The 72,089-nt window shown below is 39.7% G+C and overlaps 2 protein-coding genes across 3 annotated transcripts; one reads left to right on the top strand and one right to left on the bottom strand.

Annotated features, from left to right (window-relative positions):
• Positions 1-33,916: 33,916 nt before the first annotated feature.
• Positions 33,917-43,971, bottom strand: hhipl1 (HHIP-like 1). Its single transcript, XM_063909143.1, has 9 exons — positions 43,622-43,971; positions 39,992-40,638; positions 39,783-39,926; positions 39,243-39,571; positions 37,746-37,872; positions 37,231-37,376; positions 37,055-37,136; positions 35,838-35,920; positions 33,917-35,728 (listed from the first exon to the last, which is right to left on the bottom strand). Exons 1-9 carry the CDS (start codon positions 43,910-43,912, stop codon positions 35,172-35,174), a joined length of 2,406 nt encoding a protein of 801 aa, XP_063765213.1. The 5' UTR covers positions 43,913-43,971; the 3' UTR covers positions 33,917-35,171.
• A 1,658-nt stretch (positions 43,972-45,629) lies between these two features.
• On the top strand, positions 45,630-51,664 carry LOC134881695 (coiled-coil domain-containing protein 85C-A-like). 2 transcript variants are annotated; one of them, XM_063909212.1, is made up of 3 exons: positions 45,630-46,489; positions 49,036-49,108; positions 50,090-51,664. In XM_063909212.1, the coding sequence occupies exons 1-2, from the start codon at positions 45,844-45,846 to the stop codon at positions 49,086-49,088; spliced, it is 699 nt and encodes a 232-aa protein (XP_063765282.1). In that variant the 5' UTR covers positions 45,630-45,843; the 3' UTR covers positions 49,089-49,108; positions 50,090-51,664. The 2 variants fall into 2 exon arrangements, with proteins under 2 accessions (XP_063765282.1, XP_063765283.1); XM_063909213.1 differs by lacking the exon at positions 49,036-49,108.
• Positions 51,665-72,089: the final 20,425 nt, after the last annotated feature.

Below are 72,089 nucleotides of genomic sequence, written 5' to 3'. Positions count from 1 at the left end.
GGGGCACCTGCACCGTACGCCGGCGACCCGGGTTTGATTCCCGACCCGTGGTCCTTTCCGGATCCCACCCCGACTCTCTCTCCCACTTTCCTGTCACTCTCCTATCTGATTAAAGGCAACCCCCCCCCCCAAAAAAAAAAGTTTAAAAAAAAAAAGTGTTTCTGGGCAGCAAAATGCACGTGAAGCGATTGTTGTCGGCCTGCTTTGTGCGCTTGGCTTTTGTGATGATTGCTCTGCGGATTTCCGGGCGGCCGATACAGACAACAATTCTATACCTATCAGTTGACAACTATAACATCTATGAGACAAGAATGTATGTGTGCCTCTGAAGAATAGCTTTTAAAAGAAGTTGGAAGACCAAGTGATGTCATGTATCAAGTCAAAACATATGTCAGATACAAGAATTGCAAGAAAATGGATGTTTTAGCAGCAATGTTTGTTAAAGCTCGGTTGAGGAGCCCTGATGTTACATAACGGGCTATGGATACTGGTTAGAGCTTGGTCTGTACTCCCCAATTAGAAACGACTCGAAATGTGTGTGTTAACAATGTTTGGATCAATTAGACCTGTGAATCGAAAACCTCTCATATGAACACCATAAAACTAACACTCATGCCTCCTTGACAGACAGAATTTAGTATCACTGTTTGCAACCTTATTAAATCCAGCTCAAGGCTGGAAGACGTATGTTTGGCATTTAGTTTGGCACTCTATTCCACTGTCTCATGACTGTTCAAATATGCCTATAAGCATCCCGCTTGTTCAGTTTTAACTGTATTCATGCCAGTGGTGGTTCTGACCGAGTTTACCATGCTGGGACCATTTATTTAATGAGAGGGGCACAGTTAATGGGGGATTAAAGAGACAAAAGACAGTGTAGAACATTTTTAGCTTTGTCTTTTTAAGTCATACCGCACACAAAAAATACCAGAATTTGTTTCAGTTGTTAAAATGTTATTCAATTACATTATGAAAAACAAAATGCATTAAAGTTAACTTAGACTAGTTACAACACAACGCTATCTAAAATGTTGTCATCAATATAAACTCTTCTTTTACAGGGGGGCCAAAGTGGGTCAAAGCTCATTGTTACACGGGCACTTGCCACTGTTGGCCCCCAATAGAATTGCCCATGATGCGTGCTAGTAGCCTGAGCCATCTGGCACTGCTGTACCTCCGCAGAGTCTGTGAAGTACACAAACAACTGTTGGCATTGAAATCAAGACAATTATTTTGGAGTTCTGTAAGTGGTCTCAGATTTGTCATGGTGTAACCTTACAATTATGAGAAAAACATATTGAGAGAGAGGGAGAAAGAGAAATCAGGGGGGGGGGCGAGAGAGAGAGAGAGAGAGAGAGAGAGAGAGAGAGAGAGAGAGAGAGAGAGAGAAATAATAGGCTTTATATTTTGTCAGTGGCAGCTACCCCAAACAACAGGAGCTAGCTTACTAATGTCACAGTGTGGTTCAGGGTTCGGGTTAGGTTTGGATGTAGGACCCTCGTCATTTTGGTGCCTTAGGTGGGTGCATATCCAAAACCAGATATATTCCTTTGCAAAGAATGATTGCAGCCGTGGTCCAGGACATTAGGCTAGCTTCTTCTTAGTCTGATTTAAACTCAATTGTGTCAGCCTTTGATGAAAAGAGTTTAAGAAAATCCACAGCTGTTAAATAGGAAAATAGGAAACACAAATATATGCCCACAATTACAAAATAGTCTCCCTTATAAAAGGCAATCTACACCATCAAATGAATTGAATTGTTCTACGTAGCTGCTACGTGTACTTAAAACATAAACTTTTTATATAAGTTTTTTAAATAATTCACATTGCATATGGGCGGTTAAAGGAACTTTGTTGTCACTTCAAGATTGGATTCATCATACATTAGTGTGTTTTATTATTCAATTATAACAAATTATTTGGTTTGATTTGGAGCAGCAATAAACACGATTGAGATTTACACATATACACTCACACCTGCATTATTTATGACAGACTGTTATGTTTTAGAGACACTGTGTGCTTTCACACATGTTATGCGTTTTGTTGAGCTTCAAATCTGCTCACATTACTACAACATGACTATGTGATGTCGGATAGATGCTGCCAGAGGAGCCGCTGACTGAATTTACTCTGAGCAGCAGCTTTTCTGTGCCTGCCTTGTTTTTTGGCAGCTCCAGGCACCCGTACTGTAACAGTATTGTTCAACGTGCACATGTTTAACAAACAAATCCTATTATCCAATATATGTAAAAGTATCACAGTCGATTATCTCAAATATTTTCAAAACTATCATCAATGAAGACAGCTGGCAGGATAAATACCAGTATCCTGTTTACTGCTTACTGCATGCTACTTTTTGAGCAGGCGTGGTGGGAGACATATTTATAATTAAAAACTGAAACCTTTACTGCACATTTGCTACCACTTGGCACATATCCTACATATTTCTTCACTGCTGCAATCGCTAACAGCTGTCTCTCTGGTTCGAACACACATTTTCTATGGATTGATCCTTTTTTCTCACCTGGGGAGAAAATGTATAGACTCAACAATCAAGGTGTTTTGTGAGTCTTTGAGTTGGAGGAAACATAAAAAACCTGGTATATCTTGCTTTCATTTTCATTCAGTTCTTGGGTAATTAACTAAATCAAACTTTTAAACAGAATTCAGATTCAGAATACTTTATATGTAAATCTGTCTTTCGCACTGCTAATTAAAATAAAACAGCACTCCATACACAGTATACTACAATTCATACACACAAATCTTCTTAAAGTGACTAAATGGCAGTCTTAATAAAAGTAGCTTGTTCTTCCACTGGCTTCAGTCCAGTAAAATATCAGTTGTTCATTCCTAATAAATAATTCACTACACAAAAAAAATTAGCTGTTATTGGCAGAAAGTCGTTGAGGCTTATGAAGGGGGGTTACATTTGATCCAAGGTGCGTGTGTGTGTGTGTGTGTGTGTGTGTGTGTGTGTGTGTGTGTGTGTATGTGTGTGTGTCTGTGTGTGTCTGTGACTATGTGTGTCAATGTGTGTGTGTGTCTGTGTGTGTGTGTGTGTGTGTGTGTGTGTGTGTGTGTGTGTGTGTGTGTGTGTGTGTATGTGTGTATGTGTGTGGGTGTGTGTGTGTGTGTGTGTCTGTGTGTGTCTGTGACTGTGTGTGTCAATGTGTGTGTGTGTCTGTGTGTCTGTGTGTCTGTGACTGTGTGTGGGACTGTGTGTGTGTGTCTGTGTGTTTCTGTGACTGTGTGTGTGACTGTGTGTGTGTGTGTTGGAGGTAAGACAGGTTATTAATGAGGATGGTCACAGATGGAAGGTATAGTTAGCTTCACCATTTAGCTGCTTTATGCTAAAACAATCTTTATCTTCTTTATCAAGGTCTTACAAGTGTCAGCATTATATTGTCATGAAATGATATTCATAATACAATCATGATTATAATCGTTTCAAGTATACTGTGTCGGGGGAGACAAACCCCCTCATGAAATAAGATAAGATTAGCTGATTAAAGAGTCTAAACCGCTTCAGCTTGTGTAAACACTGCCCAACCTGCCGGATGGTTTCTCGTTACTAGCCAACCCCACATTCACTACGTCATCACAGGTATCTACTTTCTGCCAAGGACCCATGATTTTTGACCCAGGACCAAATCTATGATGGCTGCATCTGTAAAACATTCGGTGGCTCAAGCCAGCTGTTGGGTATCAATGCATCATCGACTAAAAATATAAGAAACCCCAGGGAGACTCGTCTCCAACAACGTGACAGACGTCTTGCTGCAGAATAAACAACATAATACAATTTAAACATGGACCATGTACAGTGGGGCAAAAAAGTATTTAGTCAGCCACCAATTGTGCAAATTCTCCCATTTAAAAAGATGAGAGAGGCCTGTAATTTTTATCATAGGTATACCTCAACTCAGTCCCGGCTCCAGCTCAGTACAGAGGGGGGGGCAGCTGAAAACCGAGGGGGGGCGGTGAGTCACATGATGCTGCATAGAATGAGAAAACATAACAGAGCAACATCAAAACAGACTCCACAGATCAGAGGCGCTGATCTAACATATCCAACAACGTATGATCAATAACCACATTGCTAACAAACAGTAGCAACAATACAAATGATAAAATAACCAGCTCTTACCTTCAGTAGAGTTGCAGTCTCCTCTTTCCTGACGAGTGGAACCTCCTCAGCAGCATCTCCTTCCATTCATCTTTGAATTTCCTACTGAGGTCATTCTCAAAGGCCAGCTGGATGAGATGGGCTTTGCGTCGATGCAACATGCTGCGTCTGTGCTCACTAAATACATTCTTCAACGTGGAGAACGAGTTTTCACATGTAGCAGTTGATGCCCCGAATGTTAGTGCGTGTTTGAATGCTGTCATTACCGCTGGCATGGCACTTAATACCCTGGACTCCTTTGCAACAAGGTGACTCAAAGTCACTCTCACTTCTCCCTGGCCCAGTCCCGGCTCCAGCTCAGTACAGAGGGGGGGGCAGCTGAAAACCGAGGGGGGGCGGTGAGTCACATGATGCTGCATAGAATGAGAAAACATAACAGAGCAACATCAAAACAGACTCCACAGATCAGAGGCGCTGATCTAACATATCCAACAACGTATGATCAATAACCACATTGCTAACAAACAGTAGCAACAATACAAATGATAAAATAACCAGCTCTTACCTTCAGTAGTGTTGCAGTCTCCTCTTTCCTGACGAGTGGAACCTCCTCAGCAGCATCTCCTTCCATTCATCTTTGAATTTCCTACTGAGGTCATTCTCAAAGGCCAGCTGGATGAGATGGGCTTTGCGTCGATGCAACATGCTGCGTCTGTGCTCACTAAATACATTCTTTAACGTGGAGAACGAGTTTTCACATGTAGCAGTTGATGCCCCGAATGTTAGTGCGTGTTTGAATGCTGTCATTACCGCTGGCATGGCACTTAATACCCTGGACTCCTTTGCAACAAGGTGACTCAAAGTCACTCTCACTTCTCCCTGGCCTGTGCACCGGCTTTTCAAAAACTCTCGCGCAACTGTGAACTGTGCCTCAACCATGTCTGTGTTTGTTAAATCCAGTAGTGGTTTCACTTTCTCAGCCTCCAGGAAATTCACACTGGCGGGGTCCAAAGCGTCCAAAGCTGACATGTATTTCCCGTTACGCTCGCTGAAACGTGCAGCCATTTCACTCAGAATAGAGTCGATGATGCCAAAAAACAGCCGCTTGCACTCTTGTTGAATGTCCACTTCGCGCTGCCCAAGGCTTTCACTCACCACGTAGTCTTGTAGCGTCCTGGTGGCCTGCCGCTGCCGTTTTGGAGGAGCAGGCACGCCGGCGCCATCACCTGCATCGCTGTCAGACCACAGTTTCTGAAATTCCGCATCTGATCGTAGATCCTCTATGCAAGAAGAGGCACTTTGAATGAGCTGGACTGCAGTGATTAGATCTGTTTCTTCGGCTTGCAGCATCCGATTGGCTGGGTCCATCAGCCCCAATAGTTTGTGCATCACACCGGTGAGAAATGTGAAGCTCCGTTCTGTAATGGCCTTGTGAAGTCCAACAGATTCAATTTTCACATCAGCACTTGCTCCCATGGTTCCGATCTCTTTCAGGAAGTCCACCAGTGCAGTGTGTGACTTCAGCACCACAGACACCGTGTCAAGGTGTCCGGTCCATCGCTGCTCTAACAGCCTTTTAAGCTTCTCTCCTTTGTACTGTGCGGCTACAGTGGGCTTTTTCATAAATTTATAAAGGGAATTGCACACTTCAAAAAAATCCCCAACTGCACTCTCTGAGGAAATAGCATGCACGATCACCAAATGTAATTGGTGGTTGAAACAATGGATGTAAGGCACTTCTCTGTTTAACTTATTTTGAATAAGCTTCTGCATGCCTACCTCTCGTACCGACATGACGCTGGCTCCGTCATAACACTGACTAAGAATTTTGTTTGCGTCAAGGCCAGCATTTGACAGTTCATCAAGCACAACATTAGTGAGTGACTGGGCATCACATTTGTCCGTTGTCTGCATTGATAACAGCCTCTCTTGCATTTTGTAGTCCTTGTCCATATAACGCACAACTATAGATACATTTTCACTGCCTGTCGGGTCTTTAGTTCCATCCACCTTGAGTGTAAACCATGACTCCCCGACATCTTTAACAATTTGCTCTGTTACGATCGTGCTCATCAGTTCAATGATGTGATTTTGAATATCATGTGATGTGTAAGTTGCGTTTTTTGGAATTGTACTGAAAGCCTTTGCAAGCTCTTGGTTTTGCCTCAGCGTGTAACCAAACAGGGAGAGAAACATTCCGCTTCCCAGTTCATCTCTGCTATTGACTGAATCCACTTCACCCCTCAGTGGCAGTTCGTTTGAGACAAGAAATTCAATTATGTCAACAATTGCAGACACATACAGGCGGTTTCGCGCAAGCTGATGAGAGTTAACCATGGTTGAAATGTCACTGCCTGTGTTGCATCGCATTTCCTTCTCTTTCCAGCTACCATTGCATGCTTGATGCTCTTTGCTGTTACTGTGCCTGCTAAATCCCTTTGCCTTATCATTAGCATGCTTCCAATTAGTATATCCAGTTCTTGTGAAAACGGAGTCACTCCCTCCAAATTTCCTGCAGGGAAAACAAAAGGCTGCATCCAATTGCTGCGAATATTCAAGCCAGTCTCTCTCGTTGTACCAATTAGCCGAAAATGACCGTTTACAGTCATTATTATGCTGTTGCTTCTTTGGAAACTGCCTGAGATGAACCTGAGCTGGCTTGTCAACTCCGAGGTCCTCTGGTAGGCCTAACCATGCTGTGAGTGTGACAGTGGGCTCTCCGGTCCCAGTGAACCCAGCTCACTCTCCTCACTGCGAGGCTGAACCCGCGGCTCCTCCCTCGGCAGGTGTTCCTCGTCCTCTCCGGTGCTCCTGCTGCTGCTGCTGCCAGGCGGCGGTGATGCCGCCGACGGTGTGGTTGTTTCTGGCTTTTTCAGCCATTTGCGAATATCCATTCTGTCCATAGACAGAGATGTATAAAATATTCTGAATGTCCGCTTGAATTAAAATAGCTGCTACGTTGCTTTGTTTGTTTTTGTTTTATGGCGGGAATCGGGATGACGCACTGACCGTCAGTAGGCTAACCGTCAATTTGACGTAGCCTAAACTGCGTAAATTGCAAAGCTGTTTTTTTATTTACCCATGCTGTTCATTTTGGTTTGTCAGTGGAGTTTTCTGTTGTTTTTAACACATCATAAACTGTTGTAAATAAAACTGACGCCGGGACTGCCTCAACTATGAGAGACAGAATTAGAAAAAAAAATCCAGGAAATCACATTGTAGGATTTTTAAAGAATTTATTTTCAAATGATTGTGGAAAATAAGTATTTGGTCAATAACAAAAGTTCATCTCAATACTTTGTTATATACCCTTTGTTGGCAATGACAGAGGTCAAACGTTTTCTGTAAGTCTTCACAAGGTTTTCACTCACTGTTGCTGGTATTTTGGCCCATTCCTCCATGCAGACCTCCTCTAAAGCAGTGATGTTTTGGGGCTGTCGCTGGGCAACACGGACTTTCAACTCCCTCCAAAGATTTTCTATGGGGTTGAGATCTGGAGACTGGCTAGGCCACTCCAGGACCTTGAAATGTCTGGAACTGCAGGATTTAAGTCCCTGGCGGCGTAGTGTGTTACTGATGGTAGCCTCTGTTACTTTGGTCCCAGCTCTCTGCAGGTCATTCACTAGGTCCCCCCGTGTGGTTCTGGGATTTTTGCTCACCGTTCTTGTGATCATTTTGACCCCACGAGGTGAGATCTTGCGTGGAGCCCCAGATGGAGGGAGATTAGCAGTGGTCTTGTATGTCTTCCATTTTCTAATAATTGCTCCCACAGTTGATTTCTTCACACCAAGCTGCTTACCTATTGCAGATTCAGTTTTCCCAGCCTGGTGCAGGTCTACAATTTTGTCTCTGGTCTCCTTTGACAGCTCTTTGGTCTTGGCCATAGTGGAGTTTGGAGTATGACTGTTTGAGGTTGTGGACAGGTGTCTTTTATACTGATAACGAGTTCAAAAAGGTGCCATTAATACAGGTAACGAGTGGAGGACAGAGGAGCCTCTTAAAGAAGAACTTACAGGTCTGTGAGAGCCAGAAATCTTGCTTGTTTGTAGGTGACCAAATACTTATTTTACCGAGGAATTTACCAATTAATTCTTTAAAAATCCTACAATGTGATTTCCTGGATTTTTTTTCTCATTCTGTCTCTCATAGTTGAAGTGTACCTATGATAAAAAATTATAGGCATCTCTCATCTTTTTAAATGGGAGAACTTGCACAATTGGTGGCTGACTAAATACTTTTTTGCCCCACTGTATGTATGTATGAACATAAATGAAAATGAAGGATCCAAGGGGATGTCACAAAGTCTCCATAAAATACATAAAATAACGGACAACGGTAACAGGTTGGGCATCATTAATGATCCAGGCATCACCAACCTGCCAGTGACATGATCTTGGCCTATGCTTTTTTTTTGTCTCCTGTTTAATTTGTGAAAACACTCTCATAGTGTGATATCAAGATAAGATAAGTTAAGATAAGATAAGAGAAGATGTACCTTTAACAATAAAATGATGTACAGGTAAGTATCTGTTAAAAGAAAAAACGGAATTAAGGAATTCAATGAACATATACATTTTGTATCCGGATTGTTAAACATAAGATAAGATATGATAAGATGTACCTTTGTTAATCCCCGTGGGGAAATTCAAGTGTTTATGCAGCAACAGAGAAGTGGAAAAACAGTACAGGTTCACACAGCGATATGAAACACAAATTTAAATTAAGAATTCTAAATTCTAGAAAATTCTAAAAATATTATTGTACAGATAAGTAACGAAGTATTGTTAAACATATACACATGTATGTATGCAGAAAGAGCGTGCAGGTCAAAGTTATTGTGCAGGCTTTATGTGCAATCCGGGATATTGTCAGTGAGTCACATGGTTAACCCCTATATAAACATATTTACATTGATGGATACAGGTAAAAGTCTTTGTGCAAAAAGTGCAGGTTTTATGTGCAGACCGGGTTATTGTTCAGTCTGGTTTGACTTCCTGTCTTTGAATGCCTCGCCTTTGTGTAATAGCTTGCATCACCCTGATTCTATCCACTGTCTTTACTCTGCTGCCCTTGTGTTTGCCTACCCTCTCCAGCTGTGCCTTGTTAATGTGATCAGTTAGGTACATGCCTTTGTTTCCCATTGTTCTCTATCAGTTCATCAGTTCATCAAAGTGACCTGGTGTGGTCAGAATGTCTATGTTCGCACTGGATTATTATTTCTGCATTCTGGTCCAACCGCCCACTCAATCCATGACATTACAAACTGACCAGAAATGGAGTAAGCTGATGGATCGATTGTATGTGTTTTATCATGTTTTGGAGAGTTGAAGAGAGGGTCCTGTAGGGAGGTCCAAGTGTCTTATCAGCCCTGTCTGAGGAGCTCTTTGCTGTGTCTAAGTGACTTTGTTTAAAGTACTGATAGCCAGCCTATCTTTCAGTCTCCTAGCTTGGACCCTGCTAGCCACCTTCATGCTAGCAATCAGCTTCAACCCCAGCCCCTCAGTCAGTCAGGCTTGGGAACCTTTACTCTGCAGCCCACCTGTCCTGGCCCAGCTCAAGTCCCATAGCAATTCCTGGGAACCCACCTGGTCTTTGGAGGTCCTTGAAGCCAGACTGCCAGTCTTCCTCGAGAGAGAGACACATGCTAAACAGTGTTAAAACCTGATTTTCTAGCCTCCATCTTGACTTCTTCCAGTCTGCTTCTCAGCCTGAGTCTCTGCTGACAAGGTCTTAGGCTGACACCAAGCCAGTTCCAGCTTGGGAATTCCCGGAAGCAAGTATCTGCGTTGGTGGACAGGCCAACATTTGTCTGGTCTATTCCTGCTACCAGTGCTCAGCTGGCGGTCCAGCATATTCCTGCTCCTTGCCCTATAGGCGGTACGGCTGACATCCCCTCCTTCTAAGCAAAACCCTGTTAACTCTGCTGAGCTGACCCTATGTTTTCCTGTTCAGCGAGACTCTCAGTTCCCACTGGTCCACTGAGACGGTCCCGACTACCAACTTTTGTCTGTGGAATCGTCTCCCAGAGAGAATATAAGGACCTCTGCATCACTTAAGAAAAGCCTTAAGACCCACCTAATCTGCACCGCATTTTACTGACTGTCCCGGTAAAAAATGTTTTACTATGTATGCTCTGTTTTTAAACTAAGATCCCTAGTTTTTTACGTCCTGCCTTTTATATTTAAATTGTGAAACTTACCTTGAAGCACCTTGAGATGACGTTTTTAAAGTGTGCTATAAAAATGTATTACTATTAGTGCTGATTCCTTCTGAGTCTGATGAAGTTTCTTAAATTAGTTATGAGGCACGGTGCATTCTGGTGTGATGAAAAAACATACAGCTCCGGAAGAAATTAAGAGACCACGTTTTTTCTTAAATCTTTATCTCTACATGTATGGCAGCCAGTCCACTGTCTGTTGAATTCCAACACAGAGAATTGTTGTCAGTAAATTATAGAATACAATCATAAAAAATGAAAATTCATTTAACTCAAAGACATACCTGTAAATAGTAAAACCAGAGAAACAGATAATGCTGCAGTGGTCTCTGAATTATTTCAAGAGCTGTATATGAAGAGGACTTCTGTGGTTGTCATTTTAGAAACTGAATATCGACAGCCCTTATCTTTTAACAGTAGCAATACAATCAATTATATCCGTTGTAAACAGACTAATACAGAAAGGCAGAATGATAATTATCTTATTATATAAGTATTCGGAAAGGGCATTTAGTCCGTTTTAAGACCATATAGTCAGTCACCAAGTGTCTTCCATCCCCTTTGTAGTATCATCACCTAGATCTCCAGAGTGTGATCCAGTATGCCTGTGATCCAGGTATCCTGTTGATTTTAAACCGTCCTTATCCCCTTTGGTATTAGTTCTTGTTTGGGCACAGTTGCTCCGTTGCTGACCTGTCTTGAAATATTTTCCTCGTTGCGTTCCATCAAACACAAACCTTAAGTGCTCTTTGACACTCTGAGCTCTGAGAGCAGGGGGTGTAAAAGGAAAGGTGAGAAGTGAGACAGTGTTGAAATTACACTGTGAAATGTGTGTGTGTGTGTGTGTGTGTGTGTGTGTGTGTGTGTGTGTGTGTGTGTGTGTGTGTGTGTGTGTGTGTGTGTGTGTGTGTGTGTGTGTGTGTGTGTGTGTGTGTGTGTGTGTGTGTGTGTGTGCAGAAAGTGGGATGGACATGGACTGTGAGTTGACAAAAAACTAATATTTTCAGTTTAACCTGACAGTAAATGAAATAGAAGAAGAGAAGAAGAATGTGTGAGGAGGAGCCACAGGAAGTGGATAGATGAACCCGAACACCACGCCCCCCCCCCGGCCCCCTCCCTGCCTTGTGATGTGCTTGTACTGGTTGCTCGACACTGGAGGGGAAACAGAGGGACTTTAAGTCAACATGCCAGACTTTTGAAGTCCCCCCCCCCCTGCTGTTCTGAGGCCTGTTGCTCAACTATGCTGGGCACAGACAGTGACTGCATGTTGTTTTAGGAAGAGGACAGGAATTCCCTCTTGGCAGTCAATTGGTTGTCTTTGATTATCACAGACTTAAAATAAGAAGACTCAGTAAAAACACTGTTAAAATGTGACTTATTTATTGATCTTTTTCAGTTTTTACATATACTGTACTGCACATTGGAGCACACACTCACATTTTCAGCCATATCTGCTTGACTATGACTAGTTCACCACCATCAGCTTCAACTACACTGGAACACGACTTGCTTAACTGTCACACTGATTAAAGGGGTCCTAATATGCTTTCTGGGGTTCTCCCTTTCTTGTAGTGTGTTATTTAAGTAAGTAACAGATTACATGTAACAGAATTGGGTAATCAGGATACAAAAAAAGGTAATCAGATTACTGGTACATTTTTTCAAAAATGGGGATCAGTAGCAGGATTACAAAGTTACAATACATTTTAAAATAAATATCAATTTTTTGTACTTTTTTTGAATGCAGTGTGCATTCTCTGTCCTCTGTGTTTGCTTTTAATAAATGTGCTCAATTAATACAGCATTAGTAAACTATACTATTCTATAGGCATGGCCTATGATTTAAGAGGACCCATTTTTGATACAAAGGATCCCGTTGTTTTTTTTCTAAGATGGAATTGTTTTGTTGCTTTACATAAAACCCTTAAGAAGAGAACATCTTATTTATATTTCTTCCTTTCTTATTAATTTGCATTGCACTTGATAGTGACGTAACGAAAAGTAATCATGAAACCCTACTTTTATATTGTGATACTTATATTAGGTTACTGATTACATTTTTTAAGTGTCTCAACCCTGTGTATATGTTTGTGTGCATGTAAATGGTCTGTAAAGGTTAAAATCTTAAAGTTCACGGCAGAGGGAGCTGATAGTGTCTGTGCTAAAGTGATATATATCGTTTTCAGAAGAAGACATCTTCTGTTATATATTCCTTCTAGTGTCAATCAATGAAGAAACGTAGTCACGGTAATCCCAATAATAATCTGTGATGAATCACAACTTTAAAAACTAGTATTTACTTGTATTTTGGGCAGAAATAAAAATTAAAAAAACATGCGTGGTGTTGTAATAAGGAAATGCATGACAAACTGGTAAGACACATTAGAGGGTTACTAACATCTCAGTTTAGTTTGGATGATTTTTGATCAATTCTTAGCCAAAGCATCAACAAAGCCTCTGTCACGGAGAGCCGAAGTGATTTCCCTCTGTATAATGTGAGCTTCTACTGGTGGTTTTGTCTGCTATCTCCCACTTGCATGCTTCAGAAAAAGGCCTTCCCCCAATTTTCACCACACCTGAAGCGAGCAAGTGCAGAACGTTAGTCATAGATCCGGTGTGCCGTTAAACCGAGGAAGTTATGTCACTGCCATTGATACATGGTAGAATCCGTCTGGAATTATGGGAGGAATTTGGGGTCAAACTTGGTAATGTGATTAATTTGCATACATTTTGTTTTTAACATGTTAAAGTTTCCAGATCCCGTTAACGTTGATTGCCCCAATTCTGTTACTACATAAAATAGAATACTCCAGCATTGTTCACTTTTGTTTTTACGGGTCTCCATTTGAGTCATACGTGTCAAGTTAACTATTTCTATGTCAGAGCCCACCCACATGAAGAAATCTCCAGGAAAAATGAATATCCTCTCTTTTTTGGGCGGCATTAGCTCAGGCTAGGGTCTCAACTTGTGAACCGAAGGGTCGCCGGTTCAAGTCCCGGTCGCAGCAAAATATGGAGTGAGGACTGGTAGCTGGAGCAAGGATTCAAACACCTCACTGGCAGTTTTGCTCTGACACCTCTCCGTTAATGCATGTGTACAGGTTTAGGTGCATGTATTCATGTGTGTATCTGGCCTATGTGTGTAACGTTCAAAGGGCTTTATTGTCATATGTACAGCTACAGTGTAGATATGCAATGCAACACTTAAGGCTCCTCCAAAAATGCAATATAAATAAGACATACAACTAAATTTAGAAACAATAAAAATTGTGCAAAACAAACTGTAGGGATACAATAGTGCAAGAGAGTGTTGCAAGACCAGTGCGCAAGTAATGCAGGAGAAGTTAACAGTAGTAAGATGAACCAAAAGTAGAAAGTATAATTAAATTTAAGAAGTATGCGTCATGATACCCATAATTTCCTCTTTATCAATCCCTTTTAGGACAGTAACTTGCACCTTTACATTTGTATTAAGCACGTGAGTGATGTAAAGAAATAAAGGGATTTCGTTTCGGCTTGCGTTGTGTTTTTAGATAGCCTACTAGAGAAATAATACCTGCCCTCCTCAGTGACCCACTAGCAGCTGTGATCCATCTTCCAGTCGGTGCCAGGATTCCAAACACACAGCTTTAATTAATGATCTCTTCTTACCTCAGTGAGACGCTGGCACCCCGTGGCACTGACCAACTGCCTGCTAACAGTCTGTGTCTTATTATGGGGGATTTGCGAGGGGGTGAAGGCTGGAGTAATGGATCCCTATGTAAGTGCCGGTCATCTTCGAGCCGGGGCCAGCTGAGTAAACCTGGGGATTTCTCTGCATTAGCATGTCCAGGACCCAGTGATTAGTCCAATCAGCCTCAGGTTTCATGCAGCATCCACTGACACACTGGGTGGGACCAGGGACGTATTACCTAAATGTTTTTACTTATAAGTGGTTTAATAAGGTTAATCCAGGCATACCCTAATTATTTTACCTCTTTATAGTTATTGCATTTACTCTGAAGCACATACAGAACATGACTGAATGCTCACCATTTGTCAAAGCGGGCTGTTTTTATTCTTATGTTGTCCTTCCGGAACTACAACAGCTTTATTGGGAGAGCAGCAACTTTTTAGTCTTACACTTGCAGTCTAAAAAAGTAAATTAGCAAGTGCGCACTTATTTATTGGGTAGCATTGGGCTTTGTTCTGGCTAAATTAGGGTGCCTTTGTTTTTTACAACAGCAGCGGTGCCAGCATCAGCTCCTAATTTACCAGATAAAGGAGTTTTCTTTAAAGCAGTTCAACAGTTGGTCCCACCATTGTCTTTAAGAGGGTTCAGATTAAACCCTTCCCGAAAATGGACCTAGCTTTTTTCATGCGACTTGACCACATCATTAAACACACACTGTATCTGTTGTGTGTTACAATCATTAACAGAAACAGCTGATTCTGCATTTACTAACTGCTCTTCGTGTGTGAACTTCATTTGAACAGCATAAGTTGGTTTCTTGAGACTCCCCAAACATAAAAAAAAGCATGTTTTCATCTGAAGCCATCAGATGTCGTCTTTCTTATCAACCAATTGCATTGCATGCAAATTTAGCATTATAATTATTATTTATATTTTAAAAATTAATTTGTAGTTATTCCATCTACATATTGTAATTGAGAATGATCTGACTCCATATTCAACAGGTTAAATAATAGCCTAAAGGCAGCTGTAATGTGATTTGGTAATCCTTAAAGTAATTAACTAAATCAAAAACAGTGGGTTTTAAATCCGTCTCTTGGTGTTAATCAAGCCCAGGTTGGCAGTGAAACCACAGCCATTCGTTAGATGTGGTCTGTGCAACCACAGCATGCAAGTATAACACTTGAGTCAAAAATGTCATGTCAGTGTTTTTCAATGGTTGCGTTGCTAATGATGATGCAGCAGATCGACCGGTTGGTGGTATTTTTCTCTCACCTGTGTAGAGGAAATCACTGCTGCATGCCAGGGTCCAGGGGCCACAGCTACTTTTCAGTGCCCTAGTGACTGCGATTAATCCAAACTGTGCCCAGAGAGGGAAATAAAACTAGAGCAAAACATATAAATAAGACAAGCAAGAGTTAAGGTGTCTCTGTTACCAGGGACCCATCAAAGAAAACATCAGTTTTAGAGTTGCAGGTTTGTGCAGGAATGCCTTCTCTATTACACTGCTGGCACCATATTCCACTGCCAAGTCGGATTGGCATTCACTTCAGAGTTTCTCAGTTACAAGCTTTGTTACCTTTCAGAGCTTTAAAGCCCGGGAGCACAGGATTTGTTATTTTACCAAACTTATTTTTAGTAAAGTGCACACATTCTTTAAGACATATATAAAACATTAGTATATTAGAGAAAGATGTGGCACAATCTATAAATAATTGGTACAGTTAAAGGTGAGCAGACATGCACCTTGGATTACTTAAGCTCTTTTTCTAGAATGGGAGGATGAAACCCTCTTTATTAGTCACACACATGCACACAGCAGAGCACACACAGTGAAATTGGTCCTCTGCATTTAACCCATCCTAGTACTAGGAGCAGTGGGCAGCTATTGCGCAGCGCCCGGGAGCAATGGGGAGGGGGGATTGGAGGTGTCCGGTGCCTTGCTCAAGGGCACCACAGCAGGGCCTAGGAGGTGAACTGGGACCTCTCCAAGTAGTAGTCCACTTTCCATATTTTTCAAGTCTGTTCTGGGACTTGAACCGGCAACCCTACGATTCCCAGTCCAAGCCCCTACTGACTGGACCACTGCTGGATCATGATTTGTACTCTTCTTTTAAAGTAGTGTTTTATGTTCAATGTATTTTGTAAATATTTTACAGGGTTATTAGACAAAAGATGAACAATTAAAACCCAAGATATTTTCTCCTTGACATTAAAGTCATAATTAGAGGGTAAAAATAAAATAAAAATAAGACCTGTCGTACCTAAAAGCTGACATGATGCAGTTCTATAACTGCCATGCATCTTGGCTGTTACAGGCATCCTTAATGCAACAGATAAGAAAAGCTACAATGTGTTAGACACAATCACACACATCCTCATTACCATCACTGGTAACATGATGGCAGGGATCAGCGTGCTATAAAAAACAACAACAAAGCTCAGTGTAACTGGGGCACTTACCACCACTCCCCCACCCAGGACTGCCCATGAACCCAACAGACATTATCTTTAGTTTTTTTCCCAAGTTTGTTGTTTCTAACACTTTCCAGCTCACAGCAATTCAAACGGTATCCTGATGGTTTTTATGAGGATCTAATTCAACCTATAAATGCAAAGTATTGGATCAATAGAACCCAACAGAGTTCTGGGCCTGGGGATTGGAAAGAATCTCTTTGAAAAATGTCTTCAGCCTTTTGTCAGTGTTACGTGAAGCACAATATTATTCATCCGTCCACAGCAGAGACTAGCTATACCAACACTCAGCCCCTCTTACAAATGAACAATGCAGTGACAACCACCAGGACAAAAAGAAGAGCAGCAGTGTCAGAGTTTCACACCTCTGATGCTGACTTCAAAGTCTTTAGAGGGAGGGTTGTGGGTTAGGGTTCAAGATAATGATGGCTACAGTACACAGGCATGTGTTTGAACTCAAAACAAGGCATTGTAGTCACACAGGCAGGGGCTGGGCAAGATGCATTTGTTTTACTTCCTGCTGGGAGATAAGAGGAGAACAAAGCGTTGAGAGGCGGTCATCTGGGTTAAGCAGCAAGGGATCTGTTCATAAACGAGAATAACAAAGGCATTAGAAAGCGGCTTTAAGGGCTGTTTGTGTATGCTGACATGCTGTGGTGCTGAGGGTCACCGGTGGGGGCTCGGAACACGTGCACAATGATCCCTGACGGTGCAACTTTGTTGTATGAAGTATGTGTATCAGCTTAGAAGTATGGTGAACAAGAATAATTTATACTCTGAAGGAGGAAAGCAGGTTTGTCCAGTAAGATCTACTAACTCAACATTAGACATCAAACAACTAATGGCATATGCAGAAATGGAAAGTAACTAAGTACATTTACTCAAGGACTACACAAGTACCATTTTTTGTACTTGTACTTTATTTGAATATTTCCATTTTCTGCTACTTTATACTTCTACTCCACTAAAATTAAAAGGGAAATAATGTAATTTTACTGCACTACATTTATTTGACAGCTTTAGCTACTTTAAAAAAACGCATCTCTAAAATTAAATGAGGGGAATTTAGGTCACAAAAGGAAATCAGAACTTTGTTTGTCTACAAGAGTAAATGCTACTTAATGCAATGATATTATCTAGAAATGTCACATGTATATACACATTTAAAGGACAATGCGCTATGATTCATTTTACTTTTTATACTTTAAGTACATTTAGCTGATAATACTTTGGTACTTTTACTAAGGTAAGATTTTAAATGCAGAGCTCTTACTTGTAATGAAGTATGGGTACTTTTACTTTAAGTGGAGCATCTGAATACTTCTTCCTCCACTGGGCATTGGAAACATCTGTTGTGTCTCCTCATGACGCCTTCATCTTGGCCAAGAAGCTGCTCTTCCAACAAAGACAGCCAATGGTACGTTCCAGTTTAAAGGGGCATCAAAACAAGTCATGAAATAACCTTAATTTTACAGTAGTAGAAGTAGTATAGTAGTAGTAGTAGTAGTAGTAGTCAGTTTGACATTTGCCCCTTTTTAAAGATAAAATAAGATTAGATGTACCTTTATTCATCCCTGTGGGGAAATTCAAGAGTTTATGCTGCAACAGATGGAAAGAAAAAAAGTGCAGATTCACACAAGGATATGAAATGAAAATAAAAATAATAAAAATGATATACAGGTAACAAGCAACGGTTTTAAAACAAACTGATAAAACAAAAGATAATTCTAAATTATAAATGAGCCTTGCAAAAAGACACTGTTTAAATGTTGAAGCAATACAATGCATATGTAACCATTATTTCAGATTAGACTAGACAATATGAGGGCATTATATAAAAGGACACTGGAACTGGACATTGAACTAGGCGCTTGGTATCAAATATAAAAAATATGTAGAAAATACATTCCCAGCCATGTACAAATAACTACAAATATAAATATCATTTTTCTCAGAAAACAAGTTAAAAAGGGTTAAAGAGCTGTGGGGAAGATTTTGTTTATTTTTCTAACTGCCAGGTCTATGCCTTCTTAATTGATATATGTGATCTTCGTGTTCAGAAAGTTGTTTAAGAGTTAGTTTTTGCTTTCTGCAAGTCTTGTGCGCTGTCTCTTATGCCATCTGTATTGACAAGAATCCAAGAATGACTTAACAGAAAACCTGACTTGAAATCCAAACTGAGCTGATGAGGAGATGAAGTGCAGGTGTGCAGGAGGCAGGGAGCAGTGGCAATGATGAGGGACAAGTGGAACTAATAAAGCAAACAATCAGTCATTTGACTATTAACGAACTGATTCTGTTATGGCGTTATCTACTGCACTATTGCAAAGAAGGAAAACATTTACAAAGCTTTAGCCTCTTTCAGGAAGTAAACACTAACGGGAACAGCAGAAGAAGACAGACAGGAAGTAAACACTAACGGGAACAGCAGAAGAAGACAGACAGGAAGTAAACACTAACGGGAACAGCAGAAGAAGACAGACAGGAAGTAAACACTAACGGGAACAGCAGAAGAAGACAGACAGGAAGTAAACACTAACGGGAACAGCAGAAGAAGACAGACAGGAAGTAAACACTAACGGGAACAGCAGAAGAAGACAGACAGGAAGTAAACATTAACGGGGACACGGTATGGGCTGTGGCAGTGTTTAAAGACTGGTTAGTTGAACACGTTGCTGTCGCTGCATTTGAGCATTTGTTTAATATATTTTGCTGCGTAAATAATACAGTATTTTTAATCAATAAAGTCATGTTAAAATCAATATTTTGTTTCAAATGATTTATTTATTTAGTATTTAGCTGCAATACGAACTAATAAACCATAAATAGCCTTGATCAAGACCACTCCGATCACCCTGTCCGTGTTATTTTGCCTATAATGACCGGCTTGCTGCACATTATCCCTCATGTATTTCACACATTGATCAGATTGTAAATAATACAAACAGATAATGACATAACTACACAATACTGACACTGTCTTAGACCTGGAATGCATTTGCCAATATTCTGGGAGGAAATTCTCTGGGGACTGACTAGGGAGGAATACAGGGAGAAGTAATAAAAGAGAGAAAAAAGGAGGCAAACAAAAGTCTTTTGAACTTTTGTTTCTGGAGGAAAAAAAGAAAGCAGAGAGGGAAAAGGCAGGAAAGGAAGAGATGATTACACACAGACACACTCAGGCATGTGTGTTTTATGGCCATTGGTGGGGCAGTAAAAGGTGGCCTGTTGTGCTGCGCGGATGGACAGCACAGAGACCATAAGACCAGATGTGTCTGACACACACACACCAAACACACACACACACACACACACACACACACACACACACACACACACACACACACACACACACACACACACACACACACACACACACACACACACACACACACTGTATATCTGTTTCATCAAACAGATATACAGCACAGATTCGGTTTTCCGTAGTTTTTTGTGTGTGTTTATAACGTTAACAGTGGTATTGCTAAATCCACTATCTGTCATTAAGTGACACCGGTAGTAGTGACGAAACTGGTATAATCCCCCCAATGTGTGTGTGTGTGTGTGTGTGTGTGTGTGTGTGTGTGTGTGTGTGTGTGTGTGTGTGTGTGTGTGTGTGTGTGTGTGTGCGTGTTAGCTGCCAATAAATGTCGCTCATCTTGAACACAGCTCCCTCTTATTCGCGGCACATTGGAGTCTGAACCACTGAGAAGTGTTTACTCCAGAGCCACTGCCAGGAACTTATCTTATTTTTTTTATCAAACTGGCCAAACCCTCAGGTCAGAGCAAATTGAATCGAATGAAGGCAGGGAATGAAACCAGCTTTTCGAACAAAACTGTGACTGTTCCTTAAGCTCCGATGCTAAGGACAGATGTCAAAATTTCTGAAAACAAATATTTTTTAAAGGCATTTAAAGCTGTTGAAGGATCTTATTAGAAGTGTACATGCTGAGGGAGATATTTTGTAAGGCTCAAGCAGAGTAGAAGTTTTGCATGGTCACCTCAACTGCCATTTACAGAACTAAAGGTAGTACAGCATGATAACTGCGTGTAGCTAATAAACATCAGCTAACAGCTGACGGAGGTCCTGTAAAACCCTTTAAAGGGCAGGTTCAGTCAAGGATTTTATGGAGTTTGACTCTGCCAAATGTAAGGTTTTTTATTAAACTGAACAGAGCGAGTATTTGAAGTGGTAAGTTGCATAAGAGGCTCAGGATTAACTGACTCTCTCGTCTTGAACGTCTCAACATTTATACCTAAAATAAGATCTGTGTTAACACAAGCTTAAGAGACGTTCAAGTTTTGTTGTATGCCATAGAATAAGTCAGTAAATACTCCATTGGTGAATGTCCAAAGCTTCTATGTGTGAAGTGACAACATGACACTACTAACTGTTATCAGGCCGAACATTAGCCGCCTTTATTTTAGCGGTGTAGATGTGCAGCTATGTGACCATGACGTAATTCCTTTACAATCTCATGTTAGCTTTTGACTTCTAGCTATTGCATGTATGCTTTAAATATTCCAAAAGTGGTGTATATGTGGGGACTATCCTCCTGAAAAAAACAAAACGTGTGCAATGTCCCAATCCAGACACAAAATGTCATGTCATGTTGGCAATTATGATCAACAGCAGCAGTCAGTGACCAGAGAGAGTTTTTCTGTTGTGCCAAACATATGCATTAATTTGCAAGATTCACAATTCTTTACCAAAACAGTCATATTGAGTTTTGCAGAGTTGCAGGGATACACAATTCCATATTTAAGGGTGAGACCAGCCTTTTTTGCAATAAATTGTAAGGCCGATTTCTTCTGTCTGTCTGCATTGTCTCTGTTCCTTTTGATTTCTAAAGAAATAGAGGAATAAGTCATTCAAAGTAATACTTCTGAGGTCAGTTATCAAGTTGTGTACTAAGAATAGATATTAAAACACTACAACAGCTATTAATTTTGAGGTGTGTAATATTCCCAAGCATGACTTTATCACTAATTCATAACCTGTGTCGTCTGGAGGGTCATTTACGTATATGACAAATGTCTTAGCATGACGCTCACCATGTTGCTTTCTGCATCACAGCTCTTGGAATGCAAAGCTCAAGACCCTAATGGCTAGGCGTGGTGAAGCCATTATTAATTCATAGGTGACTCAGCACCAATCTGGGGTTAGGAGGAGTGGAACTGGCGGAACACATGTATAACACATGTTGATCCACAGGATGTGTGCAGGGAGGAAGGGGCTGATGTGGGACCAATGTGTGTACAGTCCACTGAGTGAGAATCAAGGAGATGCCTGTGCATCAGGGAGGGACTTACATCAAAACTTAAGTTGGGGTCAGAAATGAAGAGATATGTGTTCCTCAATTCTGAACATTTTCATTTTTAAAGCTGCTTTTTCCCCCTTTAGGTCATGCATGCAGCATTTTGTGGGAGGGCAGACATCATAATTATCTTTAAAATCAGCTATGCTAAAAATAGAGAACATAAATAATGACATTTAATGCTAGATTGTAATTTGGATATGTGTTAAACAGATTTCTTTTTTCACATCGCTGATAAGGGAATTTAGGCGTTTTTTAACCATTCAGAATAACGTGTGTTGAACCTTGATGTTTTAGAGATTTTATTTTGTTACGTTTTGTGAAACGTGTCAAAATATGGGATGAAACTGGAAGAGATGATACTACAGAATAGTAGGAGCAGAAATTGGAACCAGCAGGCAAAAGGTTGCTGGGTAATATTTTCCATTCAAGTCCGTGGGTTTGTGCATGTGTCTATTAATTCAGACCAAACTCACTAAAGAATAGTTTTCCTCTTGGCAAGTGTGTGTTAAAACTAACAGACTAAAGAGTTTCAGCCAAGAGACACTGTTGTCTCTGGTTCAGGCAAAGCTGAGACAATTAAACGGAAATTAATAAAACATTAAAGTAAACAGACACCTTGGCAGGTGCAACAGGCATTTTTAAGCCACATTAAAAAAAAACCTGACACAAAAAACTTACCCAAGCCAACAAATGGATACAGAAATGAAAGGATGTGCTGTTGTACTCAATTTCTGAATGGAATTCTACAAATTTGGAGCACTGCAAAGTCCTACATCATACTTCATCACTCTCTTTATCCCACTCGAACCAGTGCATCAGTCTTTGTCCCATTAGAACAATTCCACTAGTGTGTCCTTCCCAATATAACCCGTCTCTCTGTCCCACTATAACCAGTCCACAAGCACAATATTTACAATAAAAAGCTCTAAAATTACAGACTTTTTAAAATACATAAAACGTACAAGTTAATTCCACCTCTGCACATTTAGGACTACATGTTTTGATATATGTAACATAGAATTCTGAACTAACTCAATGATAGCATACATTGATTTAAAGGTTAGTTTTCTTATGCTCTGGTAGGTAAAGATGATTTTTTAAATCAACATCATGACCCAAAAGGAAAGACAGTTATGATTTTAACTGCAAGCATAAATCACATTAACAGTCATTCAGCAGTTTGTCATGAAAAGATATGTTGTTTCCTCTCTGGCAGGACCAGGACCTGAGCAGCCCACAGAGCTAAAAGGCCACTATTTAATAGAAACTAACCACACACACGCACGCACGCACGTACACATGCACACACACAGCATGGTCTGTGAAGATGTAGAGTAATAGTGGGCAGAAATGGTGAATAAGTGGGATTGTGTGAAAAAGAAATTACCAAAAAGGATTTATTTAAGGGATTCTAAAACAGTTTTGTACTGGAAGCCAATGCTAAAGGTTGCAGGACAAGCTGTTGCTAAATGTTCTTTGGCATTTACCATTATTTACCGTCAAAGAGAAAGAGGTAGCTAATTCACTCATTTTTATAACATCGGACAAACAGAACAAGTGTGTAGGTGCTCCAAATAAGTCAGCAGGTAATTAAATAACAACCAGAAATAACCTCTAGTGGGAATCAGTGCTAGCGTTAGCAAAGCAGACCTGCTAGCTTCCTTTTTGTGGGGGAAATACATACTCTACATACATGAGCCGCAAAATTATGATTCTTAAATAACAAAATGGACCTACTTTAAACATTTTCAAATTGTCGTTTACATCTTTCCTGCATGGACTGCAGTTGAAAAATGTACTATGCCTTTTGTCTTGGTAAGAAAGCAGCAACACCAACAAGAGCTTGCTTCTATCTTACTGCTGATACCAGTGGCAGATCACAGACAATGTTTGGGGAAATCTATCCTAAAACATGGAGCCAGACTTTAATTATCCTGACAACACATTCATTAGTATTATCATATTGCATACATGAGAGATGAGGCAGGTCTGGTGACACAGTGTGATAACAACAGACTCTCTCCTCTCAGATAAGAACAAAGAGATGATAATGAACACGAGGAAGGAGACTCCACCAACCGCTCACCATCGGTGAGGTAGAAAAGGTCAGCAGCTATACATTTCTGAGCCCCCACATCATTGATGATCTCACCCAGACATATAACATCACCCATCTGGTCGGGAAAGCCAGCTGTTCTTTTTGAGGAGAAATCTGGCATGTCAGCAAGGATTCTCTGTAGCCTTTACAGTTGCATCATAGAGACTGACTCTTAGAGACCAACATAGCTCAATGTTTTGTCTTTTTCAGCTCCTCAATCGGCTACAGTTGGTTTACTTGGTGATGGTGGCGAAAACTTTGCAAAAGTAAGTTTGCAATATTTAATCAAGAAATAATTAAATACAAATGATTATGACAACATCCCTAATGATGAGGTTGCAGACACTCACAAGGGTCAGAAGTGCAACATCATTTTGCATCATTGCAAATGTTTTAGATGATAGCTGGGATTATAACGTTTCCTTACATTTTATACCAAGCTTAACATGTGTACATATATATGAACATATGTAAACTTATATTTTACTAGCACTACTATATTTGACTGTTTAACATAATAGCCCCAAGACCTATTTATGAACCATTAAAATAATATGGCCAACATCATGGCCGTCACTTTGTTAGAAAAAGTGGTGGGGACCATTTTTCAGATTTAATGCATTAAGCGCCCCTTGCAAACAATACATACTTACAATACTTTTTTGACAACTAGTGCAGTTACTATGTTAAGCTGCTGCAAAGCGTCACTATCAATTAGTTAGTTTATAACTGTGTCTTTAGCTGGGTTACATGCTGCTATTCCGACATACCTCTACTCCGACATTGACGTCTAATTGTCAGAGTAGCAGCACTTTACTTTTTTTTCAAACATTCCGCCATTCCGACATGGTGCGTTGGGTCGGCATAGCTCCACTTAAATGGAAGCATTCGGGGCGGTAGTTGACACTGTCAGACACGCAGGGTCCACCTCCTCCCTCATGGAAGCTTCAGATAGCCCTCCCGAATCCACCGCCACTGCTCCTCCAAGTCTCTCCATCGTCATCCCATCAGCTCCGGTCCACAGCTCCGCAGAATTGGGAGCAGCCTCGATGGCTTGATAGCTTTAACTTTCTTTAAGGGACTCCCTTGCAGATCGAATGCAGGGCGATCGGACAACAACGAAATTGAGTGCCAACCAGTCAGTGCATCCATTACAACAATAAGCTAGATTATATTATACAAAATAAACTGAATATGTTAAAAAAGACACGCAAACAAAAATGAAACAATGACGATGCCCCGATGCAGCTGGGTAGACTGTCGAAATGGTGGTAGGCTACTAGAATTGTGTCGGAATAGGGGTATGTTGGAATAGAAGGTGCACCCCCTTTATAGGCCAGTCATTTTAGTGATATACCCACCACAAATTGCAATAGTAATGAAACTTGGCATTTTTGCTTCTTTTGACCCATGTAATAACATAGTAAAAGTCAAGGAAAATCGAGGCATTGGAACACCTTCATTTCGAGCAACCACTTTTTGAAAGTTATGCATGAAAATACGCTAATAGAAATGTTATTTCTTTCACATTTCTCAAAAGATGTCAAAAAAAATAAGTGTATGTTGCCTACCTAGAGGTTCTGTGATATATTTATCTCTAAGTTAGGATGTAGTTACCTTATTTTTGTCTTTCAATTGATCACAATGCATAAAAAATGCCTGTAACATGTAGGGGAGAGCGGGGTTGGTTGGCACACAGTTAATTTCCAGGCCTGTAGAGGGCACTGCCCAAAAAATGTAACATTAAAATAAATGATTGCCCTCTTGACCTGAACATATTAAGTTTATCAAAACATCTGAAGGTCACTATCTGTTGAGGTGAGGACAACTTTTCAATTTTGCAGTGTCAAAACAAAAAAAATGCCCCTCCCACTAATACATTACAGAACTGTATTACAAAGAGATATAGAACATGTATTCATTTCAGTTGATAGAGATAGGAATCAGCTATATTTTTATATGAAATTTGAAAGTCAGTGGTGAGTGATGCTAGCTGGCTAACATCATTTTAGTAGAGAGGTGTGTCCTAATGTGGGTGGGGTTGGTTGGCACACTGATTTTGGGGTTGGTTGGCACATGTTAAGCCATTGGGTGCAATTGTATTAACTTATTTGGTTAAAATTAATATGATCTAGTTTGTTTAGAGGTCTATGGGAATAGCCGGCCTGGGGAAGTTTGGCTTCAGTGTCGCTCATACACGTACACACACTCACACACATCACACACACTATACAAACTGTTATTTGGTTAAAAATGGAAAGTGTTGTGTTGAATGTTTATGTTTTCTGGTTCTTGTATGAAGCCCCCCTCTCCCCTAAGGGTAAATACATTGAGATAATTAACGTTTAATAGCCTTTTGTTTTTTTTTCAGTTGAACCAGTAGCATGGACGATTGCGTTTTCTGCGGCAAGTCTCTCGGCAATGGCGAACAAACCACGAAATTAGGTGCCAAGGGGTGTGATGGAATAAGCAAGGCAAATGTCTTACGGCAGGCTGATATTGATTGATTGAGCGAGACAACAGAAAACAGAGATATGACTGTACTGGTGGTTCCAGCGGCACTGTGTGTGCGCGTCGATCTGCCAGTCCTGCGTTTCACTACAGTGAACACTGTTTGTTCTGTGGAACACCAGACAAGTACCAGGGCAGAGAAAAAACACATAAACTTATACCAGTCCGAACAATGGACTTCCAGAGGAAGGTTACAGAGAGCTGTGTTGAACGCAATGATGCATGGTCAGAGACAGTAAAGGCTCGAGTAGAATTCGCCCAGGACTTGCATGCCGCTGACGCAGTCTATCACAATATATGTAGCATAAACTTCAGAACTGGGAAGCAGATTCCTCGCCAGTTCCTTACAGTGCCAAGCAAGCGACCTAAGTATGGTAGACCGGTTGATGTCACACGGAATGATGCATTCATAAAAGTTGCAGAGTACCTCAAAGCCAATGACGAGGAACAGACAACGATACCGGATCTCATAGAGAAAATGGGGGAATTTCTTGCTGGAACTGATTGCACACCTTATGGATTCACCTACATGAAGGAATGTATCCAAAAGCACTTTGGTCAGGATATCACCATCGCTGAAATAAATGGCAAAGAGAATGTTGTGACCTTTCGCCACAGGGCCTCTGCGATCATTCAGGAATTCTATCAAAGGCCAAAGGAGACATCATCTGAAGCTGAGAAGATGAGACTGATTAAGACGGCAGCAAAACTGATCAAAAGTGATGTCAAATCCGTTGAACAGTCGATAGATATGTACCCATGTTCAACTGAAATGACCTCAACAGAAGAAGCCATGTCGTTCCTACCTGAATCAATAAAACTCCTTCTTCAAACACTCTTTGTGGGCCAAGATGCTGATAGGAAAGTTGGTTCTCTAGGCCAAGCAATCATGCAGGCAATTCGTCCCCGAGTGCTGCTGGCACCCCTACAGATAGGACTGGGTGTACAGATGCACCATCATTTTGCATCAAAGTTCTTGATCGACACGCTCCATGCCCACGGATATTGCAGTTCTTATCGTGAGATACAAAGGTATGAACGGAGTGCAGCAGTTGCACTAGGGACAGACATACCAAACTACCGGCCAGAGCAGGTCATCCAATATATGGCGGACAATGTTGATCACAACATCCGTACAATAGATGGCCTCAACACATTCCACGGGATGGGAATGATTGCGTCTGTCACTCCAGGTACCCGGACATCAACAAGAGTGCCACGTGTGTCTGTGACACTGAAGGATGTTGTAGCAGTGGGCCGGATAAACATCCGACATCTGACATCACCTTGCGATGGGCTAGATACTCTGAGGTATGAGGTATGAGTCTGCTCCAGATTACCTGCTAGATGCCATCCACTGTGGCTGCAAAGCAGACTGCAGCACCCGACGATGCAGCTGTCGCAAGTACAGCCTGGAATGCTCTTCCGCCTGCAGTGAATGCAAAGGACTTCACTGTTCTAATGTGACCTTGCCAGAACCAGAAAGTGATCCAGAAGAAGATTAATAATTTGTCAATGTGGTCTGGTACATGGAGATGTTCATTCAATTGATTCATTCAGATATGGTTTTTTGTTTTTCAGGATTTTTCTTGTAATAAAAGAATGCTGAAATGATTATTGCTCTACTTCTTTTCATTGAATTTTCATATCTTCAAGAGATAATTACAGGAAATATCAAGGTTCATGTTTCCAGAGACATATTCAAGCAATGGGGCAGGAGAACATGAACACCGACAGAAATGTCCTACCCTACCCCCCAAAATGCATTTAGGGTTTATCAAGAAAACAGTTGTTAAAAACAGTTGTCTAAAATATACACTGAAAATTGTATGCAGATTTTCTCTTAAAACCTTCTCTTAAGGATTGCAAAATTTGGGAATGTTCCAATGCTCCGATTTTCCTTGACTTTTAGTATGTCATTCTCCACTACATTTGACATTGAAAAATGTCTGTTTCATTACTATTGCAATTTGTGGTGGGTTTGACCCAAAAATGGCATAGAATGACTGGCCTATTAGCTGCTATCTGCTCCACTATGTTCAACTAGCTAGTTTATATCTGTGTCTTTAGCTGCTAACTGAATACGCATGCCAGCGAGTCCCTTACTGTTTTTTTTTTAGCTCTGAAATGATTCAATATGTTCTGTTTGTCTTTAGCAACTAAAGGTTCCACTTTGTTCAGAAGCTTACAAGTATCAAACTGTGTCTTTATGGACTGGACTGGACTGCGTCGGTTTTTATCAGAGCTCTTCAAAATGACCAACTGTTCATATTTTTGTAAGGTTGTCCTTTGAACAAAAGGAGTTTGTAAGGGAGTAGTTACAAGGGTGAAAAAACACCTTTAATCTGGGGACAAATCTTGCCCCCACAGCAAAATCATAACTTCTCAGAAACACATTTTTTCAGGGTGTGAGTTCCACATTCCAAACAAAGTATTGGCTCAAAGCAACTAATGTAGGCTAATCCCAATTACTGAAAAAAACCCAATAAGGACCTAAGAGAGGAGTCATGTTCTAGGGTAATGTTTTAAAAAGCCCCTAGTCTTCTCATGGGCTTGTACCCCAAGTTTGGTGTCCTCAGACACAGTTCCTGTCCTCAAGAAAACCCCAAAGAAAACTATGGCAATGCGGAATTTAACCTCCATATGCCCCTAGAAATGTATTGTCTTAACTCAAGTGTTCCAAAGAACTGTCTTGTCCATGTCCACTTAAGGTTAGTTTATTGTCTTGTGGACAATTTGCTTCATAAAACCTTGTTTTCTCAGACGTTATCAGTGAATCCCCACATTCACTAAGTCTGACTGCTCTCACACACACACACACACACACACACACACACACACACACACACACACACACACACACACACACACACACACACACACACACACACACACACACACACACACACACACACGAGTGCCTTTGCTGTTTATCTACATTATCTTAGCTTTGAGTTCCTGTGTTTGTCCAGCTTTTACAGCGGTTAAGGGTCAATGGAATACAATGTGGCTCGATGAATGGAGATACAAGGCTTTGCAAAGCTGGTGAATTTGTGAGCTGAGAAGTTAGGCTGAGGGTTCAAAAGATAAAACACCATCTGAGGTCTATTAAGGGTGTCGTAAGGGGGACATGGTGGAGAAGTGTTAGTTTGTGCGGAGACAGGTCAGGAGTTGACTCTGACTGGAAATGGAGCTACCCTCTTACACAAACTGCCACAAATCACTCGAAGGCTTTTATGGTTATTGTGTTACTTTCCAGAAAACATTTACGATTGACCTGCAAAATAAATGCAGGGAGTGAATTTGAGGGCAGAAAACTTGAACTTAAAGTTTCACATTCACTGAAAAAACTGAAACGTTGACTTTAATTAAATGTGTTATGTCAACAAATGTCTCATAACTGTATTAGGTTAGTTTAAAGCAATAATATCAAGTTGAACCAATTTAAACTAAATAGTATTGCTTTTAACTAACCTAATATAGTTACAGTAGTTGAAATATGTTGGCATAATACATTTAATTAAAGTCAATGTTTCAGTTTTTTGTCGATTGCGGCCCTGGAAAAAAAAGGATCCGTTTCCAAAGCAAGCTAAGAGGGGTTCACAAAGTGGTTTACTCATTCATTCTTTTTTACATCCTGCAATTCCATTCTAAAAATACTCTCAGTGAAAATAAGTTAGATAGGAACGTGATTTCGCTGGGGTCATTTCCTTTTCCCTTTCCCTACATCGGAGGTTTAAAATAATGCCATGCTGTTCACACCCTTTGGGGGCACTCTTAGACGGGTATAAGTTGTTTGGTTTGAGTAACTGTAGCTGGTGTTAAGCATTATGTGGAGGCACGAAGGCCTTCACACAGGAAATTGTGAATCCAATTTTAGGTATAGCCCATCTGAAGAAGCGGATCATGTTTGAAGAGTTACCGAAATGGCACTGAAGATCTTGTGTTATATACATTACAGACAGGAAAGGAGTTCATTTAACTTTATAAGCATGTACATGATGTGGTTCTGTTGGGTCTTGGGGGTCCAGGCTGGATGTTGGTAAAGCTGTGAGAAGATGCCAAAGGGGGATTGGGGGGTGGGGAGCCAGACGAAGGAGACAAAGTGGCTCCATCCCTGCTCACTGACCCGGGGGTGTCTATCACCGGGTCACCTCCCAGCCTATTAATACCCCAGCTGCGTCCATGTGGAGTGACCTGTTAATGGAGAATACCATAGTGAAAGTATGTGTGAAAGGCCAAAGGGAAGTTAATACGACATTAGAGGCTGAGTGCAACTGTGTTGAACCTTCTGCCAGTGTGTCCGCTCTCTGCTTGTTCCTGCCAGTAATGTCTACTATACTATCCGATATACTTTTAAATATTTTTTAACATCACTTATCCATCTTTTGATGTGAACAATTATTTTATGTTTTTTTTAATGTGTTTTTCACTTTTGTCCTAGTTTTTGTTAAGGCCACGTGTGCCTTTCATGAAATGACAGTGTTGGATGTGTACACAGAGTGGATGACACATGAGGATTTGAAATCAGGATTATCTTTAAACATTGTATTTTTTATTAAATTGTAAATCATTTTATTGAAGTTGATTTCTACAGATATGCTGCCGATAATACATTTCACTAATATATAAAACTATGTTCAGCACTATGGCAGACTAATAAAACATTTAAATAACACACCTTTTACAATGTACCTTTTATACATGATATTTTATTATATATTAAGCATATTATATTATATTTTATTTCATCATATATATATCAGGGCTGTCAAACCATTCAAATCGCCAATAATTGCATGTTATCCAGATAACTCTAGATTAATGGTAATTAATTTCACTTTTTATCTGTTTTTAAATGTACCTTAAAAGGATATTTTTTCAAGTTGTATATGGATTTTAAAAAATTGCAGGTTTCTTATTATTTCAACAATCCAAAACAATAAGTAAATTGAACGTCATTGGCCGGCAAGTGTTAGGGTAAGGGGTAAAGATTAGGGTTATATATTTAATCATACATGTTAATGAAAACTTTCATTCACTCTATACATTGTATAGTTTATTAGCACATCCATATGGCCATCATACTGTATGGTGCCAATATCATCTATAGGGCAGTTAACTTTAAAAAAGACATCTCATTAGTCAATTGTAACATTGTATGAAATGTGTTGTTACCAGGTGAACCCAAACACTGTACATACAATAGTAGCTATATAAGTCTAAAATATACACAATCTGCACATTTAATAAGATGCCCATGTCCATTTTCATAAAGAAAGGTACATTTTAATAACAACAACTGTAGTTGTAACATACATTTTTAAAGCGCTAGACAAATATAATTTAAATGAAAGTACTGCGTTTCAGATGGAGGAAACAATGCTAAGACATTGAAAATCAAATTCGCTTTTTTCTGATTGCTCTGCTTTCTGGAAAATGTTTATTTTGTTAAGAATATTTTGATCAGAGATTCATAAATGAGATAATGCATGAGCCACAGACACCTCACAACATTTGTTACACGTTGTGAGGTAAAAATAACCTTTAAATCCATTCCAATTAAAGGATCAGAGGGTCTTCAGTGGGTTGAAAGATGGTAAACCCTTACAAACAGCACCGGTTTAACAGAGAAACACTCCGGAGTCCTGCTGAAAACAAACCTGTTTATATTAGCTCCTGGAGAGATCACGTTATCTTCAAACGCAACACCATCCAGACATGCTTTTCAGCACTGACTGTGGGGTTTAGTCTTAAAATAATTTCATTAAGGTTTCATGTCCCTTTTCTATTTTTGGAGAATGAATTAGTGGACCATCTGGGTGACAGACTGACACGGAGACAGCACCTTAATTATTCATGTCTAAAAACATCTGTTACTTCTTTTGTCCAACAGCAAACAAATGAAGTTATTATGCCTCCACTACTCAAATTAGAAACGGAGCAAAAGCATTTACCTAATTTCCCCCGGGAAAAAAAAGGCATCTGTTTCGGATTCTGACTGAAAGGACAACAGTGCCACCTGCTGGCGTGACACCAGAACTGTAGCAAGATGTACCACATACTGACTGTGACGCAGGTTTTCCTTGCATTTTGACACACACAACAAAGCATTCTTTATTCTATTTAAGTTTCTCTCATCATGGAATTTCCGATAGGATAACTAAAGTATTCTGATCGTATTCCCATTATGATCTCCAAATATTTCACACTGCCCTTTTAAGTTTCCAGTAATGTAATTTCAAATAAAGAAAACTGTGACACACAGGGGGTTAATATCAGGCTGCATAAAGCAGACTGAAGTGCTCCATAGTGGCAGGCTGAGGGCCACACATTGGCAGGCTGCTGGGGCCTTCAGCTGGGCTCAGGCTCCTGAGATTTGCTGCCCAGCATATCAATGGTGTTCACCACACAGGGGATTTATTCCTTACACAAGAAGTGTCTGCTTAGAATAAAAGGGCTGTCATTTACACCCCTCCACATCCTGCAGTCATGGAATATTTGGGGCTGGTATCATTTCAAGCTTATCTTTATGTTTTTAATTTAAATTATCATACAATATTTTAACAATTTAAAGAAGAATCCAACATTTTGCAGACATATTGAACTTGAATCTGTCTATTCTGAATAGAGGGTGCATGAATGAGTCCTACAACCAAGAAATTAGTTAGTATTTTAGCACTTTTGGTTGCCTCATCTCAATGTCAATAGTGTTTAGTATGAGTTTTGGTTAGAGGCCTGAAATAAGGTCTGTGGTTAGATTTTTGTCTAAAGCCAATACGTGTGTAAAAATGCCAGTAGCTATTTAGCATCTAAATGAGACTACTAAATCAATCTTGCTAAACATGAGCCACCTTTAGCTTAGCTAAGTGGTGAAGTGGATCTTCACTTTTTTACTCCTTGAGATTGCATTAACTGTTAAAAAATCATAAAGTCATGTTAAAGTGTGTAGATTATTCTGCTGAATAAACTTGTTAGTATTATAGTCATGTGTTTGCCACAATATTGCAAAATCTGTTGGTAAAATCTTATTAGCTTTAGCCAAGGGAGCCCTTGCGATGCTAACTTCTGGGTTGGCATACAAAAATATGTTATCACTGCACTATTCTATTATGTTACTGTGTGAGCAGTTTATATATTGCAGTTATGCAAATATCCACAAGGGGCTAGTCTGGAGCTGCTTGTGTTTGGTTTTAACTCAGTGTGGACCTGGTTCAAACTTTTAGAATTTGCAGGCTTTGTAGGCTACAGTTCAAGCTTAGTACAATGCTTATGTAAGCCAAGCTGAAATGTGCTGCCAGGTCCCAGCAGTTCCGGACTTCAGACCAAAGAGCAGCACTCTGAACTCTCTGGGAAGTGGGGGACTATAATGTGAGTTTACCTAGGCTACATGATATTAGAATACTTTGTTGTTTTGCCCGTCTGTAAACTTTTGAATACATTGTGCTTGGAATTGGATAAACTCTTCCTCAAACAGAACAAACTTAACTTCAATCAATGACATTTTATTAAAATAGCGCAATATCCAAAATTACAAATTTGTCTCAGGTGGCTTTACATACAGTCTGTACAGTAGGAAAAACTCCCAAAGAAACCCCACAATTAACAGAAGAGATGTTATTAAACCCAGAGAGCGACGTACAATAGATGTCATGTGTTCAGAATTAACAACAATACGGAAATGATAATGTAAACATATATGAAAAAGATTAACACACATGTTGTCCAGGTATAGGTAAAATCGTATACTAAAATTATGACATCATAACATACCCATACATTCATTCGAGACTTTTTTGTAACAAATCACTGAGATTGTGCCAAACATATGTTTAAATGAAACATTCAAGACTGTCGTGGACAATCATAAACTATTATATAAACATTTAGAAGAGAATGGATGTTCCACTACTGGCAGGTACAAAAAGAGGGAAGCCCCCACTGCAAAAGTGTGAGGTCACCTCTGGAATGCTTTGATGATCTGCCATATCCCTGCTTTTCAGAGAAACATCTTGCTCTTGCTGAGAACAATAAGTCCCACACCCTTTATTCAAAACATATTGTAATGTGGTTGCAGTGTAATCTACAAGATTTCCCCCCCTTTCCCTCTTTAATGTGTTGGACTGACATCAAGATAAGGCACATGTTGGCTCAAACATTCCATTATAGCTGCTGAAAATATATGAATTATTATCAAAAAGTAGTTATTTTCAGTGGGCTTTTTCATGGGAATGAGAACATTGTCCATTTTCTATGAGTCAATTGAAATACAAGCGTGTATTTCAATTGACTCATAGAAAATTTGAATCAGGAACACTTTATGTTTATTAATTCGCAATTCTCTCAGTCCTCAAGTTGCTTCTAATCACCCAATTATTGGTGTTCACTCTTTTAGTTACCAACAACATTTCCTACGATATGCAACAGCCAATTGTCCCACAATTCAGCTCCAGTCAGTTCCTAGGTCAAAAGGCTGCTCCTTATATCCTGATCTTCATCAAATCAGCACCAGTGTCTAGACCGCAGGTGGTGAGTTCCTTAAAGAAGGACCTCCTCTTTACGATATCTGATATCACAATGGGGTCTAGTCTCCAAAGACAATTCACATTTCTATCATCTTGTGCACATGATGCAAATATTCGTAAAAAAAAAGATTGGTCTCTCCTGATTGAATTACATTTAGGATGGATTTTTAAAACAACAGGTTTAATGATGGTTGCTCGGATTTCATAGCAGTCAAACATTTAGACTTCTATAATGTGGTCCGAGTTGCCACAGATCACTCCAGCGTCTTCATAGTGGGCACAGTTATGAGTCCCCACGCCGGCGTGTTGGCAGTCCAGCAGACCGGACTCTGTCCCGTCACACTGAACGTCATCCAGAAGAATCCGCAGATCCTTCCCTTCCCCGAACTCAGAATTCTTGGCAGCCTTCAGAGCCCGTTCGAAGCCCAGTTGCCGGCAAACCACTTCAGCGTTCTTGATTGTCCAAAGGTCGTCACATACGGTGCCCCACTCCCCGTTGACGTAGATCTCTACCCTTCCCCGGTCGCTTTGGCCTTGTTCGTCCCCAACCAGCCTCACCATTCCATTCTGGAGCTCAGGCACACTCTCCGTTCTGGTTTTACCTTTTCTGCGTCTGCCTTTCCGCCTGGGGGGTTTGGTGGTTGTGGTGGTTGTTGGCAAAGGGGGGGTAGCATCCGGTAATCCGAGACGGTCAATGAGCTCTTGGAGCCAGTCGGAGGAATCTGTGGGTTGTGACTCAGGCTTGGCTTTGTGTGGTGGTTCAAGTCCAATTAATGCTAATGGGGAATGAAAAAAAAAACATGAGACAAATATCAATAAAAACAGATTCATGTCACAGATTGAATACGTTTTTAATAATTCAGTAGTGTTTGGCTGTGGACTCACTTTCCTGAGGAACAAACTTGATAAGGTTACTTTTCACTCTGACAGGAAGAGGGTCATAATGGCATTGTCTTGGTGGAGCGCGTCTGGAAAACCACCAAAAACACAACAGAGTGAAAAATGTTCAAACTGAATTTTTTAAAAGTTGCACAAGTTTTGAACTCAACTCTGGGAAACATATGTGTTTCAGTGACACAGCCATGTATGTTCAGCAGGATAAACTCTAAATTATTTATTTTGATAACGAATGGAATTGCCAGAAGTAAAAGGCTAACAACAGTCTATAAACAAACTACGTCATGGTCGCATAGTACGGCTAAGCCCTCCGCGGCTAAGCTTACCGCGGCTAAGGCTAATGTTCTGCTTGATGACGTTCAGTAGTCTCATTTAGACGCTTGTTATCAACCGCTGTTTTTAAGACACATAGAAGTTTCTGACATTCACCAGTGAGGTATTGGTTGAAATACTTTATGTCGTAGAACAAAAAGTTAACAAATCAAAGATACATTAAAAAGACGTCTTCAGAACTAGGGAACCAAAAGTGGTAAAGTGCTAACTCATTCCCGGGTTTTAGGACTCAGTTTTTCACCAATCTACTGCTTTCACATTTCAGCCAACACTCCTTTAGTTTCCCCTTCTCTACAACAAAAAAAGAGACAGGCAGTATAACCTCCTCATTCAGCAGCACTGGGAAACTAAGAAAGCACAGATCTAATCTTACATCCAGGCCCAGTATGATCTCGGTACTGCACATCCCCCGGGCCGACAGAGAAGAATGACAGGCCTGTGTTTGTAATTGTGAACAGATGTGTGTCTTACATATCCATTCCACAGAAACAGCCTAAGCCTGTCAATACTCTGCACAGTGAGCAGTTACTGAACATGACACATGTTTTATTTTACTGTAATCAAGTGCGAAAGAAGAAAATTAATGACTATGTTACGTGTTGTATAAAACCCCGTTTCTGCCACAACTTGGGCTATTCCATAACACCCCTTTCAATAGACCAAACCTCACTGGTCAGTAGTCTGTCAGATCACCGTGTCTAACTAAAAGATTGGGTGGTGGTTCTTTGGAATATTATAATATGCAATTACATTATGTTTATTACACAAGTTCTGCTGAAAGTGGAATTCCTGGACAGTGTTATTGCTTCATCATAGTGTGTCAGGAATATCTTGCTGTAGCACAGAAGTAGTGCATTATACATTGTACCCACCTTGAGGGGTCCACAACTTTATAGACGACTCCTGAAGGGGATGTAGCACTCGGTACTCCAGTGGACATGAAGTACAGCTCACCTGATTAAACAACAAACTATTAAATCAAGAGCATATTGATAGCTAGATAAAGTTAGATTCCGAGTTTGAGTGTATGTGCGTGTTTATGCATTACCAGCTTCATCCTCTGCGAAGGAGATGATGTACTGGTGGTAGTTGTTGATGATTCCAGGGAAGGCACAGGTCATGCCCTTCCCCATACAGATCTCATTGTACTTCCATTTCCCTGTGTTTCTTTCTTCCTGCAAACTCATCAAACGCCTGTAGAAGGAAAACAAGTTTGTGAGTGTGTGTGTATGTTACATAATGGTGGAGCGTCATGGGAACTTTTAATCATTTACAAACAAGTATTGCCAAATTCTACTTTTATGTTTACATGTAACATGTCCCAAGTGCATTAACTTGTTATTTATGATACGATAGGTCAAAATTGTTCTTGCATTACATTAGCTCCATTTGCAAAGCCAATGGACACATAATTAAGACAAAAAGGAACAAACATTTGACCTCAATCACTGAGTACCATATGTTCCAGGCCCTGTAACTTTGCATTTGATCAGAAATTAAACTCCCTCTTGACTGGTGCGCTAAAGGGTGTCTTCCTGTATTAAATACCTATATAAAGCTTACCCGCTCATGAAGTCTCCAAATATGTACATGCCGTTTATGTTGGGGTATTCACATCCCCGGTAAACATAGCCCCCAGTCACTGACTTGCCCATCTTGTGAGGGTACGCATAAATAGGGAGGACATCATCTGACAAAAAACCCAAAAGTCATTATTAGTTTTACTGAGTTTCTCCTTTCTCTGGGCAAGACATTTCTCTTTACAGTGACGCCAATTCAAAGAACTGGCTATTCTTTATTTTTGTATTATCAGCAGTAATAAATATTAATAGTTTGTATATTAAAATCCTTTTCCAGCTTTTTTGATTGTAGATATTCAAGGTCCAAGTATTATTGTAAACTAACAGAGCAATCACAGAAGGACAATGCAGTTTCAACTATTAAAGTACACCGGAAGTTACTAGTGGTAATCTACAATATGTCAAGTAAATTAGTCATAGGGGAGAGTGGGGTAAGATGAGCCATGTTTTAGTTATGTTGTCCTCTAGGCACGGAAAAATGAGATAGAAGAAACAACAAACAACAACAACAACAACAACAACAACAACAACCCTTACTACAGGATGTTTTCTTTCAATCAATATTGAATTTAACTACACAAGACCAGTTAACCTTAGCTGACCTACTGAATCATGTGATCTCTTGCACACCCTACCTGCTAAACTCTTCTCTCTCCAGCTGCTTGGTACAGAAATGTTGTTCTTTCTACAATGTCTAAACCATAAAAAATAAAAATAAATCTGAGACTTAACTTAACTTCAGTGCCTCCTTAACCATTAAGGTGAACCACTGGCTCAGTTTACCCCACAGCATTTGGTTCAACCACACCCACTTTTTTGGACAAAAACAGTCTAATTTAGTCCTTCATGCTAATCTTTAGCTAAATGATTCACATGGTTTTACACCTTGCTAAATAACCAACATGTATGATTCATATTTTCAGAACTGGATACATTTGCTTTGACAAGTCATCATACCTGACATGTTGAAAATGTACTTTGACAAGCAAAACCTGGTTTATTGTGGAAAAAACATATTTACGACTTTAACATGTGCTACTCCCCATCACAGCCAGATAGAAAGGATGGGTGCTTCCTGAATGTATGGTGACATGACAACAAAAGTACACTGTTCTTTAGATAAAGGGGGTGGTTCAATTTACTCACTGGCTCATCTTACCCCAATCTCCCCGAAGTTAAAGTGATTGACATTCAACATTTTTCGAATTGTCTATTTCTGCTTTAAAAACAGGAATTTCTCTTAGGGTAGATGCTTGTTAATTTGTGCCTTCAAAAAGTCCCTCTGACACCCTTTCGAGTTGGATTAGTTCTACTGATGAGTTCATGACCTGAATGACTTCATGACTTGAATGAGAATTGAACAATATTTCAACTTGCGACAGTGCATAAATGCTTGTGTGTCTTTGTCAATGCATACAGGTTGCCATGCAGTGTGAAGCAATTCGTTTAAAAACCATTGGACTGACCAGAGCATGCCTACCTAGCGAGCTGTTGGCACACAGCTTCTTATCGTAGCAGGAGAAGCCTTCTTTGGCTCTCCAGCCGAAATTTCGACCTTTCTCGATAATGTCTATCTCTTCAAACTTGTTCTGGCCCACATCCCCACAGAAGATACGTCCTTTGCCCTCTTTGGTCCGAGAGTCACCCCGGTCCACGGAACACCTCCACATATTACGCACACCGTAAGCATAAACCTCTGGTCGAGCCCCCCGATCATGTACAAAGGGGTTATCTGGAGGGATTCGGTACAATGGACCTCTTTCATTGTCATCCACATCAATGCGGAGAACTTTACCCAATAGAGCTGACCTAAAAAAGACATGGGAAGAGTCATATTTTACCCCAAATGCAGAGAAACATGCATTTACTCTTCATAAGTATAGACGAAGTATGATAAATTATGAATAAAATCTGATCTGACAGTAGGAGTAAGAGTCTTTACAATTTTTCTAAAGTGTGGTTCATCCATTTTTCCTTTAGATCATTTGAGGGTGTCCTGGAACCTTTCTGGAATTCTTACTTGTTCTGGGCATTCCCATATTTCCCAAATGGATCCCCTGCCATTCCACCATCCCCTGTAAAAATGTACAAGTAGCCATCATCTGCAAAGAGTAGTTGCCCTCCATTGTGATTGGATGCTGGTTCGTCAATCTCTAGAATAACCCTGGAAGAAAGTGGATATCAGACAACAATAGACCAGGTGTAGGACACGTGTTGGTCCATACCTACCGCTCAGAGGCATGATCCACCACATTCATGTCATGGGCTGACACATGAAACTCACTGATCCTGATCCTCTCGTCAAAACCCACCTCCACTGAGTAGTAAACATACAGCTTCCCATTGTACTTGTGCTTAGGGTGAAAGGTAAGACCCAGAAAGCCCCTCTCGTCTCCTTCCCATGAGGACGTTAATACTGCCTTGGTTATGTTCAAAAATGGCTTCTCCAGTTTGGATCGGTCAGGAAGGTACGTCCACACCAAGCCCACCTGTTCCGCCACAAAGAACCGGTGTGTACCGTCATTGGCGTGCACCATAGCTAGCGGGTTCCGCAGCCCATTCGCGACTTCTTCCAGGCACAGCTGCAGACAACCGTCCACGTCTGACTGGACATGGCCCAGATTCTGGGTGAGTTTCTGGTCACTGAGGAGGTGTGGGTAGCAGTAGTCTACGTCGTCTAGCTCCAGGTAGCGGCAGAGACGTGTCTGGTCTTCTTTGACTTTGGCTATGTGTGGGTCTTCAGACAAGAGAGGGATGGTGGACCTGCACTTATTCCAAAACTGAGAGCAGTAGTCAGGACAAAGGCCAGGAATGGTCCTGATCGTTGTGGTGGGGTCTTCAGCGTCAAACAGATGAGCTGCATATGGAGAGCATTCCTGGGCAGAAAGAAGTGGGAAGGAAATAAGAGATAACGAGAGAACGAAAAATATAATGCGGTTTTTGGCCTCGTTTGAGTAGCAAAATAAACACCGATATAAGTTGTTCAACAAAATGCATTTTAAGGTGAAATTCTTGTTAGCAAACTATAGTGGTGAAGTGATGACACATTTTTGCAGGCTTACCGGGAAGTTAACATCTCAAGTGTTCCTTTGACAAAAAGCAACAGGAATTTTCCACTGGATTCAGCAGGATAATCTCCACATAATTGCCAATTCTATGTTTTAAGAAGTGAAAATGCAATGGCCAGAAGTCAAAAGCTAAGGTTAGGCTATAAACTAACTACATCCCTATTGCATGACTTCAAATTACCATGAATAAGCTTACGGCGGATTTGTGTACGCCATGATGATGAAGTCTCATTTAGTCACTTGTTAGCAACTTTTTTTTTTATGACACAGAAGTTTTAATTGTGCACAAGTGGGGTATTTATTGGGACTGTACATATAGGTAATTCCTGGTGTATATTATCTTGTAGAACAAAGCATGAGACTCTCTTAGGCTTGTGTGAACCACAGACTTTATTTGATGCTACTAAATAAAAAATAAATAAAATGCTAACACATTTTGGGTTTTAAGATTCAAAACATAAAAGACATTGGCTGCAAAAAAAAAACTAAATATGTTAGTTGTCACCTGGCATTATTTTAGTGAGTTCACCACCACAATCAGCGCCTTTCACATTACCCTAAAGTCATTGAATCCATTTTTTGCATCGAACATTATAGGCGTACATAATGAGATGTTTTTGTAGCCAATAATCATTGTGCATTGTGCACGTACAAGCATTGTGGCTGAAGAGGTAGTGGTACGTGTGTCTTTGTGAACCCCAGATTGCTCCTGTAGGCTGAGCCACTGGTGGGAATGTAAATGAGCATTAGATCACATCATGAACATGCACTTTGCATGGCAGCCCTCAGTGTATGCATGTGTGTGAATGGGTAAATGTTAGCATGTAGTGTTCAAGTCTTTGAGTTGTCGAAAGACTCAAAAGGCACTAAATTAAATTAATTGACTTTATCATTGAAACATGTAAAAACTAAGATATATTAAATAACTGTCAACTAACGTAACAGGCACACTGTATGAGCTGGACACACAGGAAGTGCACGCTTATACATACATGCATGTATGTCATGTGTAGAAGTTGCAGAAAGCAATGGTATCAGTCAGCCTCAAAGAGACAGTTCAATACATACATTTTGCATTCTGTTATTTTTTTGGGGATGGAAAAAGTAATAGTTAATTTTGAATAGGCCTAATTTAAAAGGATACATAAATTAATAGGTTGTTTCATGTTGCGGTATGCCTGCAGATCACTGCACTAAAAGGGTAAGTGCCCTTTTTGTCGAGTAATGTTGGTCTTCCCCCCATTTAAGGAAATGTCCTTTATCTTCCTCGGTCAATAAAGGAGCCTACATAAAATACAAATCTTAAAGGCGGCCACAGAGGGTGGAGCCCATGGTGGTGACTGTTGTGAGATTAAGTGATGCCTGGAATACTAATTGTATATGATATCATTTGATAAGATAAGTGGTACACCCGCCCCATAATAAGTTGCTCAATCAATATCTCAGGTGTCAACGCGTCCAAGCCTCTCCTCTCTACATCTCCTCTGTGTGAATGCTGGAGGAGTTTTTCTTCTGCTCATCAGGGAACCTCAAATAGAGGAAGCCTTCATGTGTTGTACATTTACTGTAAGATAAAACAGTTATATAAATCCTACTTTAAAGTTTTGACAGCTTTAAGTTTCAGTTTAAGATACAGGCGGATGAAAGACACTTTGGTTCCAATTTAATAGTGGTGACCCATTTTATCCATGCCTTTTGCTCCCTTTTGAAAGAATAAACAAATGCTATCATTCCCGGATGATTTACATAATCTTATAGCCCCTACAATTGATCACTCAAACCAATTTTAAGAAGCTGGCACTTGACAAAAGCCATCAAACATTAAATGAATGATTATGGACGTGAAAAAAGTTGGGGAACTTCTCATCACAATAATTATTTTAACATTTTCTGACTCGCAATCCATAAGCCTTAATTAGTGATCCTTAACTTAAAGACACTAACATCCAATCTACCATTACAACAGCTTGCATTTCAACTACAACATAAGAAAAACATCAATCAATGATTTCATAAATAATTATTTCCAGTGGTAAAACCATCCAGGATCCACAGGAAACTAATTAACATATATTTTAATAGTATTTCCTATGGATGCTGGATGGTTTTACAACTAATCCCTAGGAAATGAATTATAATTGATTTAATAAGTTATGTTTGATAAATAATTTAGTCAGTGGTGGAAAGTAACTAAGTAAATGTACTAAAGCACATACTTCTGAGGAACTTGTACTTCACTTAAATATTTTCATGTTATGCTACTTTATACTTTTACTTTACTACATTTTGGAGGCATTTTTTCACTTTTTACTCCACTACATTTTCTAAAACAAATACAGTTACTAGCAACTTGCTGGTATGAAATTATAATACAGAATGTATTTTAATGTTTTGCTCTACTCCACTACATGTATTTAATCCCTTTAGTTTCTTTACAGATCTGGATTAATGATGGTAAATATGATCAACCCTTAAATCAGACTTTAGTTCACCTGGAGTAAATCCAGCAGCTACCCTGCAGTATACAAAGCCATTCAAACTAGCTGCACCTTTACCAGCTCTGAGAACACTTTAATGATCAATAATTATAAAACATATCAGATATATTATTCTGAAAAGACTACTTTAGCGTCGGTAATTTAAGTAGATTTGGATGCTAATTAAAATAGTTTTAATAATTTCTATTTAATAGATCCTAGCCTAGTGACAGCTTTGAGGGTCAGTGTGGTGGCTGTTGGCTCGGACTACAGGCGGGTGATGGAGACGTTCTGGACGGCGACCTTTGTCCTACCTGGCAGATCATCTCCAGCACGAACCCAGCGCAGTTTGCATATCCGTAATAATCAAAGTTATCCATGATCCGGTAGTACTTCGCCATCAGCTTCTGGTCCTTCTCATAGTCACAGCAGCCGAACTCCTTGTACATGACGCAGAACTGGAGCTCCTGCAGCGGTCTGAAGGGGGGCTTAAAGTCCAGACACTGCGGGTGTGAGGCTGCAGGTGCGACACACAGCACCACAACACACACCGTGAGGATCTGCAGGACCCCCAGCCCGCCCGGGACCCGGACACACTGCCTCATCACGGCTTGCGGTGAGGATTCTGCAAGATGATGCGACTTCCGGTGTGCACTTTGCCCATTATGTGGACCTCTGACGTGGGGAACGTGACCCGCAGTGACTCGCGCTGTCCCGGGACAAATAGGCAGAGGGGGAGTCGAATACCAAAACAAGAATGCTAGCAAGAGTCAATATCAACGATATTATTTTAATAGTAATAGTTTTTTAAATCAAAATCCTCTCAAAATGAAATGTAATAAAACCAAAATTGTGTTTGAAACATAGTAAATAACAAAAGGAAATTGTTGTAATAACATCAACAAGACTGATAGTTAATACGAGCAAAATAGTTGGAAAATAATAAATAATAACACCAAATTCAGCCATAGAGTAATATTTTACTATGGTAATAACATCGGAAAGAGTTACGCTTATTGATATAAAATACATAAGCGCTAGTTAGTTGGTAAGTTAGTTCAAAGTTCATACAACCTTTGAATAATAGTTAATAATACAAATAACATAAGCAAAAGTAATAGTTAGTGGAACAATGTGACGTTGTTTTTACTCAGTTTCATATGTTCATATCAAAGCACGCAGTGCATTGTGGGACTATATTATTTCTGTTTTGGTAGATTTTTATCCTGGCGTGATATCTGTTGCAACATGTTGATGTTGAATAATCATGCAGTTTCTCCTGAGGCCAGCAGATGGCAACATTAACCAACATTTGACGCCTCGATTAAACTGTCGCCATAATAACGAGATAGCTTTTTAGTCTTGAACACTGCAGGTATTGGTCAGTCATTGAAAAGGGTGAGATTAATTAATTTAAGAAGTCAATGGATTTATTTGTATATAGCATCCAAGCAAAGTAGGCCCACACCCAACCTCTGTTTGATGAAGTGCACTTATTTTAGTGATTTCACTAAACTAAACTAAACTAAACTATTTAAAAGAAGAACAAAAAGAGAGAAATAAGAAAGAAAGAAATGTCTGCTGTACTATTTCACATGCTTGTACTTGAATAAGCCTATCCAAGAAAATCTTCCCATGGTATGGTAAGCCTATATTTATTCATAAATAACCCAATAAAAGCCTTGGAAAGAACATGCACGATTATAACAACAAAATATCTGCACAAAAAAGTTAATCATGAATATAATTAAAAAATATTTGCATTAATCCAACAACAAAACATTTGCATGAAAATTACAATAAATTGATGCACAACATAAACATATAACTAAATGTTTAATATAACAATAATAAAATGTGCATGAAGGACTATGACAATAACACAATTGCATCAAAAATAAAGATAACAATAATAAACATTATTATAACAATATACCATTGGCATGAATATCAATATTATACTTTTGCACTAATATAACAATAACTCATTAAAATTGTCATAACAAAATCTAAAATGTAAATGAATTAACAATAATACAATTTGCATTAAAAACAATAAGTACATTTGCATGAATGCAACAGTAAATACCTTTGCTTCACCTAAAGTGACTGATCCCAGCTGTCAGTAGTCAGTGTGCACCATGAATATTACAGTTTTCTTTTATAAAAGAGCTGCAGTTGATCAATAAGGCAGTGTGTGTATGTGTGTGTGTGTGTGTGTGTGTGTGTGTGTGTGTGTGTGTGTGTGTGTGTGTGTGTGTGTGTGTGTGTGTGTGTGTGTGTGTGTGTGTGGGGGGGGGGCTGGCTGCCTATAGAGGACACTGTGTAGGATACCTACTCTCCCCCCCACCTCTCTTTCTCCCCGGCTCCAATCTCGGGCTGCAGACAGCATGTCATCGCGTCTCAGAAGACACTGAGACAAATGACAGGGAGCTGTGTCTGTGGCCCGGTGTGTCAGCTGCCATGGATCCGATTTAACTTAATTTAGGCCACTGATAAGACTCTGATTATCAGACCAGAATTAGAAGTTGCGGAGATGGACGGGGCGGATGTGAGCCAGCAGCCCGACGATGAGCTGCTGATGCTGGGGAAGGACGACCTGATCCGGAGGCTGAGGCGCTTTGAGAGCCTCAACATGGACCTGATCGTGGAGCACGGAAACATGATGAAGGAGGTGAACCGGAGCCTGCAGGTGCACCTTCACGAGATCCGGAGTCTGAAGGAGGCCAACCAGAAACTGCACAGAGAGAACCAGGAGCTCCGGGAGCTCTGCTGCTTCCTGGACGATGACCGGCAGAAGGGCAGGAAGGTGTCCCGGGAGTGGCAGCGCTTCGGCCGCTACACGGCAAGCGTCCTGTGGAGGGATGTCGGGCTGTACCAGCAGAAGCTGCGGGAGCTGGAGAGCAGCCAGGAGGCGCTGAGGACGGAGAACACGGAGCTGAAGGAGATCCTCCTCATGCTGGATGAGGACAGGAGCGGACCCGGCTCGCGGAGCTCCATAGACAGCCAGTCCAGCCTCAGCAGCCTCACCTGCCCGGCGCTGCTGCGGGACGCCGGGGATGGGAGCAGCTCATCCAGCACCGGTAGCGCTGGGAGTCCGGACCACTCTCACTCAGTGCCTAAGGGGAAGATGGGCTCCATGAGGCGGGCTGCGGACCTGCACAGAGGAGCCGGCCTCAGTGGTGAGAGATTATCCGTTGTTAACTAACAGAGCTAACTAGTAGTACATTTACTGAAGTACTGTTAAGTAACATTTGAAGGTACTTCTATTTTACTTGAGTATTTCCATGTTACGCTACTTTAAATAGTTCCACTCCAATTCTTTTAAAATGGAAATAAAGCAATAGTACCTACTCCACCATATTAATATTATCTCTAACAATTATCTTTAAGTCACTAACGAGTCAAATAATTTAACCATTTTTAAAAAAGTCCATCAGAACTTTGTTTTTCTCCAAGAGTAAAATGCTACTTCATGCAAGAATATTATCTAGAAATGTCACATATATAAACATAATCATATACATCCTTAAAGGCATTTTTTTGCACTGTTTACTTTGACTTTTTATACTTTAAGTACATTTAGATGATAACACTTTTGCACTTTTACTTCAGTAAGATTTTGAATGCATTTTGACTTGTATTGAAGTATCTTGACAATAATGTATACTTTTAAACAAGTTAGGCATCTGAATACTTCTTCCACCTCTGCAGAGGTCAGCATGAAAGTGTGACCTGAGCTATGAATACTCTGTCACAGTAAAAGTCCTGCAATCAAAATGTTACTCAAGTAAGTGTACAAAAGTATTTGCATCTAAATGTACTTAAAGTAGCGACAGTAAAAGTATTCATTGTTTGATTGGTCCATTTCAGAATAATATCTCTGATATGTTTTATAATTATTGATCATTAAAGTGTTCTCAGAGCTGGTAAAGGTGCAGCTAGTTTGAATGACTTTGTATACTGCAGGGTAGCTGCTGAATTTACCTACAGGTTACCAGTTATGCAAAATCTACTTTTTCACGTCTTTTATCTATAAATACGTGTTAAGTCAATCATCTAGCAGAGGGGCCAGCAGCACCTCATTAGCATTTAAAGCTACAGACACAGAATCAGCACTTTTGGAACAGGGCTGAGGGGTTTATGACATGCCACAATAATCTGTTTGGTGCTTCAGCCAATCAGAGACATGTTCTGTTTATAACTGAGACCTATTTTACAGTATATTGTTTAAAACGAGTATTATAGGGGACCTTTAAGTATAAAACCTGACTACTTCTTCCTCCTCGACCAGCCATAATTGATTCTTTGTGTCTCTCAGTCTGTGTCATTCCCTTTACATTTAACAGTCATTGTGCTGACTGACTGTAACTCAAGAAGTCCTCTGTCATTTGCTCTTAGTCAGTCAGCATTGTCTGCGTGTGTGTGTGTGTGTGTGTGTGTGTGTGTGTGTGTGTGTGTGTGTGTGTACCCGTGTGTGTGTGTTACCCTGAGGTCAGCACAGTCGGTTTCAGTGACTTTGACTGCATCACAGAGGTCACTACCTTACTGCTAGGTGAACTGAACAGAAAACACTAACATTTAAGTTTAATTTATCGTCATTATGCAACACAGGGTGTCGGTCAAATGCCACTGTAGCTAAGTACATCATCCTACACACAAACATCTATATTCAAAGACATAATCTAGACTAGAGACAGGTAGTGCTGCCAGATACAGGACAAACAGCTGGGATAAAATCCCCGCCAGTGTGAATATGTGAATTAACAGGATATAAAATCACTCCTCATCTAACTATGATAACTTAATTTTCTATTCAATGAATGTGTTTCTTGAGATGTATTCTTATGAAATACAATATAACTTAATGTTCATCTCATTTGGGAAATCCTGATATGTATGACCATTTTTGTATTATTTTTACACACCTGGAAATGGATTAGGAGCAATACATTAATACAAATAAAAGCATAATTCAATGCACTTAAACAGGCTTGCTTTCAAATCTTTGAAGACAGTGGTATTGATGGCTGCTGACATTATCCTTTTTTTCATCTTTAACCTGTTATTCTATATATATTTAGCAAAGTAACCTTGTCAATGTACGGCCTAAAAAACAGAAAATATGATGTGATTTGAATGATTTGTTTGACACTGCTTTGTGTATACTCATTTTGCAGACGCTCTGTTTTCTTTAAAAAAAAATCTGTCTGTATATATACATTTTAATAAGACTACACTCGTCATACATATATAATATATATTTAAAATGTATTTATTTTCACCACCAGAGAGCGACGTAACCACACCTCACTGCCACAACACAATATCTAGCAGTGATTCATTGCATGGGTCTGTGGTTACAAACCACAGACTGCATATCAAAACCAACGATTCCATGTTTTTTAAGGCTACAAAACCACAACAAAAGGATAAATCAATACTCTACATGTGCATCATGTTCCCAGTATGTCATCATATCACATTATGATGTATCTGTTTCTTTAGAGATAGTGTCACGATTTGTCTGTTTGTCTGGGTTTTATTTTGAAAAGTGTGCACTCCCCTATGTCTGCTTTTTCTTCCTGTCTCTGTGTTCCCCTCCTATTTGGTTACCTGATTGTGTTGACCTGGTGCTCCTGTGTTTTTCCTCCCTCCCCACCTGTGTCTTGCCTTTGTGATCACTGTTCTTGTATTTAAGTTCTGTTGGTCCTTCTCTTGTTGTTAGATCCTCCGTTGATTTTGGATGTCTTATGCAGGAAGAGAGCTCCGTTTGTTTAGTTCTCTGCCTTGAAATAAAGGTATTTTCCGTTTAACCCTGTGTCTTCCCTGCATTTGGGTCCTGCCTGCTTGCTCTTTGTAACAGAGAGACATTTTAATTCAGCTTCAAGTCTTAATTTGAATGGTGGCTCACAGAAAAAGTGTAATCTACTTGACCTTGTAGCAACAGAACGTCTTATCCACCACCAGTAAAACGTATTTGTAATGCCATCCAACAATAAAATGTTTTACGTTACAGCAGACACCGACATATACATTACATACAAATATAACCCTACAAAAACACACACACACACACACACACACACATACACACACACACACACACACACACACACACACACACACACACACACACACACACACACACACACACACACACACACACACGCACAGACACACACACACACACACACACACACACACACACACACACACACACACACACACACACACACACACACACACACACACACACACACACACACAGGACCGTTTGACTGATATATATGTGTTATTGCTAATATTACTGTTGTGTTGTTAGTGTGAGTCTTCCAAGTATTATATTATGATTATATATATATATATATAATGATCAGTTTTGTCTGTGGCAATGTGTTGGGTACCTTCATGTCAATAAAGTCTTGGAATTATAAATAAAGACTTCTTTTTAAGACTTCTAATATTACATTCATACGTCATGCTTATATTTAGAAGTCTTTTATCCAGTGCACCCAAATATGCTTTCATCCTTACTTATTCTTGTAAAATCCAAGTCGCCCTATCTTCTACACATAAAAAATAAAAGAACAAAGATGGATGAAAGATAAATGAAAATAAAAGCACAGGACAAACTGCTTCGTTTGAAGTGGGGAAGCCATTCTAGATGCTGTATCAGGAGCTATACATTTCAAGACATTAAAAATGGTCAACCTTAGCTATATGCACTGTCTGCAGGGCGGTCCACTTTCTGTTATCTCACTGTGTCCTTTCTCCCTCAGGTGTGGAGAAAGCTGGATGAAACTGCTGGATCCAGCAAAACTGTTTTAACAGACCTTTAAAGACCACAGGTGAGCCACCAGTGGTCCCAACATCCTTACACTACTCCTCTGGACTGGAGACTTTTCAGCACAGTGTATGTTCTCTGTCACACCAGTGTCTACTCAGCCTGAAGACAACCTGCGTCATAGTGGATATCCCGTCTTGCAAAGCTACCGAGACAGACAGTCACACCTTTGAAGCACGTGGACCCACAACAGCCACTCTTCTACTCTGGCTCACAGACTTGTGCCGTGTGGATACTTTCCTTATCACACTGCCCTGTCGTACACTGTGGACACTGCGCAGTGTGTTCATTTCAACCATGTGGTGTTGTTGTCTCAAATCGCACACAGCGGCAGTGCCATCGCCAGAAGTGATGATTGCTGCTGCTAGCTAATCATTACGTACTGCTCAATTGACCCTATAGTATATGGATAGCTTTTTCAACACCATTAAATAGGTACGTTAATAAATGAATAAAAAAGGCCCCATCTATAACCACTAGTGCTGTGTTCACGGGAGCAAACAAATCACGGGAAAAGTCAAAATTGCACTGCTTGTTTTGGTCATTGAGTTACACCTTGTGATGAAGTGATCCTCTGTGAAGCGGCATTTTAGAGAGTGAAGAGGGCTGTGTAATATATATATATATATATATATATATAAATATTTCGGTATATAAATATTTATTTAGGTAACCATAGACCAGCATGACTTGTATTTCTTAATAAGCTGTATAAAGCTGATCGTATTTTAGCAGAACTGAACACATTGAAAAAGGCCATGTGTTGGTGATCGTAACATGAGGAAGTACTGTCAGAAAATGTACACTAAAGAAGTAATAGTACCAGTGATTCAACAGGATACTTCAACATCTGATGATCTGAACAACCAATTCATATAATGTTGGGTAAGTTTAACCTACAGTATAAAAATGCATTTTGTTTTACATACTGTTTCCAGACCTCTGAATCCATACCAGCATCTCCAATTGGTTCAATAGTGAATAAGTCCAAACAAAATGGCAATTAATTTAAATAAAAAATGTGAGGTCAGATACATTTGGAGTAAAACATATGTAACAAAGCATAGACAGTAAATCCTTAAGTAAAGTACATTGATCATTGTGCCATTATATAAGGAAACATAACTTAAATACTCAGAAATATGTGGTATTCAAATATTTGCATCTTTTTAGTTCCACTTTTTATTTGGGAATTGCTTTCAGTGAAGGCCAAAGTTAGCAGGGAAGTTTCAGTGATGGCTGCCATTCTCCATTTACTCACAAGGTGGAATCATAACTCCATATAATGGAATCTGGACAGCGTGAGATCAGTGTGTATCATGTGTGGATGTCTGTATTGTTGGTAACCTAAATGTACCCTTAAATATTCCCTGTGTCTCATTAATGCACATATAAAACCCACTTTGTATATATTGTAAAATAAAATACCGTAATGGGATCAAGAAAGTATATCTAATTTAATCAGATGATGTGAAAAATTCCCTGAGTTGTGTTTTTCCATTAAACATACAGCCATGATAAAGTTTCCCATGTTTATTTCTGCTTATGTCAAACAATATCCTGTATGTTGAAAGTGAACAAATCTTAACACAACCACTCAACCCCATAAGTGAGTTACACTAAAGGTTTATATACAAAGGTATTAATAAGTATAGTTACTGACCCTTTGTAAATAAAAGTGTCCTGTCTATCAGACACATTCATACTTTGTTATATTAACTGTGAACAGAGGAATTACAATAGGGAAATTACATTACAGGTTTTATCAAAATTAGTTCTGATTATGTCCATTAGAGTCCACTAGGACCTACTCTAACAGAACCATTGTGTATTTGGGGTATTTTTGTTATCTCTCCAAAGGGGGTGACATTTATTTACAACCACCGCTGCATTTCACCAGAAAGTAAAGTTCAGTCAGCCAGCTCCTGTGAAATGCATTATTATAGTCTTTGACTTCTTCACTCCCAACACAAGGAAATGGCAAGATCAGCACAGTGTGGGGAGAAACCATGAACCCCCCCCCACCCCCCCCCGACCCCCTGCCCCTACAGGAAAGTTGATTCAGGAGCTACAGCGGGATCCTTAGGTAGAGGCAAGAAACAGGAACATTCTATATTATTAGCAGCAGACCAGCGGCCAGACTGAGCTTCAGATGCAACCTCGTGAAAAAAGCAGCACATTCAAGTAAGTTTGTCTGTAGGCCCACCCTGAAGTTAGCATCCATAGGGCCCACTCGACAAAATAAGAGAAGCGTAAATGCAACGCCAGAAGTATTATCTAACGTTGGGCTAGGAACAAACTAAATCATGTCTTAGCATCACCACCGCTAAGCAACCTCCTTTTAATGATACATACGGCTTCAGACATTCCCCAGATATTGTGTTGATTGACGTATTTTATGTTGTAGAGCAAGACGTGACTTATCTTGTAATAGCTTTTTTTTGGAATCTTACCAAAAAGGAATGTAAAAAAAACATAGAATTTGAGGCGTGGTAGCTCGTAAATGCCAAAATGCTAACGAATTTCCAGGTTAATGACCCATTCCTGCACCACTCTATTGGGGTATGTGCACCCTATGGGTACTTTCGATTACTGCAGGAGGTAAAACATTAAATTAAAAAAATATAAAAAATGCTCACTGCACATTATCCCTTAAATAATAACATTTAAGCTCAGCATTACTTACACTGTATGTTATCTGACTGCGTGTTCCACAGACACAAGCACTCTTAACACATGCAAAAAGTGAAATATAAAGCTCAGTGCTTCCTTTCTTAATTTCTAAATGAAGAGTTCACTAACATGTGAACAATGATTGTGTCATTTAATCTTTAAACCATTTTGGTATGGCTCTCCAGAGAGAAATGTAATGTCTATAGCACATTGTGAAAGATGATTAGCATTGAATGACCCCTGCTGGAGTTATGGATTAAATCGCAGGGTGAAAGCTTTTAAAGCAAGCTATGAAGTCAGACTCATAAAACTGTAACTGCATTGTTTACTTTGCATGGAGCAGGTGTAAGAGGGTTAAATGTGGTCCTTAAACCACAGCCTAGAGCCTGTAGTTTCCACTTTAACAGTTATTATTAAACTCTTATCTCACACCCCTCTCTTGTCCGCATGCTACTTTCGGCTCTGCTGCCTATTAATTAACAACATCCATGAACATTTTTTGTAATACACGTACAACACTTTTGCCATGAAATGAGTTTGATGCTGTGTTAAGAGGTCTTGCTGTCCGGCTTAAATGACCAGGCTGCCCAGTAGGCAAAGCTCTAAAATATCACTAAACCTCTGTATCTGTGATCTCACCAGTACAGAAATAAGTACAGACACACAACATGAGATGGGTCTGGGGTTACCCTCGGGGTCAGGATGAGGAACTTGGACAATTTTGAACAGCTTGTACAACAACTGCTGATCCTTGGCATTATAGGAGTTGGAGTTGGTATGCACATCTGGAGGTGGTAGTGCAGAGACATCTAGCTTAGGGGAGCCAGAACATGCAGGAGGTAAAACATGACCCATCTATCATGGGTCCGCCTTGGCAACCACAAGAGGAGCTGGACAAAACTGCTTGACAAATGGAAATCCCAAGTAGTACCACAACCACCAGGTCCTGAATATGTTTGGTGATCCCCTGACCAGAATACTAAATGTTTGCCTTGAACCCTTGACAATGAGGTATCTCACAAACAACTGTCTAGGTTACCAGAAAAGTGTTCTGTTTGGCTGTATGGATGATCACTCACGTTTTTGGGGAACCTCTAGCTGTTCCCCTAACACAACCAACATTACATTTAAATGTACAACCCCAGAATCCTAAGGGCAGATTGCTATGAAGTGTGTTAAATATTATTCATGCTCCCCAGAGGATTAACCAATTGGAATAATTTAGGGTCTATGCTTCCATACTCAAGTCAACCTTTGATTACATTTAGATCCAAAATCTTTCTGGTTCTCTAAAAAAGCAACAATGTGTTTATGGGTTTAATTTGCTTTAGTTCAGGTGTGGTGATATTACCCTCAAGGCCTAGCGTTCCAAACCTATGAGGGCCAAACGTTCATTACGGGGGGCAGTAACTTGGACCCGGGGGGTCCCTGGTTTTAGTCCTTGAATGGATCAAGTGTGGAGCACTAATACCCAGACGCTGTATACTATATAATACTTGGAAATGTTAACAATATTTGCAGTGCTTCTTTAATTTGAATTCTCCATGGCCATTTCATTTTCATTTCTTTGTGAACATACAGCCTTTTCCTACTCAGCCCTAGAGTGATAAATACCTTGAAACTTAATTTATAGGATGACACCGAAAACATAAACGTTCAGAAACGTATACTTTTTAAACTGCCAGTAGAGACACACAATATAGGGCATTTAGTCCGGTGTTCTTGTTTAATCTCTTTCTCTCTCTGAACCACTTTATTGACGTTCTCTCCAAACAAAAGAGAAAAAACAACATGGAGAGGAAAAATTGGGCAAAGTGCCGGAGAGTGCACCTGGGACTCCCAGAAGGTGTTAAAACACCAGGAGCCCTCTCCCACAAAGCAGGGGAGGGATCATATTAGGCTAGCAGGTGCAACCTTCACATTAAAGCAAGAACTAAGACCTTCCTAATAAATGCCTTTATGACTGCATCTGTTTTCAAGTCCTGTGGTGGTAATGTCAGCGAGAGGGAGGAATGTTTTATGGGGATGGCAAACACACCATTTACGAGTGGTATAAACAAGTATGTTGTACAGAAACACTATAAAGCCAGGAGAAAATACTCTAGCTCTTAGAGTGGATGAGATTCCCCTTCTAGTGCTTTAGGGCAGGCTAACCCCAACCCCAACCCTGGGCTAAATACTTTCACTTCACCCTTCAAAGCCAATAGCTAAACATTGTAATTGTGCAGTGTTTCCTAGACCTGGGAAACCATGCTAACATGCTAACTGTGACTGTAAAACGTTTTGTATCCAACAATACAGTATGTATAACACTATGCCTAAACTATGACTGGTTCCCCAGTTGAGACTGACCAATCGGACCTTTGTAGGCAGGCTAACCAAAAAGCATGACTTGACATACCCATAATATCTTAAATGTACATAGTTATTTGATTAGTGTGAAGAAACTTCTTCCTCTGCCTCAGGTTAATGTAAACAATATGATAAGTGGAAAATAAGAAAGAAAATTGGACACAGTTTCATTCAACCAAGCTTTTCAATTAATGCTGGGTGAAGTGTTGGCTGCACTTTTTTATTATTGTTTCTGTGACAATATCTAAACAACGTATCACCATTGTAGTCTGACTGGAAACCTCCCACTGGATTTTATTATCTATTATCTTTTTGTTTGACTTTTTCCACTATGAACCTAAACCAATAGATTCTTGCTCTCACACTTTGCATGAATGAGCGTCACTGCTCAGTCTGACAGGCGTAGCTCAAGAAGAACTACCCCTGTATGGCGATACAAGTACAAAATGTACCTCCAGCATCATTCAGTGTCTGCCTTCAGATCTGCTCCAACCAGATCTTTGTGCTGATTGTTTCTCTCAGTTGAAAAAAAAACATTTCCCTCCAATTTCTGCAGCACGCTTCTCTCAAAGTTAAGATATTTTCAGTGTGTGAGTGACCGCTGAAAAAAAGGCGGTGTGCTTATAAAAACATTGTGGCTGTTGAGCCTTTACATCAGACAGCTACATGCAATGGCATACACTTTCTCCTCATTGGAAACAATTGAAATAAGCTAGAACTCTATGTGAACACAGGCCCTTAGTAAGCCCTTAATGCTTTAGTTAAGAAGTTCTGGTGGCACATTTTTAAACGCATCAAAGCATGGTATATAGCTGGCCTTGGGCTTTTCCAGCTGCACCGTTTTCATGAGGGGCTGCTTATTATTTTGATGTATCAGTCTTGCCATCATTAATTTATCGGTCAAGGCTGTTTCATAGATAATGACAAAGAACAAGAGTTTATTCCTGTTGTAAAACAGCATTTCCAGTGACCTCATGAACACATCCTCACATCTCCTGCTTGTTTAGATACCTAACTTCATTATGGCTAACATTGTGGTTTGTTCACTGAAAGCCTGGGTTTGTGTTTATAGCAGCAACATTGTATTTAAGTGACTCAGCATTTGAAACTTCTCTCTGTCTGAGGTCACTGTCGAAGATCTCGGCTTGTGGTCTTGCTGCTGTTTGTATTCAAGGGGGGTTGGGGGGGGACATTTTATGGTATCGCACCTGTTTGTTTGCTAAAGCCATGACTCATTTGCATTCATGTCGAATCGTTATAGATTGTTGTTTGACATCTTGTTCTCATTTGTTGCAGGCTGTAATGATACACCGTGAAATAACAATTCAGTCATCTCTGAGCTTCTTTGCACGTAAGCTTGTGGTTTCATGGGTTTATTCTATTAACATGTAACATGTTTACCCGTTGCGAGAGTCCCACAAATGTCAGTACACATAAAACTGTCATTTCTGCGTTCATGACATCATCAGGAGTCGATCACAGCTCGGTGAACTTCACCATCTTCTCTTTAAGCTGTGCCTGCATGACTGCTGCTTCAAGCGTACCTGTAAGCTTTTTGACATCCTCCTCGATCCATCTTTTTCACATACAGTATGTTGCCATAATCATTTTTGTCATGTGGATGGTCTACGTTGTATTTTATGATGTTGTTATTCCGGGAAGGGTTCCTCATCAATCATGACTTCTGGGAGCTACTGAGGAGAAGTTTCCCATGTTAATAGTTTCTTTTGGGAGTCTTTCCTTATGTGTATGCTGTGTAGTTTTTAAGGTCCCCCAAGCTTTACATGGAATTTTTGAAAGTGGGCTATACAATCACAATTTCATTGATTGAGGTATGTATAATCAGTGCCCAGATTGATGACCCTTAGATATGTGTCATGATTTCTTGGATGGAAATCAACTTCCGGTGTTCCTTCTCAGTTGCACGTCCCTCTTTGACTCTGGGGCCTTAATCTACCTACTATATCAATAAAGTGTACAGTACATCCCTTCCTGGACCAGCAAAAGTGGCCAGGCTGTCCACAGCCCAAGCAATCTTGCTCTGCCTTCTGAAGAACCCTTCATAGATTCCGAATGAATGAACAAATGTGTAAACAGGATCCCATTGAGCAATAAACTCAGTGCTGTTTGCTAAACTGTGTGATTGAGTGTGTTTAGGTTTGAGTGGTGTGACAGAGGTAAGACACCTCCTCCTTGGAACTCAGATGGGCCGGTCCCGCTTGGACAGACGATGACCATGATTCCTCCCTCAGGCCCGCTGGGAAAGAGAGGATCCTCTTGAAGTACGACCCCAACTACGAGGCTGTTGAGGCGTGGACAAAGTATTCAATTATACGACAGAAAGTCGTAGGCAAATGGCTCAAGAGTTAGACAACTCAACAACGCTCTTGGCCAAGGAGCTGTTGCACGTAAGAAAAGGGGCAGCCAGCCAGCGATGGAGAGGCCTCTTAACCGCTATGGATATAGTGTCCATGTGTGACAATTTTGAACCTTACTTCACAATGTGGACGTCAGGGTGGTTGATAGGCATGATAGATTAGTATAGATATGATAGGATAAGATATGATAGTCTGATATATTTGGCATTTTTCTAATCAAGAACCCAATAACATTATTACTTGGGAAAACACCAGAGGGAATTAAAAAAAGAAAGATTCCTACTTATTTCTCGTAATAAGAATCTCAAATTATGAAACAAATTACGAGGAATTGGTAAAAAAAAAAAAAAACTTAATTAACTCACAATGGAAGAAGCTAGTAGGAAGGAAATTAGAACCATGAGAATTAGAAAAAAACAGGCTGATTTATTTGATGAAAGATGGGGGAAATGGGTGAGCTATAGAGCACAAAACATTTTTGAAATGTTAACATCAAAAAATGTCTCTCCTTCTCGGGGGATGAGAAACCGGTTTGTTATACAAAAAACAACATGTAGTTAGTTGGGATTGAAGTGTAGCTACCACTGAAGTTATAACTGCAATTCGGGGTAGATATACTGACAGCTGATGAGCGGCAGGTGAGCGGACTGGAATTTAGAAACATAGGAAAGAGGAGACACATAGTATGCTAGGGAATCCTCTGGAGGAATAACCATGGCAGAAGCATAGTGTGTTCAGGTACCTAACCCTAACCATACCTTAATCATACTTAAATTGTGTCTATATTCTTAATTAGCAATTAGTGGATGGACAGATATTGCTAGAAGTGCACATTGAAATACACTGGCTCTTGTGTTTGTGTGCTCTTATCTGAGTATAACCTACGTCCATTAGATCATGATGCTTTTTCATTGTCAACTCCTCAACCCTCAAGGCCGTCTTTATCCTACTTAGGGTTAGCAAAGAATACAAAAGAACAAACAAGTCTAACTGTTAAGTATCGATTGTCCAAATTCCAGAGAAACAGGGAGTCCTGTGAGTTATAAACACATAAGAAATGAAACAGCAGCTAACAATATGCTAACAATGTTAAAATAAAAAGAATAAAGGACCAATTCTTGGCAGATTTTGAGTTTCTTTTTTCTTTGACTTGTAATTTTTAGTCTGTAGTAGATGGCCCTAAAAGTTAAACCTCTGTCCACCTCAAACAAAACATCCTCCCTCAACTTTATGATTTTATTTAAATGTTGCATATTTCAAGATTGATAAATTGCACCTATCCTAATAAAATGGCCATCTTTCAATATAAATACATAAACTGAAAGGAGGGGGAAACATGAGCAGGGGGACTTGGCACCTGACCCGGTGCTGTCATGTATTCTCAATGACATCATCATTGTAAAATTAGGAACCTGGTTTCATCTTTCCTGCAGATGTGGAAGCTTGAAATTGCATTCCCTGGGCCGGTGCCACATTTCATCAGTGAATTTTCCCCTTGGTGGTGTCCAAAAAGGGGGTTTGGCTGCACACAGTCCTTGTAACCCCCACCCTAACCCTCGCTACTTGGCTAGCACATTGGAGTTCTACCTCCTCAAAACATTTGTTGGCGGCGAGGTTTCTCTAGAGGCAGATATAATGGGTACGTTAAATCTCTGTAGGTGGGGTTGTTTTTCTTAATGCCAGGTTAGCGTATTGATGGGGGAGGGGGGGGCTGGTGTCTGGTGTCAGATGTGAAGGACCTTTGGATGTTCTGTTCTGATGGAGTCTCCCCTACAGCTGTTTCAATTCACCTGACTGAAGCTCCCTACAGATGACGGCTGTCTCCATGGCTGTCACCATAATTTGCACTCCATTTAAATAAAATGGGCATGATGGGATGTTTTTCCTTTCTGTGGCAACGGGACCTCGCTTCATTGATTATTTAATAAGTTGAGGAAAAATGTGTTTTTTGATACAGTAAAGAAATTGATCAACACATATAATGTAAGCAAACTTCGGAAAGCACTTAAGATTTGGATGTTTCATTAAATCCAGACCGTATAAAGAAGTGCATTGATGGCGGAATTTTGTAGGGTGACGCGGAAGTTAGCATTGCAAGGTCCATTTGTTGAAATCCAATTGTAATTTTCCATTGGATTTTTTTGCAGAAAGTGAGATCTGTGGCCAACACAGCACGATTATAGCCACAAAGAAAAATGACTGTTATTAATTGAAGAATGAATGCAATAAACTGAAGTAAATAGCTAGCGTAATGTTATAAACAAACTACATCACAGTCACATGACTTTATGTCACTACCGCTAAACTAAAGGCGGTTTCTGCATCAACGTATAGTTGTATTAAATCATTGTTTAGCAACCATTACACATTTTATCTAACATCTAACAAAAAACATACTCAAGTAACCATCAACTCCTTTTTGGGTTAAGGACTCATTTCTGCACCACCCTATAAACAGGATGCAGAGTGCAAGGAACATATGCATTACAATCACAACTTAACAATGACCCAGTACAACAGAAACCCTAACCCTAACTTGAAGAATCGTTGATCAAGAAAACACCTACATGTTTTACCTTTGACTGTGGTAAGTATTCGAAACAAGACTAAATTAACGTCTTTCTTGACTTTCTTAACTTTTCTTACATTTGTTTTATTTATATTATAATAATTATTAAATTAGTTATTTATATGTTGTTAAGTTTTAGACCTAATGATTTAAACAAGGTTTATTAAGGTCTTTGTAGGGGGTGGCTACTTTAGCTAAAAAATATCACCTGCTAATTCATAGATGTCAGTCAATGGGAAAAAGCTGTTTTACCAACGTTTGGCCCCTACCGCTACCCAAGTTAGCTTAAACGCCTGGCTTCCCTCCTGGGGGCTTGGTGTGTAAGCCTATTTGGCAAACCTGATTCTGGCTCATTCAATGACATTCATCAGTAAAATGTCTCACATGTCAATGATCTCAAATGCCTCCATGATCTGTCCAGAAGTAGTCTAGCCTCCCAAACTTCACCAAACCCTAATCATATAAGATAATCTTTGCACCTGTCATAGACTGACAGGTAAGTGAACTTTAAGTGAACAGGGGTGCTTTGGTTCCATCCACTGATGTTTGTCTGAACAGAGTTTTGTACTGCCTCTGAGAAATGTCTGAGAAAAATAGCAAACTGCCTGACACCTTGGCACTTACTTCGTCCTCTTGGATTCTGCTCTCCTGCCTCCGTTGCTTCACTATCCTCCTCATTGCGCCTCCTGTGTTTGGCTGAGCTAAACTGGGCTCTCAGTGTTTCCAGCGCGGGGATGTCTAATCCCCATGCAGAGCCCGCACCTGTGGCTGATAGGATCCTTCTGGAGTACAAAGGCTATGATTTACAGCCCAGAGGAGCTGCGGGCCCAGTTACAGCTGCAGAACGGCAGGAAAGGGAAGTTGTTCATCACGCTGTGTGCATTTCACCAGCAATAGTCACTGTGCTGCTAGTGTAGGCCAGCCACTTGAACTTCACCTAAATGACAGGTGGCAAAACATGGCCTTTTGTTAGAAATTTGACCTAATAAACACTGCCTGTGGTCATTTGAAGGAACTTCCCAAGTGTTTTATTTGTAATTTTCTACAAATAAAATTCAGATTGGTTGTAATTTAGCTTGCTTAACAACCATGCTAAATTTCAACATTCCACAAAGAAGTCCAATATAATTGTTGTGGTCTTATGGGAATTTGTGGAGATGAATGGCACAGGGATATCATAGGCCTGAGAGATATTAGGGTTCCAAAGCAGCACAGTGATGACTGCTCATGGATCTAAACCCACACTGATCGTCCCCATACTCAAAAAAGAGGAAATCACTGGGCGGGGTTTATATTTGCTTAAAGAGTTTATTTAACACAGAACACAGTTGTTGATTGTTGGAGAAGTGAAAGGGAAATTTTTAGAGTTTATTTTGGTTACTCTTATGGTACACAGCAGCCCCGCCACACAACACATTAGCTGTTCAAACGCTTTACATAAACTGACATGAAGCAATAAGTTCCAATAACAGTCACCTCAGAAATAACTTGGATTATTTTACAATCCTTTTTTTCCACTATGTCTTGTATCATTTATTTTCTGTAGTGCTAGCCCAATAAATACAACTATTTATTATCTCAACATTTTTGTGATGTAATAAATATGCTTAAAAAATATGGATGATAACAAAATTAAGATCTTTGGGCAGGTTGATATTTACTTCAGGACAGTTAAAGTGTAGCCCCAGAGTCAGACATCTGCTAATAAAGTTTTTTGTGGGAAGTAAAGTTATTGATTACAAAAACATTATGGGAGATTTTGCTGAATGTCCTGCTGCTTGTTGGATAGAAGGAGTGAACATCCTAAAATGTATGAATTAGTTTCTCTGTTTATTGTTTGGATAGACATGCAATCTGTATGGACTGGAAATAATATTTCCCCCCACGTTCACGGAGAAGAATCTGTTGACATGTTGAGCTCTTGTGCACATGTGAGTTGAGAGCGTCAGCATGGGATACGCACAGTGGAACTAATTTCAAAATAGTTTCAAATCGTTTCCATACTGAGTGTTGTGAAGACAAAACTCATCTCTCATGCAGACAGGGAAGTGCGCTACATTTAGAGACCACAAAAAATGTCACCGGTGAACCTAAATCATTAGAGTTCAAATTCTCAAGTATACTCGGTTTTAACACAACATACTGTGTAGATGATAGGTTTACTTTCCTATGTATCATTAAGGTATAATCACACTGAGTCATAATGGTAATTGGCTCTCCAGCCCAAAAGTACACTATTTGATTCACTGTTAAATATTTCCTCACAGCATATATTACTAATCTATACCAAATGAGTCTTAGCAACTGCCATATTGTAGTACACACATACATATATATATATATATATATATATTATACACATCTGCCATACATATCTGTTTATAGTACACATATCTATATATTATACATACCTGCCATATACATCTGTTATACATAATATATGCATCTGTCCATACCTCCTCATTCAACAGTGTAAAGTATTTAAATACTCTCAATGTATTCCACATGTATATATTTCACATCCTCAAATCTGTATTGTTGATATTGTAAATATTCTTCTCTCTTTTTCACTACTTTATTTATCTTTTGCACCATGTATGTTGAGTTGTTGGAGGAGCACGCGACATAAGATTTTCATTGCCAACATATACGCTGTATCTGCTGTGCATATGACAAATAAAACCTTGAAACCTTGAAACCAGAAGGGTAGAGACAGGTGTTGACATTTATAAAAACAAGCTAACCTCGGGACAGAACTCAACCTGTCAGTGTGCTATTTAGCAAGCAAACGTTAGCTTTTTAGCTAGCAGGCGTAAGCTTATTAGCTAGCGAACGTTAGCCAACTAGCAAACATTACCTATTTAACTAGCACACGTAGGCTATTTACCAAGTAGGCCAGATTACTTATCACATCTTTTAGGTTAATTTCAAACTTCAGTAGTTTAGCTTCATACGAAGATATGACCAAATGCACGGGGAAATGTACAGTGTTACAGCAAAAGTTGATGAGCAGGTAAAAAAAAGAGACATGAAATGAAAAGAAAAAGACAAATAAGTACACAACCAAGGCTAAACATAGGGGTAGCAGTAATTTCAGTAAACTAAGTTACATAGATGCATTCAAGTATTGTGACCTTAAAAGAATGTAAGTTTGGCCATTTATAAAAATAAATATTTATAACCTTTTAGACTGCTTCAGATATGCCTTGCTCTGCTGCACATGCAGCATATTTATTTTAAATGGCCAAAACTGAATTAAGATATTTAATAATGTAAAAGGACACTTGATTTTGTATTCAAATGTTAATATGCGACAAATACAGTCTCATAACAAGGTCTTTTTTTCCTCGTATTGGAATCTTGTGCATCATTAGCATTAGCTAACATTAGCTTGATATCCCCATGATGGTGGCAGGATTGTACAAAATGGGGTTTGTTATTGTCAAAATGTTTATCTCTGCTATTCTGATTACTCATCATTGACAGCGTGATGTAATGTGTAGGTATGGTGGTGCATTATACCTACCTTGGTTTAACCATACCAGCATCAGGAAGTTTGAATACGGCAGTGAATGCACTAAAAGAAAAAGCGAGAAGAGCTCTAAATGCAATTAAGAGAACATTTTATAATTTCCAAATTCCAATTAATATCTGGCTTACAATATTTGATAGTGTCATCCAGCCCATTGCGCTGTACGGTAGTGAAGTATGGGGTCCACTCAGTCACCAGAGCTATACCCACTGGGACAAACATCCAACAGAATCTTTAAATGCAGAATTCTGTAGATACATTTTATGTGTCCAGAGAAAAACCCCAACAAATGCATATAGAGCAGAATCAGGCAGATACCCACTAATAATTAACATTCAGAAGAGAGCCCTAACCTCCTTTAACCACCTTAAATCCAGCCCCCGAGACACCCTCCACTCCAAAGCCCTACAAAGCCAAGAGCTAAACCCAGAAAAGAGTCCCCTTTGTCAGTTGGTGCTGAGGCTAACGGCCCCCCCTCAGACGCACTCTGACCAGTCTCACAACAACACTGCTTTCCAAACACCAACCACAGTCAAACATATTATAAAGAAAACTATTTCCAACATTGGGAAGAAGAAACTAAAAGCCAGAGTAGATCAGAATGTTACCTGGCAACAAACAGAGATTATGAACTGGCAGAATATCTCTCTACTGTCAGAGATAGAAAGCAGAGACAGATCCTAAAGTACAGGCTCAGTGAGCACAAACTGGCAACCCAAACTGGAAGACTCATAAGATCCTGGCAACCAACAGAAAACACAAGATGTGGTCACTGTACGACAGGTGAGACTGAGACAGAGATTCCTCCTTAAGTGTGAAACATTTAGGGAAATAAGGAACAGGTACTTTAAGAAGTTGAACTCCGTAATCCCAGATTTCAGAGAGGTTAACGACGTCTCCAGATTAAAGATACTCCTGGGAGAAGGAGACAAGGCACATCTTGCTGCCCAATATGCACACACATGCCACAACCTGAGGGACAGTGAATGAGACACACAGACACACAGACACACAGACACACAGACACACACACACACACACACACACACACACACACACACACACACACACACACACACACACACACACACACACACACACACACACACACACACACACACACACACACACACACACACACGTGTTGAAGTATAATTGTATTACTATATTAATATGTAACAATTTGAAATGTATGTTAATCTTGTGTAATTATTGAGTACTTTGATGCTTTGGCAACATTGTTTCTTAACTTTCATGCCAATAAAGCCCGTTTGAATTTAATTGAATTAAGGACAGGTGAACAGGTGTGTATGAGCTGAAGAATGGCTAACAATTTTAAACCGCATGATGCTTATGACTCAAATTAACTGCATGTTAAACAGAACAAAGTGTTCTTTTGTATACGTTTTTATTTCCTCAAAATGTCATACTTTCCTTTAATTGAAACCATGATTTCAAATGTGAAAATGCGCCTTGAGTTTCTGACACAGATATTCCTTGAGCATTTGAAGAGATTCAAGTTGAACATTAAAGTGTGGCACCAATACCTCCACCACTGAGTCCTGAGTAGAAAACAACATCCTGTCTCTTGATTGCATTGTTCAATTACCACAACTTGGGTGGTATCCTCTGCTGTGATTCACCAAAACTGGGACTCTTTCAGAAGCTGGGCCAGTAAACAGCAGTTGCAGCAACCACTGGATTTTTCTTCAGGAAATGCTTATTTGTAGTTTACTTACTGCTGCTCTGTTGACAAGAGACATTAATTCCTTCATAATCCAAGTCTACTTTATTTGTCACTGTAATAAAGATCCCTGTCTTATAAAGCAGACAGTTTGAATCCACAGTGGCTCTCTGCAGACTCTGGACGAGTGACATGAGGCAAAAGGAGGCCATGCTGTTACCTCAGGCCTTGAACCTTGGCACAGCAAACTCGGCACAGCTGTCTTGGACGCGGTTCCCTTGTTTGCGTACCCGTTCGCACATGCACGCTTTGGAGTTTTATTTGCAGATCCCTGAGCATCACAGCTATGTTCCCTGAGCCAGACCACCTGCAACAATTAAAAATGCCTCTGCAGCCTGCTGGCTCAGCAGGGCTCTGCTCAACACTGCATCATATTATGAAGAGTGTTTTGCAAATGGCTGTAAAGGGGGATCTGATTTCAACCCCATGTCCCGCTGGGCCCATCATTTTCCCCACAGTGTTCCTACACTGATCAAGGAGAGTAAACCATGAAATTGAAAAAGAAGTACACACTTTTTTCATTTCCCCAATGAAAAAGAAGAGAGGCTTTTCTGGGTTTATTTATGAATGTGAATTTGTAGGTATCAGTTACTCACTTATTGTTGCGCTACTTTTACAAAATGAGTTAAATTCAATCCTAACCCGAACCCCCCAAAGTGTATGGTTCCTTCCTATGACGCCCATATTAAAATGTCCAACTTTACAGCAGAAACAGACATGTTTTTAGTCTAAAAAACATTTCGCTCTCTTTAGCTGATTTCCTTGCTCATGACTGCAAACTGTGCAGGAGGTGGATATTTATACAATTCACCCATTTAAGTTACATTAATGTATAAGTGAGGGTGTAACCACTTTAATAGACAGGTGTGTGCGGTCAATGCTGGTTAGCCACTGTGTCTGATCCTCTAGGCGGCTCTGGGTTCAGCTAATCCGAGCCAAAGAACTTTGCCTCTCGGCCGTGGTTGCAGTGTTGGTGCATTTATGAGAATGTTTCATGTAAATATTGGACAAATATTAGGGTTTAAATGTTTATATGTAACTAATGAGCATATATTTATTGTATTTAGCCCGCTATTGCATTTGGCTTCGGTTAGCATCACAGAGCACCTGTGTGCTAAAGATGGTAATGATGCCAAATTCAAAACTAAATATTTAAGTTTTGTGAGGTTGATTAAAAGATCTACCATGTTGGTTAGTTAGTTAATAAGTTAGTTGGTTAGTGACGGTATGCAAAGTTAATGTTGAAATGCCATGCTAGATTACGCATCATTAACACAATTTTAAAGAGTGGCATACTTTGTGTGCAGTTACCTTTACAATAATGTGTGTATTTTAAAAATATTAAGGTCACATTTAAGTATGGCTCTAAAGAAAAGGTTAATAATCACACAGCACAACCAAAAGCATATAGCGTGTTATTGTTTATATCTACTAATCACAGCGCTAACAATATAAGGCAACAGAATTACTAGTTATCTTTGGTTTACTTCACAGTAAATTGAAAGTCTTAGGGAAAAAATAAATAATAAAAGATCAGGTAGCTTGTTATTGTAACTTTTTTGAAGCTGGTTGGTTGGTTAGATGTGGTGACCGGAATTCCAGGAAAACGCTGCTGTCTTCTGCTTATTGTCTCAATGTTTTATTTTTCATACACCTCTCTGAAAACAGATATGGCTTCTTTGAATCTAAGTGAATAATAAACGTTGTCACAAAGTAGAAAGATGAGTTGATTGACGAATAGAAAGAAAGTCTCCAACATTGTGAGGGCCCGCTCCTGTCATCTGAGCCTGTCCCCATCTGCCTCAGCTTAGGAGCGTTTCTCTAATTGTGCTAAATTGAGCTGCTGTGAGTGATTAAAGTTATTCAGAGGAGAAACGAATCTCTACCTATGTCAATTATTATCTCATTGACTACACTAATGCAGGAAATTGCCCTTTGGAATCAGATGTTAGCTTAGACACCTGGCTCACACAGGAGCCGGGGCCCAGACTGCACTCGTCTGTGAAATGAGGAGTGACAGTGACAGCGTGCAGCATTGAGTCACTCCGATCCTCAGAGACATGACGGGAGACTGCAGTGGAACATTTCTTTTGACTAAACTTTGTTTATTGGCATTTTTATTTGTAGAGAAAAAAAACATACACAAATATATACCTCCCGAAAAACAGAAATAACACGAATAATTACATGAATAAAAGAAGTTCACAAGGATGATGTTAACAGATGTTTGATCATGTAAACTATGTCAATAGAACACATTAAAAGTCCTATAACAAATAATAGCAGTTTAGTCATTTTCAAAAATTGTGCAAAACCAAAATAAAAAAATTATGTAAATGTGTGACCTTATTTATACACTAACCTCATATTTTATGAAAAGGATCAGGCTTCATTTAATAGCAAAGGTTAATTGCCCTAAGGCTAGACATTGAGAGGTTTATTTAGCCATTTATTAGATTTATTTTTATTCAAGACATATTTAATAATCATAATCCACTCATTTCAAGTGTATTATTCTGAAATAGGTTGTTACGTCTAAGATATAATGAGTAAAGCATATTTAATGCCAAAACTTTTTTACTTATTGAAGTAAGATTTTGAATGTTGGTTTTGTAGTTATTAAAGAGTACTATAACAGTGCGGCATTGCTACTTTTAGATTTGTGAAAACATTTGAGTACTTCTTCTGGCTATGCTGTTGAAATATTGTAGCTATTGGAGTTGTCCATGCGTCTCTATGTCTCTGTGTCTCTGTGGGGGGGACACAGAGACATCAGCTCACTGTATCAGCTGCTGGTAACTCAGTTCACCTCGACAGTAAACAGTATATTTGGTTAACTTCTTTTTCTCCATTTGAGGCTTGTTTCTTCTCACCATCAACAATCTTACTGTTACATTGCTTCTTGATTTCCATAACTACCCAAACGCGTTAACTTCGACAGCCCTAATTATTTTATTTAATTCATATGAAAAATAATAGATCTGAGGCATGACTGTGTGGGTGAGTGTTGCAAAAGTTCATAAGGAGACGTGGATGCTGTGGCTCAGTTCAATCCCACCCCTTGCAGTCAATGTCAAAGTGTCCTTTTGCCAAATTGCTTCCGTATGCATCTCTACGCTATTGAAGTGTACGTCAATTGCTTTGGATAAAAGCATCAGCCAAATAAAAAAAGTGATGTAAAAATGTAATTAAAGAATGTATAGCTCAGTTGGTAGAACTGACGGCCCATGTGGTAGGGCTAGGTACCCATGCGGAGGACCCAGGTTAAAATCTGAGCCACGTGTCATCCCATCTGTTTCCCCCCTTCTAATCTGTCTCTACAATAGAGGCACTGGTTTCCCAAAAAATCTTAGAAGAATGATCAAGAAGATATGCAATACGAATGCTACTGAGCCTAAGAGAGCAGCAAGGGTGGGCCATCACACTGTGCTAACTGAAAGATGGAGATTAAGTGAGTTTTATTGACTGAATCTCCGAAAGGTGTCGAGCTCACTATAAGTGAGTACATTTAGGGAGTCATGCTTGGATTTATCCACCTGAGAATATTCTAAGCTCTGCCTCATTTACACTTCACGGTAGCTCATAATCAGGACAAAAACAATCAATCACCCACGTCCTGTCCTTACAGAATACTTGTGGATATGTGTTCCTTTCCAGCAAAAAAAAGGTGTTGAGTTAAGGAAAATATGCATCATGTGCTTAGACCTCTGAGTTCTCCATGGATTTTCCCATGTCAAGACATTATACTGTAAAAATAATTTGTTTTATGAAAGCCTGATAAAATTCGATGAATCTTCTTTGTAGTTTGGTCAGTCAAAACACAATAATAACAAATTGATGAAATTCCTATTCATGAGTAATGATAGGCCTAGCTGTCAAATCAGGGAACATATCTAACTTCTATTTTTCAGACTCAGACAATAATCTTTATGTAGTGCTTTAATTGTTTTCATATTTTAATATATATAACAGATGTCCAATCATGTAGCAAAGTGAAAGAGGCAAACATCCAGTATACTATATGCAAGATATTTAAGAATTGTTTCAGATGTCTGTGTGCACCTCTGTCAATGATGTGCTCTCCATCATGTTTATGGACGACTGTCAAAGCTGAAATTTATAGGAAGAGCCTGACATTCAGAGTGTCCTGTGGGGACGCGTATTTTTCCTGTGCTCCGCTATGATTTTCATAAAAAGAGGGGCTTTGTGGTTTCACATATCAGAGGATTGTTCACAAAGATCATGTCTTTCCAGGCCAAATCGATCACTACAAAGAGATGATTATTATAATGTTTTTCTGACATTCGTATAATTATAACAAGGAGGAAAGAACAAATTGGCTTGCTGAACATTACAATAACAGTCACTACTGTATACTGTTTGTATACAGCACTCTTAAAAACAAGTGCTTTGCATGGATTAAAAATAAGCTTCTCAGGCCGCAACAGAACATGAGGTCAACAATTCCAACCCCGTAAACTATACAACGTTACAAAAAAGCAATGATAATGAAAATGGAAAAATGTAGTATGAAACATGAAGTATAATCAAATAAAACATGGTTGTGGAGTCAAATTGAGTAGGGGATTATTAATGAAAGGCTTAGAAAAAGACGTCACGCTATAGATCTCTGACGGAAAAGCCAACCTTAGTTTTTAGCCTTTTTTTGGGAGCAGTCTACGCGAGGATCTGAGGTTGCGCACAGGCTGGTGGGAGCATCACATGTCAGTATTTTAATCAGGAGCCAAACCGTTAAGAGTTGAAGGCGGGATATTGCTTTTTGGCCTAATCAAGAATGGCCTAATCAAGAATATAAGGAGCAATAGTAATCCAGAAATGATGAATTTAATGTGTGGATGACTGGGAGATGAAGGACTTAATTTTTGAAATGATACGTAACTGATTGGAGCTTGTTGAAATTGCCTTCTTCACTGTAGTTTAATTGAACATATTTTTGTGTCGTCAGCATGGCAGTGATAAAGAATGTTGTGTTTTTGTATGATATGACCTAGTGGCATAATGTAAATGGAGAATAGTAGAGGATCAAGGATAGAACCTTGGAGGCATCTCTAGTTGACACAGAAAACAATTGATCCAATAGATAAGATTTTAACCATTTAAAGCAGCCATGCCTATCCCCTTTTCAAGGCAATCTAACATATGTGCAACTGTAGCGAAAGCTAACAAGCTACAGGATTAAAATCGAGCAGTCCCCAAATCTTTTTTGAATTCTCGTTTGAGTTTCTCCAAAGATTTCAAGATTCTTTAATTCTAACTCTTTTGTTTCACTTAATACGTTATGTTTACAAGCCATCGAAAAGTCGTTATTAGGTTGGAAAATAAATCCTATTTGAAAATGTGCCTCATAAGAAGCTAATTGTTCAATCGAATTAGCATCTATACACAAGTCATTTTACAGGTGCTATTTTTATTGGCTTGACTAAGACTTGTGATTTGGTTGACCATTATTTTCTTCTTCATAAACTGTGCTAATGTAATTTATGAGCAGGCATTTTTTCTTAAAGTATGACTTTAAGGAAGTCATCTGTGTTTTTCTTTTTGTTTCAATTTGAATAATTTAAAAGGAACCACATCATTCAATGCTGGGCTTTTTTTCTTTTCTGTAATAATCTTCCAAAAATGTGTTGAACTTGCTTTCTTCAGTAATATGAAGATGACATAATTATACACACATCTCATTCCAATATGACTAACAAAATCAAAATTCTGCAATCACAGTTGATTATTTTGCCTGAGGATTGTGGAATAGGTTTATCCTCTATAAATAAATAAACCAAAACATCAGCAGCAAGCTACATTTCTAGAAACGGTGTCCAAGTGTGCTGTCATTGTGAATAATCCCGACCACAGTATTCATGCATTGAAGATCAACAGTATAGAGAACAATAGTTAATATTAAAAACACAACATAGTTTAGTTTTGACCAAGACTATTCTGACTGACATGGCTGTGTAGTGTTGACCAAAATAAAATTATTATTATTAACGAATGATTTTCAAGATCAATTCAAAGTCGCTCTGCACTGGTACATAATGCCATATGCCATATCACACACTTGGTAATCGACTTGTTAACAAAATAACTGCAATACATCAATGGAAGCATTACAACCTTAAATAGCTCATAACACAATTGTCCTATGTGGCAGTGTAGTTTCCTATGAAAAGTTCAAGTGGTGATTGACTGATACTTGTTTTGTCAAGCTTTTAGCTGGAGGTAAGACCAAAAAGCAGAAATTAAATAGAGGCGGGTATTAAGAACAAAAAGTTAGCTTTTTGAAAGAAAAGCTGACACCAAAATAAATAGTAAACAAAAAAAACCAAAGTGACCAGGCAAGGATAAGCAGGGCACGGCAAACTGAACTTCACGGTAAAGGTGAAGTTACAGGTGTATGAGGCCCATAGAGGGATAATGGGGAACAGGTGCAACTAATAAGGCTTGGACAGGCAAAACAGGCGGGAAAACACACAAAGACAGGAAGTAGGAACAGACGTGACAGGAAGAGAAAACATTTCAAAATAAAACAATGTGTCTGAATTTGGATAATTCCCTTAGTACACTGCATGTCCTACACTGTGAACACTAATGCAGTTGGTACCTTTTTACAATGGGGACATTGTTTCAGATTGCACATGGCTTACAGATAGTGACAATCTCTATAATAAT

This window comes from Eleginops maclovinus, chromosome 19 (assembly GCF_036324505.1).
Source record: "Eleginops maclovinus isolate JMC-PN-2008 ecotype Puerto Natales chromosome 19, JC_Emac_rtc_rv5, whole genome shotgun sequence".
NCBI lineage: Eukaryota > Metazoa > Chordata > Actinopteri > Perciformes > Eleginopidae > Eleginops > Eleginops maclovinus.
The sequence above is the reverse complement of the archived record's forward strand: the minus strand, read 5'-3'. Positions and strand labels throughout refer to the sequence as shown.

Bases quoted from the DNA above. Each gene is read 5' to 3' on its own strand.
- hhipl1 (XM_063909143.1), bottom strand. From the start codon at position 43,912: ATGAGGCAGTGTGTCCGGGTCCCGGGCGGGCTGGGGGTCCTGCAGATC. The intron at 37,377-37,745 runs GTAAGCTTTATA...TTCCTTCTACAG, and splicing joins TTTGGAGACTTCATGAGCGG to GCGTTTGATGAGTTTGCAGG. The intron at 37,137-37,230 runs GTAATGCATAAA...TTGTTTAATCAG, and splicing joins CTTCGCAGAGGATGAAGCTG to GTGAGCTGTACTTCATGTCC.
- LOC134881695 (XM_063909212.1), top strand. From the start codon at position 45,844: ATGGACGGGGCGGATGTGAGCCAGCAGCCCGACGATGAGCTGCTGATG. The intron at 46,490-49,035 runs GTGAGAGATTAT...TCTTGTTGTTAG, and splicing joins CAGAGGAGCCGGCCTCAGTG to ATCCTCCGTTGATTTTGGAT.